General features: G+C 35.2%; 1 protein-coding gene across 1 annotated transcript; it reads right to left on the reverse strand.

Moving 5' to 3' along the window:
- Nucleotides 1-22,823: 22,823 nt before the first annotated feature.
- Nucleotides 22,824-23,868, reverse strand: LOC131059968 (calmodulin-like protein 3). The gene has a single exon (XM_057993033.2). The coding sequence runs from the start codon at nucleotides 23,767-23,769 to the stop codon at nucleotides 22,999-23,001; it is 771 nt and encodes a 256-aa protein (XP_057849016.1). The 5' UTR covers nucleotides 23,770-23,868; the 3' UTR covers nucleotides 22,824-22,998.
- Nucleotides 23,869-72,089: the final 48,221 nt, after the last annotated feature.

Below are 72,089 nucleotides of genomic sequence, written 5' to 3' on the forward strand. Positions count from 1 at the left end.
AACACCAAGATAAGTAAATGGAAATTCTCCCACTGCAAAGCCTAAGATTTCTGCAACCCTTGACATGCGCCTTCTATTTGTGTTTAGGAAAAAGAACAACGATTTGTTCTTGTTCATACTTTGGCTGGAGCAAAACTCGTATAAGGAGTCTAGCACACTTTTTATGGATTTTGCCTCCCTTTCCTAAGCCTCCCCAAACAGAATTGTGTCGTCTGCAAATTGGGAGTGAGAGATATGCTCCAGATCATCATGAATGGATATCGCTTGCCAGAGGCCCATCCTAACCTGCTTCTTAATGTTTCTACCCAATGCTTCTGCCATAAGAACAAATAAAAAGGGAGACATTGGATCACCTTGTCTCAAGCCGTTAGTAGCCTGAAAGAATCCGCTAACGGAACCATTCACGAGAATAGAGAAGTTGATTGAAGAAACGCTATGCTTTATGCAATGTACCCATTTTTTATCAAAGCCAAACCGATGGAGAACATCCAAAAGAAAGGGCCACCTGACTCTGTCATATGCCTTGCTAACATCTAATCTAATTACCATACCTAGGCTCTTGGCTGTTTGCATCGAGTGAATGGTTTCCCCCGCAGAAAGGATGTTCTCTATAATTTCCCTACCAGGAACGAACCCATGTTGTTCGGGAGAGATGATCTTATTGAGCAGAGGTTTCAATCTGTTCACCATTGCCTTCGACACTATCTTGTATAGAGAATTGCAGAGGGATATCAGGCGGATGTCCATCATAGTCGCGCACTCCTATTTTTTGGGAATCAGAACAATTATCGTATTATTAAGTTCTTTAACGAACTTGCCTTTTCTCCTAAAATCTTCCGCCACCTTTAAGATATCTTCTCCCATGAATCCCCAACATTTTTAGAAGAATTCCATCATCATACCATCAGGCCTAGGGGCTTTGAATGGGGGGTTGTCAAAAGTAGCCTTCCTGACTTCCTTAAGTGTGAATGGCTGCATTAATTGCAAATTGTCTTCCTTTGAAACTAATCTGGGAATGACATCTAGCAAAGAGGTGGGAGTCTGATCATCAATAATCTCTCCAAGGAGTGCTTTGAAGTGGTTAACTGCAATTCCTTCGATGACCACTGCCTCATCTTGTCGGATCCCGACCCCATCCTGAATGCGGGTAGTCCGATTATTAACTCTTTTTGCTTTGACAGAGGCATGGAAAAAATTTGTATTCAAATCCCCTTCCCTGATCCAACGCTCCCTAAATTTATCTCGCTAGTAAATTTCCTCTCTGAGTAGAAGTTCCGACAGTTCAGATTTGAGCTTATTTTCTCTGATGAACTCATCATTGGACATGCCTGTTGAGATAATGATGTTATTCAGGTTGTCTAACTCCGTTTCCACTCTAAGTTTCTCTGCAAAAATGTTCTTGAATGAAACCTCATTCCATTCTCTAATGCTTTGCTTTACCATCTTGATCCTTTTAACAAAGCGGAAGCTCGGGGTGCCTGAGACAATATCACTTTTAGCCCACCAGGATTCCAACTTTCGAAGAAAATCCTTATCTCGTCACCACATGCTTTGAAATTTAAAGCTCCCTCTGTAAAACTTCTTGGCTTCCTGAAAACTTAGCTGGACTGGGAAATGATCCGATAGGGATAAAGGGAGAATGCACGAGTCCAAGTTGAAGGTTGAGTCCATCCAATAGGGCCCTACCAGAAATCTGTCCAATCTCTAAGAGATTCTCGCAAAATTGGCTCTCCTATTGGTCCATGTGAACTTGCCGTTTTTTGGGATAACATCAAGGAGATTATTCGTGGACATGAATTCCCTGAAATATTCCATCACCTTGTTGTTCATTAGCAACCCCCCTTGCTTCTCTTCTAGAGCAAGCAATGCATTGAAATCTCCTGCAACAATGACTCTATCTTTGACAATGGAGGCAATCTTGTCTGAGATGTCCTTCCACAACTGCGCTTTTTCTTCGGTCTTTGTCAGACCATAAACATTGACAAGGGGAAAAATCTCATTTTTTGATAAACTATGGGCTACTCCAAACAACCAATGATCAAATTTCTCCAAATCCGTCACCTTCATCTTGTGGGGGTTCCAGAGAATTCCTAGACCCCCGGCAAAACCTCTGGCTTCTTGAAAGAAGCCTTCCCACTGATTGCACGAGTGGAGAAAACTAAGGGCTTTATCCAAACAAAGTTTAGTTTCCTAGAGAAGGATGATATCACTATTCGCTCTTAACAATGCTCATTTGACCAAGCATTTGTTGTCAGGGGTTGAAAGACCCCTGACATTCCAAGTGGTAATCTTCATTTCTCACCAAGGGAGGCGCCCTCTCCCTTGGCTTTTTTCATGTACTCGAAGACATTAATGATGCCTTTCTCCTTGGCTCTATCTTCTCTCTACTTCTTATTTGACCTTCTGCCTCGACTGCCCTTTGCCTTGCCTAATAGAATATTAGCAGATTGGCTGATACACCTCTGATCTATGTTGTCCAAAACATCCTCTTGGAAGGAGTAATCATCAGAACCCCTATCATACTCAATTTCTGTATCTGAGCATCCTTTTTGTTGTGCAAGATTGTCCAACAAAAGAGGATTGCACTCTCCCTCCTCCACCACCTTATTGTCTACACACGGAGTCTCCCCTAATTTGCGACTACTCGAAGGGGCCCTCGGCTTCTCTGAAATCTGGGAAGTCGCCTTCTCTTGTGGAACGGTTGTCGTAACTGCCTTTCGATCTCTCACAATTTCCACCCACTTTTTTGCCGTATTGCAACCACTGGGACGTATCCTTGCATCCTGATCCATGACCCCTCTTAGTTCCCTATATGGGACGGGAACTTCAACCTCGACCAGTTGCTGCCATTGCCTAGGACCAGAATTGAGAAGAATGATAGTTGGTATCTTTTTAAGCGCTACTATCTTGATTCTGGCATACAGATAGGAATCATTCTCGATGATATCCTTGCCCATTTCCAGCAATGTACCCAGAGATCTTCCTATGCATTCCAGACTGGCCTCCCCCCAATAATCCATCGAGAGATTATACAGTTGGATCCAAATGGGTTCCTTGTACACTGCTAGCAGAACTGGGTCAAAGTTTGGTTGCCATGGCTAAAGGTACAAGAATGCCGAACCAAAAGTCTAATTTTGTTGGTGCAAGACCCTTGTTCTATTCGACTCCTCTCTGAAAATCACTATAAAGAAACCTTTCGGAATGAACTTCAGAACAAGCTCTTGGCTCTAGTTGTCTTTAACCCAGGCTCTAGTCTGGATTCGAGAGATCCTTGCACCGATGAATCTTCCTATAACCGCCATCTCTCTCCATAAATTAATATCTTCTTCAATATCTTCCGACAGGGCTATATCTATCTCTGGTTCGATGCTAAGCGTCTGGGGTGCTTGTTTGAGATTTTCCCCATGGCTCACATTTCTACCCGCTCTGGCTCTGTTGATAATGGGATCTTTGCAATGGCCATTCCTTCTTAATCGTCCGCCATTACCATACTGTTGAAACCCTTGAAATATTTGATGCATCTCTCTACCCTTGATTCATACCTTCAAGAGTTAGTATAGAAGTTGTAGTCACATAAATTTGTCCATTTTAATTAAATGAATATTTCATATTTATTTGATTAAAAATTCACTAGCCATCAGTTAATTAAATTAATATTTAATTAATTCATCTTCAAACATTCTCCTATTAATTAAATAAATTATTCAATTTATTTTAATTAATTCATTAAACCAAATTCACAATCAATTAAATGAATAAATCATATTTATTTCATTTAATCCCCTTTTCCTCTTTTAAATAAATTAAATAAAACATTTATTTAAATTATTTATCCCCCCCACTGGCATTTTCCTAAAAATGCAACTTGTACATATTTATTGAAATGAATTAATTTTATTTTAATTAAAAATCCTATTTTCCCTCACCCACCAAATCCACTTGCATTCCTAAACCCCCTTCTAGATTCTTCTAACCCCTTCCTAATTAACCTAATCCATCCCCTAATTATTGTCACATTCCTAAGCAACTTGGAGTCACTTCACAAAGACTTCAAAGTCTTTGAAAAGCATTTAATGCTTTGTGTGTTCAACAATTTAACCTCTAAAGTCTTCTAAACCACTTATGGCTCTTACATGACCATTTATGGTTAACCCCTAACTCAACCCTCATGTAGCTCATGTGTCTCCTCAAGCATTTATTGCTTTGACCATGGTTATCCCTTTAACCCTTGCACAAGAGTTTATCCATTGGATAAAAGCTTTATTCTTTGAATAAAGAATTTATTCACTCAACCCAACCTTGACCTTAACTCCCAAGTTAACTCTTAGGTCATGTCAAGCATTTAATGCTTATTCCCTCTTCTCTCAACCTATCTCACCTTGACACTTGTCATCCTGGGATTGGGTTGAAAGTCCTCACATGGATTGAATATTATTCAATCCCAACCCTTGTTGAGATTACTCAATCTCAACCATCCATTGCTCCATTTTTCCTATAAATAGAGCCCACTTCTTCTTAATCTAGATCCTGAAAACTTGTATGCATCTAAGTTATAGAGAATTTTAGAGATCATTTAGCATAAATCACTAATATCTTGTTATTTTGGCCTAAAATAAATCATTTTAGCATCATAGAATCTAATATTAGCTTTTATTCACATTTGCATAGCATTTTAGAATAAACATTTCAATCTTGAACCTCCATAAGCATCCATAGTGCAAAAAGCTGCTGAGAGCTACACTAGTTTGACACTTGGAGAGGAGAGGAACAAAAGAGAAGGAGCTAGGAGCATGTTAGGAGGCATTTGGAGATGTCTCATTATATTTACTTTCTTAGTTAAATATTTCTTCATGTTTTTGGTGTCTCTTTTGATATTCCTGCTTAGATTAATTTTTGGTTGATTAACACTAACAGTTTTTTGGTTTTGTGTGTTATTCCACCATAGGTTCTAGTCTAACCTCCCCCCATTTCACAGAGAATCAGAAGTTATAATTCATTTCAATTACATATTTCTAACCTTGTGCCAGTAAGGGTATCAAGAAGTATTTTGAATTGTATGATTTTAATTTTGGTTTGTTAACACCTATTTAATATGTTTTTCAATACTCTGATTTCTAGAGTGGTAGGGTTTTTAGCTAAATAGTTGATTATTTTTATATTCCATTTATAGGAAGGTGTCAATTTGCATGAACTAATTATAATTAAAAAAGGGACACACATTATTATCAATAGATAAATATCCTTTTGAAGGTAATGGTTATGATTTACTTGGAGTTCAATTTTGTTATGATAACAAGTAATATTGAAAACTTAATTTCACTATTATATGTTGCAATAAATAATAATAAGAATAAATGTTTAATAAGGGTTTAAGGTTAAAGTTAACTTTACATATAGTTAGAGTTACAATTAAATTGTATACTTTAGGTTATGATCAAGGTTCTACCATAAATTTGGGTTAGAGTTATGATTAAAGTTCAAATATGGTTATGATCAAGGCTAGGGTTAGGGTTGAATTAAGGTTAGGAGGACTAATTAAGGTAAAAAATTAATTAAGATTCAATTATAATTATAGTTACAATTGAGGTTCAATTACTTTAAGGGTTAATATAAGGATTTGGGTCCAACTGGGGTTAGGATTTAATTAGGGTTCAAAGATATCTCTCAACGTAATTTACATATATTTCTCTAAAAATAGGTATGCTAGTTTTTGTTGGCAATATGCTAGATTTGGTTAAGAGTTGTCATTGATGTCAACATTCTATCTTGGTTGGAGACTATCCCGGTTAGTCTTGGTGATCATTTTGGTTTTGGCTGTGATTCCGATCTGGTATGATCAGATCTCTCGAATCGGTTTTGGATCCTTATTTTGATGGTTATATGCTTGCCATATTCTAGTGGTTTCATGGTTTGGTTATCGCTTTTGGTATTTCTAGTTACTGGCTTGTTCTTGGCTTTCCCAACTAGCTTTTGGCTTTATCGACTTCTGGCATTCCCGGTTAGCTTTACCGGTATGCTGGTTTGGTGACTTGGTCAGTGGATTTTGGGTCTGGCATATGGAATCAGTTTCTTTCATGTTGTTGGTGCTTCTTGATCATATCTCGAATGTTTGACAACTTTGCATTGGATGGTGTGCTATTATGGTGGTCCTATTTGGATCCAGTTAAACTTTCACTGAGGGTTTCTACCAGCAAGTGAAGCGTGCTGGATTTTGGTCTTAGCAGAATCCTCGATGGATATAATTGTTTGGTTACTTGATTTAGGTCCAAGCTATGTAATGTAAATTATAATATTGGTCTGGTGGTATCATGTGATGTAATTTTTGTAATTATGGATTTAGGGTTTAGCTGACCTTGTCAATAAAGTTGATGATATGTATTTATAGGTGACTTACTCATGTAATTTGATATCGATGGTTATGGTTGGTTAAGTCTGCATTATCAGAGAAATAATTAAGTGTGAATAAAGTCATATCATTCAGGTGAAGGTTGGAAAGGTTTTGTATTGCAGAGTAGACATCAATGCTTAACCAGAACTGTACCAGACATTAGTAGATGCTAGTTTTACAGTTCATTGTTTTTCGGATTGTAGTCCGATAATTTTGTAAGTCAACGAGACTTGCCTTTGTGATGAGAAGTGCGCTCTAGGCTATTGGCCTTTCTTCATATGCAGACCCCATTGTAATTATTCACAATACTACTGCAGAGTATTCATTTGATTGTGGGTAGGGTTCCCACGGTGGTTTTTCCCTTTCTAGGTTTTCCACGTCAAATATTGGTGTTATGTGTCTTGTGCTTTCATGTTATATTCTTCATTGAGTTGTGCTTTGGTATAAGGTTTATAATTAAATTAATTGTTGTTATCGTTAGTATACTGTTTCGCCCCCCTCTCAGTTTACTGCCGGTATAGGTGCATTCCAACAATTGGTATCAGAGAAAGGTCCTCTCTGCAGAAGCTTAACTTTTTGAGGAGATCTAATGGCAAGTGCATCTAGTTCCACATTCAATCCTTATCGGAAGAAGAGTCCTAGATTTGATGGTACAAATTACAAGATATGGAAGGAGCGAATGAAGATTCATCTCAGATGTCTTGGAACTAAAGTTTGGGAGATAGTGGAGAAAGGTTATATACCTCATGATTCTAATTCTAGAACACTTACACCTGTTGATGAATAGAAGAGAGCTGAAAATGATGTGAGAGCAAAAGAAGCATTGTTGAGCGCCCTATCTGATGAAAAGCTATTGAATGTCATAGAGTTGGAGAATGCTAATCTGATCTGGACAAAGCTTGAAACTCTTTATGAAGGTGACCGGGCCGTGAAGATTGCTAAACTTGAAGGTTTCCGGGTAAGATATGAAACTTTAAAGATGGAAGAAGATGAGAAGATAAGTTCTTTCATGAATAGAGTCAATGAGATTGTCATGGGTATCAAATATTGTGGCGGATTTGCCAGTGAAGATGAGATAGTGTCAAAAGTTCTAAGAGTTCTACCTCTGGCTTACAAGATGAAGGTTACTGCTATCAATGAACTTTAGACAATGTCAAGTACCCTTGTGACCAGAGATACTCTACTTGAGAAATTGACTGCTTTTGAACTTGAAGAACTTGGAGATCAAAGTGCTGCTAAAACTGAGACTGCATTTAGAGCATTTGCATCTGGTAAAGAGAAGATAGATTGGAAAGAGATGTATGCTAAGGATATGGAGGAAATTGAGAAAGAAGAAAGAGAGCTTGAAGACCTGGAAGCCCTGATTGCTAGAAGAATTCCTAAAGGACCAACTGGATGTAAGTATGAAGGAAAAGTCCCTTTTAAATATTTTCATGCAATAAGATTGGTTGTTTTGCATCTAGATGTCCTAAAAGAACTGCTAGGAATCATGAAAGATTTGAGAGGAATTATAAGCCTAATGCTGAATTTCAGAGCAGACTTAGATTCAGAAGGAATAAGGATAAATAATGTTATCATGTTGGTGATGATGATGGTATTTTTGAACATGATGATGATGAACTTGTGAGTGGATCTAGTAATGGTGCTTCATCTAGAAAATATTGGGTCTTTATTGCTATCAAGGATGACTCTTTGGAATCTATCATCGAACCAACACATACTAAGGTAAAGGCCTTGGCTACTAAAATTGTAGATAAGGATGAATGGGTTATAGACATTGGATGCTCACATCACATGACTGGTGACAAAACAAATTTCTTATCATTGCAAGAATTTCATGGTGGATTGGTCAGATTTGGAGACAACAAGGCATGTAGTATCAAAGGCAAAGCAATAATATCATTGGATGTTAAGACTAATACTGATAATGTTTATTATGTTGAAAGCTTAAAGCATAATCTTTTAAGTTTAGGTCAGATGGTGGATAGAGGATTTCATTTGCAATTGAATGATGGAAAATGCAAGATCATTAATAAATCTGCATTGGAGATTGCTTCCAGAACTCAAACTAATGGAAATATCTTTCATTTGAACTCCGGTGAGAAGGCTTGCTTGATTGCTCAGATTGATGAAAGTTGGTTATGACATAAGAGGATGTGTCATGTTAATTTTGATTGCATAGTAAAGATCAGTTCAATACCATTTGTCAGAGATTTGTCCAAGATTGTTAAACCTCATAATTCGGTATGTAGAGAATGTCAAATGGGTAAGCAAGTTAGAACTTCTTTTAGAAGTGTACATGATAAATCTAATGAGATTTTTGATCTTATTCATATTGATTTGTGTGGACCAGCAAGGACTAAAAGCTTTCAAGGTGATAGATATTTTATGTTACTTATTGATGACTATTCTAAAATGTTGTGGGTGGCATTTTTTAAAGAGAAATCTAAAGCTTTTGAAAAATTCAAAATCTTTAAGGCTATGGTTGAGACTGAGATAGGACTGAAGATAAAGTTCTCAAGATCAAATCATGGCGGTGAGTTTACATCTCGTGAGTTCAACAACTTTTGTGAAAGGAATGGTATTAGGAGATAACTTTTTGCACCTAGGACCCCACAACAGAATCGATTGGTGGAAATAAAGAACATAACAATTTTGGATGTTGCAAGAACTATGATGATTGAAGCTAAATTGCCCGATATCTATTGCAGAGAGGCTATCAATACCATTGTATACACTTTCAATAGAGTACACATAAAAGGTGATACTGGTAAGACTCTTTATGAATTATGGTTTGGTCATATTCCTACTATCAGATATTTCAGAATTTTTGGAAGCAAATGTTATATTAGAAGAGATGATGCATTAGGAAAGTTTGATCCTAGAAGTGATAAAGGAATATTTTTGGGTTATTCTACTAAGAGAAAAGCATATAGATGTTATAACAAAAGATTGAATAGGATATTGGAAAGAATAAATGTCAAGGTGGATGAGCATGGCAGTAATCAGATCAGAGCAAATCATTATGGACTGGAAGATGAATTTATCAAACCTGAACTGGTAATGCAAGAATCAGTTCAGAACAGTGAACCAGTGACACCGTTAGCATCAAAAAATTCAACAGGGACAATTATACAAATACTTAATCCCATTTCCCATAGCCACCAACCTATCCCCTACTCCATCAGGAAAGAGATCAACATTTTCCTGGAGGAAAGCTTCAAACCTTTCCATGTTGTTCTCCTTAACAATGCCTGCCTTGAAAATGGCCCAGGCCTTCTGCATCTTCTTCTTCTTCCCTTCTGCCTGCAAGCCAAAATACCCCAGCATACAACCTTTTGCCGGGCTAGAGACTATCCCGTCTAAGGCTCTCATAACTTCAAGATGTATGCCTTCCTCCACTATCCTGCGCAGGATACCATTGGCTGAGATGGGGTGGCCCAACACCTAAATTATCGGTTGAAACAAATCTTCCATTAGATGACCGTCATGAACATGACCCCCGACCCAATAGTCCGGGCCCAAAATGTCTACCACTGTGTCTTTCTCCTACTCGTTGGCCTTTTTAAACAAACGCTCCACCTGTTCCTCAGGCGTTTCCTCCAACCCGATGATCTTGCTGCATTTGCAGATAATTCCTTGATGATCCACCATTCTTCTGAGTGCTGAAAAATGAGTCCCAGATTGATTCAATAAATATTGTTCGCGGTGGACATTCGTCAACGCTCCCCTCTTAAGGAAGCTTGAGGCGATCAGGCTGACAGTAAGTCTTGCGTACTGGTTGTGAATGACTTACCACTACCTCTCCCGGATTTCCTTTCTATCCATTGGGTGTACTCTATCGAGCCCAACACCCTCTGTCGACACCATCAAAACCATCCTACCTATCCAACTCCGGTCCTCATGATAGATCCCCCGTCCCTTGCAATGATTTCTTGAAGTGCAAGCGGCATGGTTTCTTGGTGTACTATCGGGCCTATCTCTATCCTGCTAAATTCTCTCACCGTGCCTTCCTCAATCCTTATATTATCCAGTTGGTCGGCTGCTTTGTTCCCTTCTTGAAACGTGTGTTGGATCTGATATTCGCCCAGGAGATTCAAGAGGGATTTAATCTATGGTTTAATTTCAGTTTGGTGAGAGAAATTATTAGAATATTTCAACATATTTATGTATGAAGTTGTTGAAGATAGTGTAAACATAAAGTCTAAGCTTAACAACAAGAAGAATGAGGGAAATCAATTTCATATTTGAATAATCATAACAATGATTTAGAGATCAAGAGGCAAATACAAATGTTAGAAGACTATCATTCTCAGATTTAGCTTCTTAAAATCACCTATGATTGTTAAATTAGATATTTGGATCTCAAATTTTATAGCAAAACGATATGAGTTCCAATAGATAACATTTGATGTATTAGTTAAAAAATTTACAAAGGATAATATTTGATGTATTAATTGAAAACGTTACAACAAAAGTTATTAGTGTTAGTGAATGATTTTAGCATTTTAAAAATAAGAGATGTACTATGTTTAGTTTATGTTATTGGTTAGTTTGTGTTTTGAGTGGATATAAAGATTATGAAATTGAAATATTTTGTGTAGTAGCTAGTATAGTAATATCTTTTATCTTATTGGCTTAGCTTCAATCCAAAGCTCAAATTTATATTGCATAATATCTTTGATATAGCCTTTCAACCCTTCATAATCATAGACCATGATCTATTCATATGTGACAAAGAGTTTGACAAGGCATTATTCTCTATAGTAGTGTATGTCTTACCTAATTTTACTACTCTTCTTGGGTATAGTTTAATATATCTATAGTATTTGTTACTTGTTGTCATATCTCTTTTTATTGAATCTATAAGAATTATTAGGACTAATTCCATGTCTTAGAAGGTCTAGAATATTTATTTCTTTTCAATTAGAAAAATTAATTTCCACAATTCTCCTCAAGTTCTTGGGGATATTTCTATGAATTCATCAAATTGCTAGATAAATTGAAAAAAAAATCATTCTAAAATACCTTTTAATGACACATTATTTTTCATATTTGGTCTTATGATCAATTTGACATTATCTTCAATTGCCAACAATTCTTCAACTAGATAAAATTTAGAACCAATCATGGCCATCCTATTTACTTCTATATTTAATTTTTGAGATGTCAATTGAAGATTTAAACATAAATGGATTCCAAAATATCCAATATGTAGTTATGATATGTGTTCATCAAGGAGTATTTTGACACACGTTATGACCTTACTTATATTTATTCAATTTTGAATCATCATAGAGATTTAAGAACTATTAAATAATATCAAAATAGTATTTGTTAAAGAGGTCTCATCTTAAAGGGAATTCGATTTCAAGTTTTATGAAATGTATTGTAAAAATTAAAGACAACCTCTATTGATAATCTCTTTATAGTAGGCAATTGAGCATGGAGATATAATCTCCTTTTCCTCTAAATCTATTATTTATACAATTTTTCAGTAAACTCATCCCATAATCTTATGAAATGAGGAACATAATTGTTATGCCAATCTAAAGTTAAAAAAGAAGAAGCTACAAATAACTTTATGTTCATAAGGTATGTTGTTACTTCATGGTTTGTGCATATGTTTGACAATATCTTGCAAATATTTAACATGGGTGATAGTATTAGATCTCAAATGTAAGATGAAAGGATTTTTTGTGTAGGAGCACTGGTCTAGTTCTTACCGGTTGGGCAGTTTTCAATCGAATTGCTTGAGAGAATGGCATTTCTTCATATTTGAGTGTCTAGCATTATGGTTTTGGGTTTATTCCCTTGTTTTCATGGTCGTTGTTATGATTGAATTTCATAGCATTTTGCTTTGTTTCCGCTAAGATGTGGATTCTGGTATTGTCCCGGTTGGTGTGTTCTTACCAGTTAGTCTGGTAGTGTATTAAGTAAGATGATTTCGGGTTGCGGTTGCTCTCTGTGACTTGTAGATCGTTTGAGGTGTTGCTTTGGGCCTTGGCCAGTATTCTTAGAGGTATGTGCACCATCTGGAGATTGTTCTTAGTGATTTGAGCCGACATGTTACTCTTGCATGTTTCATGAACCAGTTGGTCTTTGGGCCAACTTAATTAAGTTGTAATTATTTGTTGATGGTATAAATGGAAGCTTTTGAATCATTTGAAGACAACAAAGAAGTTAGAAGATTGAAGACAAAGATTTGAGATTGAGCAAAGATGTAGAACCGACAAGATTTTGACCTGGTAGGACTAAGGTTGGAAGGTTGAGGTTCGGGTTGGGTAGAACCGATAGATTGTTCCTGGAAGATGATTTTATATGAGGACAATCTGCGAATCTTGTAATTGTGTTCTAAGCATTGTTTGTATCCTGGACTGCGATCTAGCATGTGGCATGTATAATTCTTTAGATTGTAATAAGATTCATTCACATTGTTTACCGGTTATGATTTTTGTGTTGTTACCGGTTGTTCTTTATGTTGTTTCTGGCACCTTGTTACCGGTTACCGGTATGCTTTTCATGGTTTATGTGTTTAGCTGCAAGGTTGGGTTGTTCTTCATTAGATCTCCCCGCCTTGACTGCGTCAAATGGTTTAGAGCTGGTTTGTGAACCTGTTGTTGGAGGAGGAACCGATTTTGCACTGGTTGATTGGAGAGAAGATTGAGGCAACTTGTGGACTTGTTCAGATCACCGAATGTGAGGTAGAGAAAGGTTTGCAGGTAGACCGCCGATCCTAGAGCTTGAGATTGAGGCAGTTAGTGGGTGGATACTTGAACAGATCGTCGTGGAGAGGCAACCGAAAGCTGTGGTTAGATTGTCGAATCCCTGAGGAAGTTGCAAGTACCTACTGATCGATCGTCGAACCAAATCAAGTGATGGGACTCACTTTTCAATTAACCTCGATAGTCTGATGCAGGAGCATCGGTCTAGTTCTTACTGGTTGGGCAGTTTTCAGTGGAATTGCTTGAGAGCATGGCATTTCTTCATGTTTGAGTGTTTAGCATTATGGTTTTGGGTTTATTCCCTTGTGTTCATGGTCATTGTTGTGTTTTAATTTCATAGCATTTGGCTTTGTTTCTGGTAAGATGTGGATTTCGGTATTGTCCCGGTTGGTGTGTTCTTATCGGTTAGTCTAGCAGTGTGTTGAGTAAGATGATTTTGGGTTGCGGTTGCTCTTCGTGACTTGCAGATCATTTGAGGTGTTGCTTTGGGCCTTGGCCGGTATTGCATCGTCTGGAGATTGTTCTTAGTGATTTGAGCCGACATGTTACCGTTGCACATTTCATGAACCAATTGGTCTTTGGGCCGACTTGATTGAGTTGTAATTATTTGTTGATGGTATAAATAGAAACTTGTGAATCATTCGAAGACAAAAAAGAAGTTAGAAGATTGAAGACGAAGCTTTGAGATTGAGCAAAGATGTAGAACCGACAAAATTCTGACCCGGTAGGATTGAAGCCGGAAGGTTGAGGTCCGAGTTGGGGTAGAACCGATAGATTGTTTACCGGTTATGAGTTTTGTGTTGTTACCGGTTGTTCTTTCTATTGTTTCTGGCACCTTGTTACCGGTTACCAGTATGCTTTGCATGGTTTATGTGTTTAGCTGCAAGGTTGGGTTGTCCTTCATTGGATCTCCCTGCCTTGACTATGTCAATTTTTTGGTGGAGGATTTTTCATCCACAAAGTCATTTTAGCTACTTCATACAGAAACATGAGCCTTAGACTGAAACCTCTTCAATTATATCTATTTTATCAAATTTTGAAAAAAAAAATAAGATAAATAAAAATGCTAAAAAAGTACATATGAGGTGGAGTTTTGAGAACAATTACCCTGCCCAAATCATACTGCTCTATAAAAAATGTGGCATCAAAACTTGTTTGTGGGGCTCAACTACTCTAAAGAGATAACAAGAGGCAACATTTTCTCTCAAACTCCTAGGAGATAACCATGCCAAAAAAAAAGGTCCACTAGGTGATATGGATTCATGATGAGGCTTGGCACTGAAAAGATAGACCACTGTATTTGGAAATGATGGGTAGAGCTCTAAACTTTGGAACATGTGAAACTGTCGGTGCACACTAGAAAACTACACAATTTAAAGGAGCAAAACAATCGGCCAAAGCTGCACACCATTTTAAATAAATAAGATTGTAATTACAAAGGAAAAGGAAAAATTGCTTCTTTTTTATTTATTGAATGAATGCAAAATACATAAAAAGAATGTAGTTAAAAACTTCAAAAATAGATCAGCAACAGTAGTTACAACAACATACCAGTATTATGTAGCAATTACAACATCATTGCAATATTTGTCCAAAGAGACCAGCATGACACACAGGCTGTCCAAATAGACCAACATGAAATACAATCCAAATAGACCAGCCATGTGACAAATAAAATACCACTGGTATACCCAGCCCAAGTACATGAGAAATGCCCAAAGATAGACATACAACATAGTCAGTCATGTAATACTGATCTTAGACTGTACTGTATGCCAACCTTCTTGTCATCAACCAGCTGAATAACTTGAGATTTAATGCCTTGAATTTGAAAGTCCAGCTTTAGGTTCTTTTTAGCCTCAACCAGCAAGACAGTAAAAAAATGTCAGAGTAAAGCCTTAGAAAAACAAATCCTTGATGATCATTGAGGCTACCAAAGATAACCTTACACCTGCTCTGCCAAATGTGTAACAAAATAACATGCCTGACACCATCCCCAATGGGATTCAAATGAAGGCGAACCCCAAGAAGAGCATCTTTCCATCTTAATTTATGATCAAAGATAGCAGGTAAATCATTAAATACAAAATTTCATTGTTCTTTGACAAATTGACAACTCCAAAAGATATTTTTTTATACTTTCTTGCTTATAGCAAAATGGACGGAATTAAAGAGTCATCCATAATAATGATTACATTTAATTTGAAGATTGAAACATTTAATCACAAACTTGTATACCTCATTTCTACTATTACAAACCTATTGAGTACCATCATTGATTATTCTCTCAATTCTTAATAAAAATTAATATAATAGAAAAAATTCAATAAAAATATAAAGAAAGGTCATGATTTTGTGAGGTTCAGATTTTTTTATGAAAGAGAGAAAGAACCTATTTGAATTTATTTAATTATAGCTTTCTATATCAGAAATAAGTCATATTTAAATGGACAATGATCAGAGCACTCTAGCAGGAAATGGAAGGTTCTAGGTTTGGGTCCTAATTGGTTCATATGAGTTGTAGCTCAACATATGGTCTTAGAGCTAAGCTAGGAGTGTAGTACCCCTACCCTAGTCAGCTTTGTAAAACCGGTTTGACCTTGGTTGACTTTTTATGTGGCAATCTTGAATGGTTGAATTACCATGAGGTAATGTTTAGTCAGATATTATGATTATTGTGCGTATCTGTTAATGTGCTTTCGCATTGATTCTTATGTAAGTTTAAACTATCCTCCTGATTCTTATTATTAATCTCGAGCTAACATCTTCATTAAATATATATATGTATGTTTGTCTGACTCTTGGTTGCAAGAGATTGCAGGTACAGTACTGCCTAGGTGTAAGGTTCGTCTTCACCTAGATTCGCAGGGTTGAGTATACCTCTTTCGTCCTTAGAATTTAGGTTAGGTGGTCGTAAAACCTTCAGTTTACCCTAGTCATGCTCAAATGAGCGTCGCTTGTGTTCCGTCAGTTTTCTTTTCATTTGGGTTTGCAGGTCGGGTAATTGGTTGGCTTACTTGGTTTGCGTGTGGTAAATAGAGTATTTAACCCTAAGTATTTATTTTGATTTAATGTGTTCATTTACGCATTAGTAATTGAGGAATTAAAATAAATAGGTTTCTTTTATGTGATTAATCATTAATTAAAAAGATCGCTCTATTTATGTTTGTAGCAGTTTAATTTAATGGTTAATTTTAAATAATGAATTTATTCAGTTTATGCATTTTAAAAAGGAAAGATTTAAATTTATTCGAAATAGAAATAATTTAATCTCTTTTGCTTTTTGGAATAGAAAGATTAATTTTAATTATTTAAGAAAATCAATTTTGATTAGAAAAGTGAGTTTTATTCATATTTATTTTATATAGTGTGTAAGATTGATTTTGAGAATTTAATTTAATTAAAAATATTTTACCCTCATTAATATTGTGAAATGTAACTATTAACTTTGTTAATTAAAAATTAAATGAGGGAGAAAAACATTTCTTTTAATTAACTAAAATTATAATCTCAATGCATAAACAATTCAATATGAGATAATTTCATAAACTTAATTAATTAATTAATTAAATTAAGGTGCAAGCTGCATGATATTAGAAATATATTTTTATTTAAATTTTAGTGGAAAAATAAATTAGATTAATTATATTTATTGTTCCTAGAATTTTAAATAAATAAATAAAAGAATAAATTAAAAAAAATAAATAAAAGAATTAATTGGAATTAAAGTATTGTTTTAATTTTTTATTTAGAAAATTAATTAATTTGCATGAGAAAAAAAAGAAAGAATAATGATTTTTAATTATTGCATGTTAGCTTATCTTTTGTTATAAAATTATAAAATAAAATAAAATTACTTTTATTCTAAATTTAGGTTTTTTGAGAAAAAGCTATTGAACCTAGAATTTTAGTTTAAATAGGGAATAGGTCTTTATTTTAGATACACAGGTCAGGAATTTAGGTGAAGAAATTTATTGGAAGCTTATTTGTTGGTTTGTAAGAAAATAATTCTATTTTTCTTTAAATGGTGTGTGTAAATTATTTGTCAGATCCAAAACCCTCTTCTGGTTAATTTAGGTTTTGATTTAAAATTCTTGCCTGATGTTAATTTTCTTTTTAATGGGAGTAATTTAATTTTGAGAAAATTAGAGAAATTATTATGAAAAAAATTATTCTCTCTTGTTGATTTGTTCTGATAGTCCTTTAAATAAATCTCTGTGAAATTAGTTGATTTCTTTAGAAATAAATTTAATTGTGATTTAAAGAAAAAGTAATTGGAATAAAATTCTATGAATGAATTTTATTGAGTTGGGAATTTTATTTCTATGTAAATTCTGTCAAAGGGGTTTTAATGAATTTGGAAATTATTTACATGTTTTTAAAAATTAATAATAATAATTAAAAAATAATAATTAAAAATAAATAAATAAATAATAATAATAATAAAAAATAATATTATAACATATTAAATTTAAAGTGGGTTTTAAAATGTTTAATTGTTTTATTAAATATTAATTAATATATTTATTTATTATATGTTAATTATTAATTATTAATTAATATATATTTTAAATATATGTTAATCATGATAATTTATATATTCATATATATATATATATTAATTAATACTTAATTCATTAATATTGTGTATTATTAAATTATTAATTGCTTATATTTTTGGGGATAAATAAATATATAATAATTAATATTTAATTTTGGTATCTGTTTTATTGAGGAAGTATCTTTTTGGGAAAAAGATAAAATATTATTTTATTTGAAAAATTGTTGAAATGAAATATATTTATAAATTGATAATTTTTAAATAATATTTTATTCAGGAATATATTATACGTTATGCTATTGGAATTATTGGAAATTTAATAATGTATCGTTTGGAAAATTGGTAAGTTAATGAGATTTTCATTTAGCAAAATAAATGGTTAGTTTATATTTTTCTTCTGTATTGAGACATAGACAAATGGACTATTGCAATTGTGGTATTGTATTCTCCTCATTATGGTGATTTTTCTGTTAATGTATTTTGAAAACTTAGATCATTTAGAAAACTTGATCGACTTTTATTGTTTAAACCAATAGGAAAGAAGATTGTCCTTTTTTGGTTATTGCCTATGCAAGTTTAATTTATGTATTCTCTTTTGTTTAAAGTAATGGCAAGGCCTTGATATGTTTGTTTGGATCCTGTCGTTTGGTTGATTTGGGGTACCTATTTATGTCTTCGGTTTCTAGTTTGGTTGTTGCCTTGTGATGGTGTTTTAACTGGTCTTGTCCTTTATGCGGGTGTCGAGTGTTGATTTGTGGTTGACCATAGCGGGTCAGGTCTCTAGTTAGAGTACTATCGAGCAGTGGACCTTGTATTAGCTTTTAATATGTTCAGTTGGATCCGTTTCTTTGTAGGGATCATTTATGTAATTATTGACCGATGTGGTCGGTTGTTTATTGGTATGATTCACTTCGATGGCAGGAATGTAAATGATGTGGAACTTATGTACCCTAAACTTATTTAATTATTAGAGGGGTCTTGCAGTTGAGCAGACCCGAAGATGTAGCCCTCCAGGTGTGAACTCCGAGATCATTTTGGTGTTATGTGTTGCTTTTGTTCTTATGTTTCATGTTTTAGTGTTAGCATGTATGGATGACACTTTGATAGAATGTGTAAGTAGATTAGATGAAATTAATTGTAAATGCATGTATGCAGTCATCTTTTAAATGCAGTAAATTGGATCATGAAAGAATGTAGATTAGAATAATGGAATGTATTTAGTTATTGTTAAGGAAATTAAGTATGCATGGAAAGATCTCGTTAGTTTATGATGAAATTCAAGTGTGTTATTAAATTGGATGCACGATTAAAATTTTAATGAAAAATATGGACGAAGGGTATGAATAAACCTTAATAGATGAACTTTATCTTGTGATCTATATTTTGTCTTACTGAAAGAAATTAACCTTGTTTAAGAATTATCTCGTTATTAAGACAGTCGGCTTATTGGATTAATTTGCGTGAGTTAAGTTAATTGTGTAATTAAATAATCACGTTGGGAAACTCTTTAGGTGTTAGTTGATGTCTTCCACTGTGTAATCTGTACTTTGATATCTTATTGTATCTTTATGTTGTGTCTTACTTTAAAAAAAATTTATTGCACTCCATTCGTGTGTTTTAGCTTTATCCCTTCGGGGTTTCCTGGCGGGGCATTACAAGGAGCCCCCAACACCTACAATGTGACTTATAGATGGTGTTGGAAATAAGACGCACTCTACTAATGATGGTTTGGCCAAACAAGGTCAATGGCTTAGTTGTTAGAGCATTCTAGAAGCAAATGGGAAGTCCTAGGTTTGTGTCCTAACTGATCCATATGAGTTATAGCTCAACATGTGGTATCAAAGCCAAGCTACGAATCCCAAGCATTTGTAGTGTGGCTTAAAGAGGAGTGTTGAAAATTTGCAACATCCAAACTGATGATGAGCTGATAAAAAAAGATCAATAATTCAATTAATCAAACACTCCAACAACAAATAAAAGATCTTAGATTGCATCCTAATAGACTATATAAACTATAAGAAAGTATAATATTTTTCATTTGTAAAAATGAATTCAAATATATATTTCAGTAATTCATTTCATTCCAGGCTTACTTACATTCCTTGTTACTTTCCATTAAAAGCTTGACGTATATAGCATATGGAGAGTAAAAAGACAAACACAGAAGTCCAAATATTCCTAATATTGTGGACCACATTTGTCGATGAAAAGAGTTTCACTTTTTCTCAATGATATTAATTAATAGACTATGAAAGCATCATGGAAAGAATGTACTCTAAATTGAGAGAAAACAAACACATCTTTGTCATTTAGTTCAACTGTGCAAAGGTAGAATATAGTAGCAAACAAAAGAGTCCGTTTATTCTTAAATTGCCATTTATAACCCCTCAAAGTCATTTATGCCTATGAAAAAGCATTAATGTTGGATTAAATTTTAGTGCAAATTTAGGCCATGATGATCATACTGATGTGTGTGAAAAAAAAAAAATGCTGAGAGAGGATAGTAATGGTAGCAGTCCATGTTAATAAAAAAAATTAATTTAAAATAATGGATTATTTATCACCTTTTATATATAAGAAATATGACTTAGTAAGTATTATTTTTCAATAGCTCTTGTAGATTCTAATGTCCTCTTATCAGTTCATGATAATAAATAACCTTAAAAGAACTGATAATAAATAACCTTAAAGATAATAAAAGGTAAGAAACAAAATACAAATTAAATGTTCATCAATGCCAAAATATTATTCCTTACAGTACAGTACAGTCAGTCTTTTTGGTGTTTTGTGCCTCCATTCATGTCATTTAGCAAGAGAATGTACCGTAAGGCAATCAGAGAACATTATGGATGAGTAGTAAGCTTCTCTCCTATCCTCATATTCCATGTGGAGTTCCTGAAATCTCAACTGCAATAACACTGACAAGTGTTAGAGGGATACTTCCCGGATATTTCCTTAGTCTATTACTTCAGAATAACTTCTTTTTGTTTTGTTTTAAGCAATGGATTTATATATATATAACTGCAAACTGCATGGACAAAAAGGAAACAAATAGAGGACCCCACGCTTGTGATCAACAATAATACAACAAATATAAATGAAATGTTTCACCTGCAAACAGCAGTATTCTGTTCTCTACAACCTGCAGGTTTGAATACTTCCATCTTCCTTATATTTCTTCGTTTGAATTTGTATATTTTTCAAAAGTGATTTTAAAATATAAATTATATTTTTTTCTATGAGCAACTCTATCTAAGAAAACTATTGTCAAAAATATTTTTCCTAACAGCGCATTAATGAATCTTAATTATTTTTTGGTTATATTATTCATTTATCTGAAACTTTGGTAATTTTTTTTTTCATGAATCTCTATAAAGTGATGATATCTTTGTTATTCTGTTTGACTTTATTTTTTCATCTTCTCAATATAAGTAAAAATAGTTTACATATTTGAATAATAGTCAAGTTGAATTTAAAAAAACAAGTTCTCCTGTGTCAGAGGTTCTATTAAAAATTGAGTCTTCAATCTTTGAGGTTGGTTTGTCGTTTTGCACTAGGATAGTAGAGTTACTAGAGTTTGGAAGATGCTGTAATATATGATCACAATGCAAATTTTATTCGAGCTAAGTGTCATGCTATTGGTTTTAAAACTAACAATTATGCGGAATATCATGCTTTGTCTTTTGGATTGGATATGGCAATATCTTTGGGAATTAAGGACTTGATAATTGAAGGTGATTCTATGGTGATTATTCAATGTGTTATGAAAAAGAAATTGAATTGTTCGAATTTGCAGTATATACTTGATTTCATTTTACAAAAATTAGAATTGTTTGAATCTTTTTTTGTTATCCCATTGTTACAGAGAAATTAATAAGATTTCGGATTATTTGGCAAATTTAGCCATTGATAGTATCAGAAATAGAACCTCCTTGATGAATGTTGCAGGATGACACATCTCCATTTTCCAAGAAAGAATAAAAGACATGTCAGAAATTTAAATCTCTTACACAATTATTTATTTGGGATCTTCTCAACTCCAATGAACTACTTCCAGGCTTCTCCTATTCCTTCCAAAAGATAATGCTTAGGAGGTTTTTAGCTTTATTCCTCTGAATGCACATGCTCAGAATCCTCCTTCCAAAAGAAACTTGTTTTGGCATATAAATATTTCCATATAGTTGCCAATGCATTGAGTATCTCTAGGTCTCAATATTCTTATGGAATTTCTCAATATGCTTATCCAAACAGATTTTTCTAGTATTTGGAAATTGAGTGATTCTCCTTCCTTGATGTTTTTGGAAGTTTTGAAGAGCTCTATATTGTTCACGCCCATCCTCTTGTCATTGCCTACTTCGAACTGCTTTTGGCCTTTCTGGGTCTCCTTAATAATCTATATAAATAAAACTATTTATCTATTTAGAATTTTTTTTTAATAAATTTGTGTCGGTTTTCATTAATTTAAAATTATATATATATATATATATATATATATATATATATATATATATATATATATATATATATATATATATATATATATATATATATATATATATATATATATAAAAATAAATAAAGGGGTATAAGATCATTTCTCAAGTCACGCGGACAGTATCTAAAAATCAGAAAATGGAAATAACAATCATAACTTTTATTAAATATATTTTTAATGAAATAAATACTGATATTAATATTTGTTTTTTAAATACACCATGTCACTTTAAAAGTCTTTCAGCTCTTTACTCGCCATACAGACATTTGAAATGCAAACACCCAATGAATAGTTTTGGATGCTTTATTTAAAAGAATGAAATAGTTAAATCTAGCATTAGGAAGAGAACGTTTCTTCGGCATTCTTATTCAAGATATTCCACTGGTTGTCATGCTAAGGTTTTATGTTTAAATATTTCCAGCCAGATCATGCAAAACTTGAATAATTGAAGACGATTCTCAATTTTATATTAGCTATATAAGAGATCATACAAATTTCAAGCAATGCCACTACTGGTGGGACAAACATAGAAAGCGATATATTCAAAACTGGAAAGACATAGACTTGCTCACTTTATTACTAAATTGCAGAATTCTAGCCATAAGATAATTGTTTACTCCTCACAACATTTATGCTAGCCATAAAATACAGATAACTGTTAACTATTCAAAATATTTATTCTAGTGAACAGAGGAAGTTCTAGTGATTAAATGCTTTGATTCATGAATATCCACAAACCCATTTCCATTATAATCAACACTCTCAATCAATCTCTAACAGCAGCTCACATCTAAGAATATTTATGCTAGCCATTAAATGTGTAGTGCCATTAGACTGCAGCAACAGATTGAAGACAAGGATAAGAACCAGAAGAAGTTTTGGTGATTAAATGCCTAAACTCATGAATATCAACAAAACCATCTCCATTATAATCTACACTCTCGATCATGCTCTGGCAGCAACTCAAATCTTTCCCCTCCACAAAACCCAATCTGGAGAGAACATCAGCCAACTCCATTGCACTGATAAACCCATCTCCATTTTGATCAAACACATTAAATGCCTCACAAATTACCTTCTCCTCAACCTTCACATTATCCATTTCCTCCTCCTTATCTGCAAATACAATTCTATAGAACTCACCAAACTCAATTAAAGTGAGAAAGTCATCACCACATGCAGACATTGATCTCACAGCTAATTCCACCTCCTCCTTTGGCATTTCCAAACTTAATCTCTCCAAAAACCTCACAATCTCATCTGAACTAACTCTTCCATCACCATCTTCATCCAAAGCTTTAAACATACTTGCGAGACACTCAGCCTCTTCGTCTGAGTCAGAATCTCTTGACCCAAAACATGGACTGTTACTATTACTACCTTCTTCTCTCATTATCTGTTTATTCCTTGCAATGGGATGCTGATGTTTTTTATCACCAGGAAAGCTTTGATACTCCCTATCTGCATCAGCATGCTCATTATCACATAGACTCTCACTAAAAATTGCTTCAGTGTTAATGCTTTTCTTTGGACTGAAGAGACAACCGTAATACCAATTATTCTCAATGATAGACTCATCAACATCCAAGATTGAAGACATCTTTGATAAGTTCCTAAATTGCTTCTATTCTGCAAACATAAGAACTATCCTTCTCCACTACTATCAACTACTCTAAGCCTTGGTATTCCTCGATCAGTCTCTCTACTATTAAATAACATTTCAAATGGAAAAAATCTACAGAGAAAAGAAGAGGAGCCAGGAGTTGTCAGTTGGTGAGGAAGGTGCGAGGAACCTGCTTGAGGTATATCAGTTTCAGTTTTATTCGTCATGATGTCAGCCATTTTGTACATTTGTACATATGAATTAAGAGTATAAGTTTTATTTGTTTAATCTATCAAAGTTCTATCTAATTAGGGGAGATGATTCACTAGTTGAGCATTTTAATTTTTTGCTCAATTTTTTTTACAGCAGCTTACTTGGCAAGTCCCCTGCTTATAACTAATGTTTCAGCACCACATCAGTATGTATTTTGTCAAGGTGTCCAAAACAACCCAAAAAAAGGTGAGACCAATAGTTTCATAAGGGGCTCCCATACTTATGCAGCTGATATGGCATCACATGATTGGTTGATTTTTATGACTAAGGGTACATTTCATTCAATTATGAGTATTAAAGTCACAATTATTGGTACAATGTTGTCAAAAATATTGAACATTAAATCAACAAAAATGAATATTAAATCAACAACTTTTAAAAGACTCTCAACTACTAAATCCTCCCCTGCAATTACAACAAAAACTTCGGACTCCTCCTACAAACCATACTTGAAGAAAGGATAAAATCTCATTTTTTATTATACTCAACTTTCTGATTAAGTGCCAGTGCAAATAGAGATTGCAGACGACCCACATCAGAAGGGCGTGCATTCAATGCCCCCAAACAGAAACAAACAACTTTGGCAGCTTTATAAGTAATTGACAGAGGAAGCTTCGTAGCATTGACGAAATTGTAACTCACATTGCAGGAAACTCCACATGGAAGATGTAGGTAGGAGAGTACATTACTAAAAACTCTGCACATCCGTAGTAAAACAGATATTGTTCATTGACAATGACTTAGCATTGATGATGAGTTTCATTAGATTTTTATTTGGTTTGACAGAATGGATATTCTTTTGATTTTTTTCCTTAGGCTAAGAAATATCAGTATAGATTCATGCTTGAAGTATCAACATAAATTTACATTCTTTTATCAAATAAACATTAATTCACAAATACTGTAAAATAGAACATATATGGTAATAAAAGGAACTCATACATGATACCCCTAGAACGTCTACAAACAAACTAGCCACTCTTACCTGCATACATTATACATGATACCCCTAGAACGTCTACAAACAAACTAGCCACTCTTACCTGCATACATTATTCTGTACTTTACTCAAAACATTTTAGTACATGCAAGTACAAACAAGAGCTTTCAAGTTTTATGGACAAGATTACAAAACCCACACCCGTGAATTTTGTAGTTTTCTAGTCGGTGTGGACAGTTTCACATGATCTAAACTGTAGAGCTGTCCACATCATTTGATTTCCAAGTCCAGTGATCTATCAGTGCGGAGCCTCACCATTAATCCACATCACCTAGTGGGCCGATTTTTTCACTGACTTTCTTCCTCTCGTCCTTGACTATCTTTTCATTTTGTCCACAAGGCTCCTTCACAGGTACCATGTGGTGCACTTTTAGGGTTTGACAAAAAACGTTGCCTCTTGTTATCTCAGTACCTAGCAGTTGAGCCCCACAAACGACTTTTGATGCCACATTTTTTTATATAGTATGTTTTGGGCAGGATCATTGTACACAAAATTCCACCTCCCATGTACTTTTCAACAATTAGTTTTCATTTACTTTAGAATTCCTCCTTTCTTACATTTGAAAGAATGCTATAACTCGTGTTAAATATTTACAAGATATTGTCAAACATAAATTTGCGCATCAGGAAGTAACACAACAGGGTATGGAGATGTTTGCAGTTCTTTTTGGGAAAAGCTTTTTTTTTTTTGTCTTTAATTTCATAAGATTATGGAATGAGTGTAGTGAAAAGTTGCATGATATATTTTGAGAAAAATGAGATCATATTTCCATGCTCTAATAATTGACTACTATCAAGCTATTATCAATAGAGGTTCTCTAGTTTTTAGAATTGATTGTATACAACTTGAATTGAATTCATTTTGAGATGAGGTCTATTTCATAAATAGTATTTTTATATCATTTAAATGTCTTTAGTTCAGAAAAATCTCAATGATAATTCAATCAATGGATAGTTATGACTTCCCGACTATCTATGATAAATTATTCTGAGTAAAATAAATAAATTTATTCAAATAAGAGAGATGATTCTTAGACCTACAACACGTCTTTATCAATAAATATTCCTCTCCAGATCAAACACCTCAAACCACTTTAACTCTTATTCCTGAATCCTCTCAATTTAGAGGAAATAAAGAGACCAATAGGTTACTCATGCACAAAAATTCGAGGAAATGTACACTTTAGTGTAGTTGACCAAGTGGAAAAGGTGATGACTAGCATGATCCTATGGGAGATCCTAGCAATGTTGGAAAACATGAATTTGCTAAAATAATCTCTCAAGAAACAAGAAAGTAATAAAGCAAAATAACTACTTGTTGGTCATTCCTCATAATAAAAATTGCAATAAAGGTAACCAACAATTTTGAAAGTAAATTATTAGGACCGAGGTACTTGCCTAAACCTTCCCTTTTTATGTTAATCTAACTGTTGGAAGGAATCTACTATATACCTGTCTAATTGATTAGGCATTAGAACTTCTAGTGTGCCCAAAAGAGTAGTTGATATTTTAGGTTTGTTATATGAACATGTTCAAAGCAAGGTCACTCAATAAGATGGTAACCTTGTGAAGAATATAGGAATCATTGAACTGCCTTGAGTAATGAATATCTCCCCCTATCACTGATCATACTCTGATACAACAACTTCTTCTCAATCACTACCTGCCAATGTTGAACTCTAATCATATCTCCCCCTTTGACAACAATGCCAAAGAGTCATGTCTGAACACTTACAAGACTGCTCCCCCTAACCGGAGTAGTCCATACTCTGATACAACAACTTCTTCTCAATCACTACCTATCAATGTTGCACTCTAATCATATCTCCCCCTTTGACAACAATGCCAAAGAGTCATGTCTAAACACTTACAAGACTGCTCCCCCTAACCGGAGTAGTCCACACTCATCAATATAGTTTCTTTGTAAACAAAACTTGAAAGCATACCAGATTGATGTAGAACCCTATTTTCTTACTTTACTGAATGGAGGGTCATAACCCCCAACTTACCTCTGAGATAGTCAAAGGTGTCCTTCTGTAGTGGCTTGGTGAATATATCAACCACCTGCTTTTTTGGTTGTATGTACTCCAACATCACTTCCTTTTCTTGAACTTGTTCCCTTATATAGTGATATTTGATGGCTATATGCTTCGTTTTTGAGTGCATCACCGGGTTCTTAGATATGTCAATGGCACTGGTGTTGTCACAATGAATCACTACCAGTCCAACCACTTTTTCTTGAATTCCTTTCAGCATTTGCTTGATCCAAACTATATGTGTGCAGTTAATTGCAGCAACTACATACTCAGCCTCAACTGTAGATTGAGATATGCAGTTTTGTTTCTTACTTGTCCAAGATACAATCCTTTCTCCGAGAAAGAATGCTCCTCCACTGGTGCTCTTCCTATCATCGATGTTTCCAGCCGAATCTGAATCAGTGAAGACACTTAAACTGAAGTCTCCTTTGTGTGGATACCAGAGACCATATTCATCAGTCCCCTTTAGGTATCTGAATATTCTTTTGACTGCCATCATGTGAGTTTCTTTTGGATTTGCAAAAAATTTGGCAACCAAGCCAACAACTTGTGCTATGTCCGGTCTGCTATATACTGCATACTATAATTTACTGATCATGGACCGGTAAAGTGTCTCATTCACTTCTTCAGCCTCATCATGTTTAGATAGCTTGCAACCTGTAACCATTGGAGTTCCAATAGGTTTGCAATCTTCCATTCCAAAAGTCTTAAGAATTTCTCTTATGTACTTAGTCTGACTAATGAAGATGCAATTCTTTAATTTTGAGACTTGTAGGCCAATAAAGAACTTAATCTCACCAATCAAGGACATCTCAAATTCTTGCTGCATTTGTGTTGCAAATTTTCTTCTTATCTCATCATCTCCCCCAAAAATGATGTCATCTACAAAGATCTCAATGATTAGGTGTTTTCCTTCAGCTCCACTCTTCAGATACAGATTACTGTTATCACTAGTTCTTTTGAACCCAATGCTTAGCAGATATGAGTGTAACCTCTCATACCAAGCTCTCAGTGCTTGTTTCAGCCCTTACAAAGCCTTTTGCAACCTGCATGACATATTCCTCCCATCTTTAGATGCAAACCCTTATGGTTGCTCTATGTATACTTCTTCCTCTAACACCCCATTTAAGAATGTCGATTTGACATCCATTTGGTATACTTTAAACCTTTTATAAGCAGCATAGGCCAGCAGAATTCTGACCCCTTCCAGTTTGGCTATCGGTGCGAAGGTTTCTCCATAGTCCAAACCTTCTTCTTGAGCATAGCCCTTATAGACCAATCTTGCCTTGTTTCTTATCACCTTACCAGTTTCATCCATCTTATTTCTGAACACCCACTTGGTGCCTATTACATTTTTATTTTCCGGTCTGGGTACTAGAGTCCATGTATCTTTTTTCTCTATTTGCTCCAGTTCTTCTTCCATGGCTTTGATCCAATCATCATCTTTCAGAGCCTCCTTTTCTGTTTTGGGCTCAAAACTGGAGAGCATACACTCATTCTCTCTTTCTCTTCTTCTAGTTAGAACTCATGCATCCTTGTCACCAATGCTATCTTCTGTAAAGTGATTATTTCTGACATATTTAGCCAATATCGGTTCACTCCTTGGAGCTTCTTCTACCACTTGTGCGGGTTCTATTTCACAAGCTTCTTCATTAGCCACTTCAACAGGATCTTCTTCAGTAGGTTCCATCGATACATTGTACTCAAACCCTTTATAATCCTTTGGTTCCCTCTTATTGTCCTGTTCATTTTTCTCAGAGTACTCATCTACTCTGACATTTGCACTTTCCACAATCTTACCGGTCCTTTTGTTTAGACACCGATATGCCTTTCTCTTTGTTGAGTAACCTAAGAAGGTTCCCTCATCACTCTTGGGATCAAATTTTCCAGTGTACTCGTCCCTTTTGATATAACACCTACTTCCAAATACTTTAACAAACATTAGGTGAGTAACCACTCCATAATTCATAGGGAGTCTTGTTTGTCCCCTTCTTTACATATATCCGGTTCAGAGTGTATACAACAGTGCTTATTGCTTCTCTACTGAATGTATGTGGGATTTCCTTCTGTATCATTAGAGTTCTTGCACAATCAATAAGAGTTATGTTTCTTCTTTCAGCAACTCCATTCTACTGAGGTGTTCTGGGTGCAGACATTGTCTCATGATTCCCTGTTCCTCGCAGTAGTTCATGAACTCTTGAGAGGTGAACTCTCCTCCTTTGTTTGATCTTAGGCACTTTAGATTCTTACCGACTTCTCTTTCTACTCAAGCCTTAAACACCTTAAACATGTGAAAAGCTTCTGATTTTTCCTTTAAGAATACAACCCACATCATTCTTGAGAAGTCATCCACAAATAACATAAAATACCGGTCTCCATAGAAACTCTTGGTTCTCATGGGACCACATAGGTCTGTGTGAACTAAGTCCAGCACACTTTCAGATGAGAAAGTTTTACTGCTGAAACTGGACCTGGTCAACTTTCCTAGTTGACACTCCTTGCACATAGCATTTTCAGGTTTTACTATGTTAGGCATACCTTTGACAGATTTTGCCTTACTGAATTTAGCTATGCTATCAAAATTAACATCACACAATCTTTTGTGCCACAACCAGTTGTTTTCTACTTTAGCCACTAAACAATTACCTATGGTGGTGTCTAGATGAAACAAATTGCCTCTTGACTGTTTATCGGTGGCAATTAGACTTCCAGATTTGTCATTTATTTTACATATCCCTTCATTAAACTCTAACCGGTATCCTTTATTGTTAAGTTGCGCAACACCTAACAAGCTATACTTTAATCCTTCTACCCAAAAAACATCATCACAATTTGTCTTATCATTCAAGGCTATAGACCCCTTACCTCTTACTGCACATAGGGCATTATTTCCGAACCTCACTGTTCCTCCATTACAATCCTCCATGCTGAGGAATTTGCTTCTATCAGCGGTCATGTGGTGAGTGCAGCCACTATTGATCACCCATTCTCTACACCGGTTTGTGCTATAAATCAATGCCATATCTCCTTCCTCTGTGTTGTCCTCTTTGACTACCACAAAAGCAATGCCATCTTCATCAGATCTCTCTGATTCTTTATCAGTGACTCCTTCTTCTGCAAGATAACATTCCTTCTTGCTCTTGTCCCTGTAACTTCTGAAATTATCCTTCCTGTCTCTATCATTGTCAGGGCATCTTGAAGCAATATGACCTATCTTATTACAGGAGAAGCACTTTAAGGGTAATTTACCTTTGTATTTACCTTTACCTCTTGGCAATCTTCTTGCTAGTAGAGCTTCAATTTCATCTTGCTCCTGTTCCTCAGAGAGAAGATTGTCACTCTCATGGGAATGACCGGTTCCGGTAGTAGAGATACTACCGATTTCTTTCCTTCTCCTTTTGGGTGCATGCATCATTGATGCTTTGAAAGCAGCATCAATGTTTGGTACGCTGTTGTCATCATTGCTCAATTCAAAAGAAGTCAACTTACCGATCGGTGAGTCAAGAGTTACACTAAATGTTCCCAAGGATCTAAGTTCCTGGATAGCAGAGACCCTTATGGCATATTGTGGTAGCAGAGTTCTTAGGATTTTTCTAACCACATCATCCTCCTCGAGTTTTCCTCCTGCACTTTTAATGGAGTTTACTAAATCTTTTATCCTCTTACTGTACTGCTCTATGTTTTCACTTTCCTACATTCTCATCTCATCATCTTTTCCTCTCAGGCTATCTACTTTGGCCTTTTGAACATGTGGATCTCCCCCATAGACTGTCTTCAGCTTATTCTATATTTGAAAAGCTGTTTTCAAATCTTGTACCTCAACAAATTCATTATCTGAAAGTGTGCTAACAATCAGATCTATAGCAGCAGTATTATCTTGCCTTTCCTTGATCTGTTCCGGAGTAAGAGTCCCTGTAGGTTCATTGTATTATGTGATTACATGATTCCAGTAGTGTTCACCTAGGGATTTTAAATAGAGTTTCATTCTCCCACACCATAAGATGTAGTTCTTCTTAGAGAACTTAGGACCCTCCTTACGTATCATCTTTGATCTTTCCCTAAGTTGGTTAAGCTTCTTATGATTCTAGGGACCTGATGCTTTGATACCAATTTTTAGTCCCAACCGGTGCTGAGAGGGGAGGGGTGAATCAACACTTAATCAAATTTTCACAATTTAACTTTTATCTTAAATCAACATTCATCTAAGATCCAACAATATACTTAATCATTGAAGTAAAATATGCAAGCATGAAAACTTAACAGTGACACCACGGAGCTATCTCGTGGAAACCCAATAGGGAGAAAACCACGGTGTGAGTAGGAACTCACAAAATTTGTACTCTCCTGGAGTACATCCGGTTAAGAGCCATCCCTGTTAGGAGATTACAAAAACACTATTAGGTGCCACCCGGTTAAGGGATTTTGATCAAGGCTGGTTAGTGCCTTTACCCTATTAAAGGTAGTCTGGTCAGAGGACTTAGAACATCAGTTAAGATGTTACCTGGTTAAGGGATTTTACAATAGGGACCTATTAAAGTCAACCCAGTTAAGGGATTTATGTTGCAGATGTTAGAAAGAAACATATGGATGATCTGTTGAATTAGCTACTGATAGCTTGATCAGCTCTCAATATGCATCCCACTCAATACACATCGATTGTGTCTTCTCTGCACAACACTGGTTTCCTTCTTACACCTTCGGCTCTTCACTCTGCCGGTCACCTATCCCTCGACACTGCACTCTGTCGGTCCTCTGACCTTCGGCTCTACACTATGTCGGTTCTCTATCCTTCGGCTCTACACTAAGTCGATTCTCTGTCCTTCGGCTCTACACTCAGTCGGTTCTCTGTTTTTCGACTCTGCACTTAGTCGATCTACCTCACACACACTCAACTGTGCTAACACCTCTTAGCACTTCCTCTCACTCTGTTCTTTACCTTAGATCGCTTTCAACAAGATTTCCTTGTTTCAAATTTCACGATCAAAACTTTCTGAAAGAGCTCAAGAACTCTTTATACATTTTCTCCTAGCACCTTCAGGCATATCCTCAATCAAATCAATCAAGGATTTTGGAAGATTTCAATTTCAAAATCTCCCACTCTTTCTCTGTGCACCTTACAACAATTCTGCCAACTGTTCAACCAATTCTATCACCGCATCTCCCAAAGATAGAAACTTCTGAGTCGTGTTCAGCCAAATAAATGCGAACTAGAAAATCCGCATGTAATCATGCTTGACTGCATGATAACTGAAAGTTGACCTTACCAACAAATGAATTGGCATAGACACAAGCTTACCAACTCATCCTTTGCCACCGCAACTGAATAATCGATCATTGCTCCAAGATTTATGGTGATCACCTGTCTTCCTTCTGTCATACCGGTATACCGGTATGCAACTGCACTTCTTATATTACTAGTTCATCCTTTGATTGCCGGTTTTCATACAACTTCAAGTCTTCTTATATGAGTCACCTTTTGTGACTTCACCATCATCAAAGTGACCGATCTTCCTAAATGATAGACCAGTTGGCTTAGTCTATTTTTCCTTGAGTTGATTGAACCTTTGATCATTCAATACCAATGTTGCTTCCATGTGTTGTAAGTCATCACCCTAGCTTATTGAAAAACAACACTACTCTACCTATACCACTTCATCAGTTAGTGTCTTCATTAGTAATTGTTGGACATCAATGACAAACCTTAGGACATATACCGGTTCTCTGGATTGACTGGTTTTGTCAATGCCAACAATCCAACAGATATCTAATCCCACTTATGAGGCTTTATTTTCTACTCATTCTAAAATACCTTCTTCTAGAAATAAGGCTCTGATAAGTTACACTTATCCCTTTCCCAAGATTTCTTGTGTGCAAGAAAAGTATGACTTAGTGGCCTATTCTTCTCCTATAAACTTCTCTCTTTCTAAAGACTTTTTAACCTTCATCATCTTATACATGTTTTTGATCTCACTTATAGTAGAGAATTTAACATGTCATATTCAAATACCACATTCAATCTATCATGTCTTTAAATAACATTAATGGCTATTATGTTGCTCATCATTATGTGGCATTAGTAGCTCACTTACTATGGGCTCATTGTCATTCATGATGGTACAATTTCACGTGCAATCATACTTTTGGAAGTAGCATAATAGCCTATTTCTATCTCATCTCTTCTCCCTATATATATGGGGGGCAAGAGTGATTTCAAACATCTCTCCTTAAGATTCAAATTTCCACTTTGTGAAGTAGTGTCTTCTATAAGGATTTCTTATTGATTGTAGAGGTGTATTCATACTTGAATTCCTTCTCTCATATTGGAACAAGTATCCCTAATGGGTATATTAAGTACATATCCTTAATTGGAACCTCCTCCTTGGTGTTGGAAGTCTTTGCTCATTCATCAATTTCTTTTCTTTATTGACTAGTATCTTTTATAATAAACCCTTCTATTTTATGCATGTGCATATCCCTGATGAGGATCTCTTGCCTTCTTTTAGAAGAGTATTGTTATAAATAATCTCTCTTTGATGTCATCTCAATTCTCTGCTCTTTTAAAAACTCTTTCATTCATTCATTATAGAAGATGTTATACTTGTCTACGACAACTCCTCTTGAAGGTAGATGTCTTTTGAACAAAGATCTCTTCTCCTCCAAGGCTCTCCTTTACACTTATATAGCAAGATATCTCTTTTCAACTATCTTATCCTTTCTTTCAAGAGTATTCCCTCTCTTGCTTGGATTTATGACATAGTTGCATGATGGATATCTTCTTGGTGTCGAAGGTAGGTATCCTTGTTCTACTTGCATACACATGCACGAGGTTGAGTGGAACTAACGGTGTTCTCACTCTCCTCCCTTACATGGATCACCCAGACAGACTCTGGGAGCTAGTTATCCATGTCCCTTTCTCCATGGATCACCTAGTTTTAGGGGCGAGATGTCCATGGTTCATTTTCTCTTCTCATGGATCACCAAAGTGTGTATTCATGTTTTATGTCTCTTCTTTCTTATCTTTGCATTTTGTTTCCATTTAAATCTTTCATCTTGTGTTAGAGAGCTCTCAAATGCTCACACTCTTTGTTGTGTTGGAATTGAGGCTTAGTTCTCTTTCTTACCAAATGATTCTCCATTAATTTTTATCTTGTATCACATCTTCTTGTGAGCATTTGTCATCAATCTTCTTTCACAATTCGATGTGGTAAACATGATACCCTGTTTCAACTCACTAAAATTAGCAAGCCAAAACAGGGGGTCCATATAGATACCCTTGAATTTTCATCACCTTTCTTAGTAAACATTTAGGTGATTTTGTGATTTTATCTAACATGTGTTTTTGTAGGGTGCGGATCCTAACCGTGTACTGTAGATACCGCTGGGGGCTTCATCCGACAACTTATGGATATATCCTTTTTCAAATGATGTTTACTTTTATGTACTTTAGCTTTCATATGCACGTAGTGTCATATGACCGCTAAAGTGGGGGCTAAATGTAGTTTTGTAAATTGTACACCCTTGCTAGGGTGGTACAATTTCACACTTAAGTTAGCACCCACCTTAGTGTGTCTTGCATCTTGCATTTCTAATTTCCGTTTAAGAATTTAATTAATTAATTTAATTAAATCTGAAGTCATATTTCATCACTTCATACATCATAAAAATGGGCCTTTTACTCTAAGTGTGCCCCTTTTTATTTTATTCCTCCAATAAATCATTTAATCAAAAATCCTAATTATGTCCTATTTAGACCTTTAAGGCCCGATTTCACATATCAAAACACCTCGAAATCAGTTGTAACTTTGAGATTTGCTCTAATATTATCATATCCAACGATCTTGAAAATTTGGTCGGACCATGGCGGTAATGCACATGGTCCTCGGTTTTTTTCCCGAAATTTCGGGAACACAATTCTATGATATTATAATGCTTAACTCCAAAAGATTGGCGATAAATTCAATTCCTAGGTCAGCCTAAAGGCGAAATTAAGATATAGGGTTTCATACATAAGAGCTCTCTTTCTTCATTTGAAAGGACTAAGAACTAAGATGGATCTAATCTAACGGGAGTTTTCAACAAAGCAAGCATAAGGAGCCTTTTATGTAGTGAAAGAGAAGCCTATGTGGAGTCTTCAACAACATTCAATAACATTCATCAAGCATTTTTCAAGAATTCATCATCAATTAAGAGCCTTGAAGACATTGAAGAATAATAGGAGATCTAGTGGCAATATCTCTCCCTTGGGGATTGGTATGATTTCATGTTATTTTCATATCTTTGTATGAGCTTCTTTACATCAATTTGTATATTTACATTCATGCTTAATATCATTTAGCATATTTGGTTTCAAACATTGTTATTTACATTTACATTTAGGGTTTACTCTCATGCATAGGGTAGCTCTAGTTTCTTTCATTTTAGGATCTTACATACACACAAGGTTCTAGCACACATATTTTCAGTACATTATCAACTATTTATGGAGGTGGAAATCACCAACACAGGGTTTTGACTAAGGCAAAACCCTATATAGCCACCCAAACCTTCCCTTTTCTGTTGCAGGTGCAGAAACAGGTATCTGGAGGCAGTTTCAGATCTGGAAAAGGCATCAACACCACCCAGAAGTCTCAAAAGTGCAAAACTTTGTCAAGGACAGGGGCGTGGTGCCCTGGTCCTTCCCAAGACAGGTGTGTGGTGCCCTGGTCCTTCCCAAGACAGGTGTGTGGTGCCCTGGTCCCTCCACTTTACAGTGATTTTTGGCAGGATACAACTTTAGGGTCTCTAGTTTGCATCCTTTCAGTTGCAGCTCTCTATCAATCCATCAGGGACAGTGGCTTGGAACCCTAGTCCTGGTTAGTTTTGTTCAATTTGCAGCATCAGGTACACATCCAAAATCCTCCCCCTTTCATGCTTTCAGTATCTCAGTTTCAGATCTACAAGTTTGTTCAATTTCAAGTTCATTTATGCTTCATTTGTTGTCTCCTAGTCTAGTTGATCATTCAACCCCTAGTTTTTCTCATCATTTGCAACAAGAGGAAGAAACTCTAAGAGGTAATCCTTGGCTCTCTCTTTCTCACAAGAAGTAGCCAAAGTGAGCTATCTCCCTAGGCTCTTTCGTATTCCCAAAGCCCGCCTACTTTACCTTGATCTTACTTACTGTCAAGTGGGGGTCAAAAAGAGTTGTGACGAAGAAAGGGGGATTATGTGTGAGGCAAAATTAGGGGGTTAAAAATTATTTTCAGAATTGTGATTTTTAAATTTAGTGTTAAGATCAAAATTAATAAATTCTTAAATAAAACGTAAACTAAAAAAAATGCAAAAAAAAATGAGAAAAACCTTAAACAATGGTTTTGGCCTATTAAGAAGGGGTGATTATGTTTTTTTAAAATTGGATGTATTCCCCACGACCTAGCCCAACGCTTATACATCTTACCTTGGTCTTACTTACTGTCAAGTTGGGGTCTGAAAAGAGTTGAGACGAAAGAAGGGGGCTTATGATGCAAAAGTTATTTATAATTATCGATTGTGCATTATTTTAGTGACATTCATATTTTCTTTTAAAATATATTCATAAAACATTTAGAAATGAGACTTATGTTTTTTTTTACATCTAAAATATCCTTGTGATTCAACCCAAGTCTCGTCTGCCTTACCTTGGTCTTACTTAGTGCCAAGTTGGGGTCAAGAAGAATTGAGGTAAAAGAAGGGGGCTAAAATTTATTTTCAGAATTGTGATTTTTAAATTTAATGTTGAGATCAAAATTAATAAATTTTTAAATAAAATATCAACTAAAAAAATGTAAAAAAACGAGACGCAAACCTTAAAAAATGAATTTGGCCTATTAAGAAGGGGGCATATCTTTTTATTTTAAATTAAAAACATTCCCCACGACCTAACCCAACGTTTGTTTGTCTTACTTATTGCCAAGTTGAAGTTATGAAAGAGTTGAGGCGAAAGAAGGGGGCTTATGATGCAAGGGTTATTTATAATTACCGATTGTGTATTATTTTAGTAAACTTCATTTTTTTAAAATATTCATAAAACATTTACGAAGAGGGCTTATATTTTTTTTTAATCTCTAGAGTATCCCCATGACTCAGCTCAAGGCTCATCTGTCTTACCTTGGTCTTACTTATTGCCAAGTTGGGGTCAAGAAGAAACTGAAGCGAACGAAGGGAGCTAAAAGTTATTTTCAGAATTGTGATTTTTGAATTAAGTGTTGAGATCAAAATTAATAAATTCTTAAATAAAATATAAATTAAAAAAATGCAAAAAAAATGAGACAAACCTTAAAAAATGATTGGTGTATTAAGAAGGGGGCTTATGTTTTTTTAAAAAATTAGAATCATTCCCCACGATCCAACCCAATGTTTGTCCGCCTTACCTTGGTCTTAGGTACTGTCAAATTGGGGTTAGGAAGGAGTTGAGACAAAATAAATGGGCTTATGTTGCGAGGGTTATTTATAATTATTGATTGTGCATTATTTTAGTAACAATTCATACTTTTTAAAAAAATATTCATAAAACATTTAAGAATGGGACTTGTGTTTTTTTTTTACCTTCAGAGTATCCCCTTGACTTAGCCCAAGGTTCGTCTGCCTTACCTTCATCTTACTTACTGCCAAGTTGGGGTCAAGAAGAAGCTGGAGCAAAGGAAAGGGGCTAAAATTTATTTTTCAAAATTGTGATTTTTAAATTTAGTGTTAAGATCAAAATTAATAAATTTTCTTAAATAGAACAAAAACTAAAAAAAATACAAAAAAATCGAGACACGAACCTTAAAAATAACTTTGGCTTTTTAAAAATGAAACTTATCTTTTTTTGAAAATTAGAAGCATTGCCCACAACACAGCCCAACTCCTGTCCATTTTACCTTAGTCTGACTTACTGCCAAGTTGGAGTTGGGAAAGAGTTGAGGCAAAGGAAATGGGCTTATATTGCGAGGGTTATTTATAATTATCGATTGTGCATTATTGTAGTAACAATAAATACTTTTTTTTTTAATATTCATAAAACATTTAAAAAATGGGCTTATAATTTTTTTTTACCTTTAGAGTATCCCTGTGACTCAGCACAAAGCTCGCCTACTTTACCTTGGTCTTACTTAATGCCAAGTTGGACTCAAAAATGAGTTGGGGCAAAGGAAAGGGGCTAAAATTTATTTTTAGAATTGTAATTTTTATAATTTAGTGTTGAAATCAAAATTAATAATTTCTTAAATAAGACGTAAACTAAAAAAAAATGCAAAAAAATGAGACAAACCTTAAATAATGGTCTTGACCTATTAAGAACGGGGATTATGTTTTTTTAAAATTGGATGCATTCCCCATGATTCAACCCAACACCTATTCGTCTTACCTTGGTCTTACTTACTGTCAAGTTGGAGTCTGGAAAGAGTTGAGGCGAAAGAAGGGGCCTTATGTTGCAATGATTATTTATAATTATCGATTGTGCATTATTTTTGTAACATTCACATTTTCTTTGAAAATATATTCATAAAATATTTAGAAATGGGGCCCTTGGTCTTACTTACTGCCAAGTTGGGGTCAAGAAAGAAGCTAAGGTGAAAGAATAGGGCTAAAATTTATTTTTAGAATTGTAATTTTTAAATTTAGTGTTGAGATCAAAATTAATAAATACTCAAATAAAACATAAACTAAAAAAACTGTAAAAAAATGAGACGCAAAATTTAAAAAATGACTTTGGCCTATTAAAAAGGTGGCATATTTTTTTTTTAAAACTAAAAAAATTCCCCATGACCCAACCTAACGTTAGTCTGTCTTACTTTGGTCTTACTTACTGCCAAGTTGAGGTTAGGAAAGAGTTGAGGCGAAAGAAGGGGTTTATGATACAAGGGTTATTTATAATTATAGATTATGCATTAGTTTAGTAAAATTCATGCTTTTTTAAAAAATATTCATAAAACATTTATGAAGGGGGCTTATATTTTTTTTTACCTCTAGAGTATCCCTGTGACTCAGCCCCAAACTCATTTGCCTTACCTTAGTCTTACTTACTGCCAAGTTGGGGTCAAGAAGAAACTAAAGCGAACGAAGGGAGCTAAAAATTATTTTTAGAATTGTGATTTTTGAATTAAGTGTTGAGATCAAAATTAATAAATTTTAAAATAAAATACAAATTAAAAAAATGCAAAAAAAATGAAACATAAACCTTAAAAAATGACTTTGTCGTATTAAGAAAGAGGACTTATGTTTTTTTAAAATTAATGTCTGTCTGCCTTACCTTGGTCTTGGGTACTGTCAAGTTGGAGTTCGAAAGGAGTTAAGGCGAAATAAAGGGGCTTATGTTGCGAAGGTTATTTATAATTATTGATTTGCATTATTTGAATAACAATTCATATTTTTTTAAAAAATATTCATAAAACATTTAAATTTAGGGGTTGTGTTTTTTTTTTACCTTCAGTGTATCCCCGTGATTTAGCCCAAAGTCTGTTTCTCTTACCTTAGTCTTACTTACTGCCAAGTTGGGGTCAAGAAGAAGCTGAAGCGAAAGAAGGGGGCTAAAATTTATTTTTCAGAATTGTGATTTTTAAACTTTGACTTATTAAGAAGTAAGCTTATCTTTTTTTGAAAATTAGAAGCATTGCCCACGACACAGCTCAACTCCTATCCGCCTTACTTTGGTTTGACTTACTGCCAAGTTGGGATCAAGAAAGAGTTGAGGTGAAAGAAAGGGGTTATGTTGCGAGGGTTACTGTCAAGTTGGGGTCAAAAAAGAGTTGGGGCAAAGAAGAGGACTTATATTTTGAGGCGAAGAAAGGGGGCAAAAATTTATTTTCAAAATTGTGATTTTTATAATTTAATGTTGAAATCAAAATTAATAATTTCTTAAATAAGACGTAAATAAAAAAAATGCAAAAAAAATGAGACAAACCTTAAATAATGGTTTTGGCCAATTAAGAAGGGGGAATTATGTTTTTTTAAAAATTGGATGCATTCCCCACGACCCAGCTGAACGTCTGTCCGTCTTACCTTGGTCTTACTTACTGCCAAGTTGGAGTCTGGAAAGAATTAAGGTGAAAGAAGGGGGCTTATGTTGCAATGCTTATTTATAATTATTGATTGTACATTATTTTAGTAACATTCATATTATCTTTTAAAATATTTTCATAAAACATTTAAAAATGGGGCTTATGTTTTTTTTACATCTAGAATATCCCTGTGACTCAACTTAAGGCTCATCTGCCTTATCTTGGTCTTACTTACTGCCAAGTTGGGGTAAAAAAAGCTGAGGTGAAGGAAGGGGGCTAAAATTTATTTTCAGAATTGTGATTTTTAAATATAGTGTTGAGATCAAAATTAATAAATTCTTAAATAAAACATAAACTAAAAAAAATGTAAAAAAATCGAGACGCAAACCTTAAAAAATGACTTTGGCCTAATAAGAAGGGGGCATATCTTTTTATTAAAATTAAAAACATTCCCCACGACCCAATCCAATGTTTGTCTGTCTTACTTTGGTCTTACTTACTACCAAGTTGAGGTTATGAAATAGCTGAGGCGAAAGAAGGGGGCTTATAATGCAAGGGTTATTTATAATTATCGATTGTGCATTATATTAATAAAATTCATAATTTTTTTAAAATATTGATAAAACATTTAGGAAGGGGGTTTATATTTTTTTACTTTTAGAGTATCCCCGTGACTCAGCCCAAGGCTCATCTGCCTTACTTTGGTCTTACTTACTGCCAAGTAGGGGTCAAGAAGAAACTAAGGCGAACGAAAAGAGCTAAAAGTTATTTTCAGAATTGTGATTTTTGAATTAAGTGTTGAGAGCAAAATTAATAAATTTTTAAATAAAATATAAATAAAAAAATTGCACAAAAAACGAGACGCAAACCTTAAAAAATGACTTTGACGTATTAAGAAGGGGGCTTATGTTTTTTTTAAAATTAGAATCATTCCCCACGACCCAGTCCAATGTCTGTCCGCCTTACCTTGGTCTTAGGTACTGTCAAATTGGAATTATGAAAGAGTTGAAGCGAAATAAAAGGGCCTATGTTGCGAGGGTTATTTATAATTATTGATTGTGCATTATTTTAGTAACAATTCATACTTTTCAAAAAAATATTCATAAAACATTTAAAAATGGAGCTTATGTTTTTTTTAACTTCCAGAGTATCCCCATGACTCAGTCCAAGGCCCGTCTGCCTTACTTTTGTCTTACTTACTGCCAAGTTGGGGTCAAGAAAAAGTTGGAGCGAAGGAAGGGGGCTAAAATTTATTTTTCAGAATTGCAATTTTTAAATATAGTGTTAAGATCAAAATTAATAAATTTCTTAAATAAAACAAAAACTAAAAAAAATGCAAAAAAATCGAGACACAAACTTTAAAAAATGACTTTGGCCTATTAAAAATGAAGCTTATTTTTTTTTTTGAAAATTAGAAGCATTGCCCACGACACAACCCAACACCTGTCCGCCTTACCTTGGTCTGACTTAGTGCCAAGTTAGGGTCAAGAAAGAGTTGAGACAAAAGATAGGGACTTATGTTGCGAGGGTTATTTATAATCATCGATTATGAATTATTTTAGTAACAATAAATATTCTTTTTTTTAATATTCATAAAACATTTAGGAAGGGGGCTTATATTTATTTTTTTACCTTTAGAGTATCCCTATTACTTAGCGCAAAGCTCGCCTACCTTACGTTAGTCTTACTTAGTGCCAAGTTGGGGTCAAAAAGGAGTTGACGCAAAAGAAAGGGGCTTATATTTTGAGGCGAAGGAAGGAGGCTATTTTCAAAATCGTGATTTTTATAATTTAGTGTTGAAATCAAAATTAATAATTTCTTAAATAAAACGTAAACTAAAAAAAATGCAAAAAAAATGAGACAAACCTTAAATAATGGTTTTGGCTTATCAAGGAGAGATTATGTTTTTTAAAAAAATTGGATGCATTCCCCATGACCCAGCCCAATGCCCGTTCATCTTACCTTGGTCTTAGTTACTGTCAAATTGGGGTCTGGAAAGAGTTGAGACGAAGGAAATGGGCTTATGTTGCAATGATTATTTATAATTATCGATTGTGCATTATTTTAGTAACATTCATATTTTCTTTTAAAATATAATCATAAAATATTTAAAAATGGAACTTATATTTTGTTTACGTCTAGAATATCCTTGTGACTCAACCCAAGACTCATCTGCCTTACCTTGATCTTACATACTGTCAAGTTACGGTCAAGAAGAAGCTAAGGTGAAGGAAGAGGGCTAAAATTTATTTTCAAAATTGTGATTTTTAAATTTAGTGTTGAGATCAAAATTAATAAATTTTTAAATAAAACATAAATTAAAAAAATGTAAAAAAAATGAGACACAAACCTTAAAAATGACTTTGGCCTATTAAGAAAGGGGCATATCTTTGTTTTTAAATTAAAAACATTCCCCAGGACCCAATCCAACGTTTGTTTGTCTTACCTTGGTCTTACTTACTGCCAAGTTGAAGTTATAAAAGAGTTGAGGCGAAAGAAGGGGGCTTATGATGCAAATGTTATTTATAATTATCGATTGTGCATTATTTTAATAAAATTCATACTTTTTTTAAAAAATATTCATAAAACATTTAAGAATGAGGATTATATTTTTTTTACCTCTAGAGTATCCCCGTGACTCAACCCCAAGCTCATTTGTCTTACCTTGGTTTTACTTACTACCAAGTTGGGGTCAAGAAGAAACTAAGGTGAACGAAGGGAGCTAAAAGTTATTTTAAGAATTGTGATTTTTGAATTAAGTGTTGAGATCAAAATTAATAAATTCTAAAATAAAATATAAATTAAAAAAATGCAAAAAAATGAAACACAATCCTTAAAAAATGATTTTGTCGTATTAAGAAAAAGGGCTTATGTTTTTTTAAAATTAATGTCTATTTGCCTTACCTTGGTTTTAGGTATTGTCAAGTTGGGGTTATGAATGAGTTGAGGCGAAATAAAGGAGCTTATGTTGCGAAGGTTATTTATAATTATTGATTGTGCATTATTTGAATAACAATTCATTCTTTTTAAAAAAATATTCATAAAACATTTAGTTTTGGGGTTTTTTTTAACCTTTAGTGTATCCTTGTAACTCAGCCCAAGGTCCATTTGCCTTACCTTAGTCTTACTTGCTGCCAAGTTGGGGTTGAAAAAAAACTGGAGCAAAAAAAAGGGGCTAAAATTTATTTTTCAGAATTGTGATTTTTAAACTTTGACTTATTAAGAAGTAAGCTTATCTTTTTTGAAAATTAGAAGCATTGCCCATGACACAACCCAACTCCTGTCCGCCTTACCTTTGTCTAACTTACTGCCAAGTTGGGGTTAGAAAGAAGTTGAGGCGAAAAAAAGGGGTTATGTTGCGAGGGTTATTTATAATTATCAATTGTGCATATTATTTTAGTAACAATAAATATTATTTTTTTAATATTCATAAAACATTTAGGAAGGGGGCCTATATTTTTTTTTACTTTTAAAGTATCTCCGTGACTCAGTGCAAAACCCACCTACCTTACCTTGGTTTTACTTACTGCCAAGTTGGGATAAAAAAAGAGTTGGGGCAAATGAAGGAACTTATATTTGGAGGCGAAGAAAGGGGGCAAAAACTTATTTTCAGAATTGTGATTTTTATAATTTAGTGTTGAAATCAAAATTAATAATTTCTTAATGCAAAAAAATTAAGACAAACCTTAAATAATGGTTTTGGCCTATTAAGAAGGGGAAATTATGTTTTTTTAAATTGGATGCATTCCTCATGACCTAGCCGAACGCCTGTCCATCTTAAGGCGAATGAAGGGGGCTTATGTTGCAATGGTTATATATAATTATCGATTGTACATTATTTTAGTACCATTCATATTTACTTTTAAAATATATTCATAAAACATTTAGAAATGAGACTTATGTATTTTTTTTACATCTACAATATCCCTGCGACTCAACCCAACGTTCGTCTGCCTTACCTTGGTCTTACTTACTGCCAAGTTGGGGTAAAAAAAACTGAGGTGAAGGAAGGGGGCTAAAATTTATTTTCAGAATTGTGATTTTTAAATTTAGTGTTGAGATCAAAGTTATTAAATTCTTAAATAAAACATAAACTAAAAAAAATGTTAAAAAAACGAGACGCAAACCTTAAAAAATGACTTTGGCCTAATAAGAAGGGGGCATATCTTTTTATTAAAATTAAAAACATTTCCCATGACCCAGTCCAACGTTTGTCTATCTTACTTTGGTCTTACTTACTGCCAAGTTGAAGTTATGAAAGAGTTGAGGCGAAAGAAGAGACTTTATAACGCATGGGTTATTTATAATTATTGATTGTGCATTATATTAATAAAATTTATACTTTTTTTAAAATATTGATAAAACATTTAGGAAGGGGGTTTATATTTTTTTTACCTCTAGAGTATCCCCGTGACTCAGCCCAAGGCTCATCTGCCTTACCTTGGTCTTATTTACTGCCAAGTTGGGGTCAAGAAGAAACTGAGGCGAACGAAGGGAGTTAAAAGTTATTTTCAAAATTGGTATTTTTGAATTAAGTGTTGAGATCAAAATTAATAAATTTTTAAATAAAATATAAATAAAAAAATTGCACAAAAAATGAGACGCAAACCTTAAAAAATGACTTTGGCGTATTAAGAAGGGGGCTTATATTTTTTTAAAAATTAGAATCATTCCCCACGACCCTGTCCAATGTCTGTCCGCCTTACCTTGGTCTTAGGTACTGTCAAATTGGAGTTATGAAGGAGTTGAAGCAAAATAAAAGGGCCTATGTTGCGAGGGTTATTTATAATTATTGATTGTACATTATTTTAATAGCAATTCATATTTTTTTTAAAAATATTTATAAAACATTTAAAAATGGAGCTTGTGTTTTTTTTTTACTTCCAGAGTATCCCCATGACTCAGCCCAAGGCCCGTCTGCCTTACTTTTGTCTTACTTATTGCCAAGTTGGGGTCAAGAAAAAGTTGGAGCGAAGGAAGGGGGCTAAAATTTATTTTTCAGAATTGCAATTTTTAAATATAGTGTTAAGATCAAAATTAATAAATTTCTTAAATAAAACAAAAACTAAAAAAAATGCAAAACAATCGAGACACAAACCTTAAAAAATGACTTTGGCCTATTAAAAATGAAGCTTATTTTTTTCATTGAAAATTAGAAGCATTGCCCATGACACAGCCCAACACCTGTCCGCCTTACCTTGGTCTGGCTTAGTGCCAAGTTGGGGTCAAGAAAGAGTTGAGGTGAAAGATAGGGACTTATGTTGCGAGGGTTATTTATAATCATCAATTGTGAATTATTTTAGTAACAATAAATATTCTTTTTTTTAATATTCATAAAACATTTAGGAAGGGGGCTTATATTTTTTTTTTTACCTTTAGAGTATCCCTATTACTTAGCGCAAAACTCACCTACCTTACGTTGGTCTTACTTAGTGTCAAGTTGGGGTCAAAAAGGAGTTGGCGCAAAAGAAAGGGGCTTATATTTTGAGGCGAAGGAAGGAGGCTATTTTCAAAATTGTGATTTTTATAATTTAGTGTTGAAATCAAAATTAATAATTTCATAAATAAAACGCAAACTAAAAAAATGCAAAAAAAATGAGACAAACCTTAAATAATGGTTTTGGCCTATCAAGAAGGAGGGATTATGTTTTTTTTAAAAATTAGATGCATTCCCCACGACCCAGGCCAACGCCCATTCGTCTTACCTTGGTCTTAGTTACTGTCAAATTGGGGTTTGGAAAGAGTTGAGACGAAGGAAATGGACTTATGTTGCAATGATTATTTATAATTATCGATTGTGCATTATTTTAGTAATATTCATATTTTCTTTTAAAATATAGTCATAAAAGATTTAAAAATGGAACTTATATTTTTTTAACATCTAGAATATCCTTGTGACTCAACCCAAGACTCGTCTGCTTTACCTTGATCTTACATACTGTCAAGTTAGGGTCAAGAAGAAGCTGAGGTGAAGGAAGAGGGCTAAAATTTATTTTCAAAATTGTGATTTTTAAATTTAGTGTTGAGATCAAAATTAATAAATTTTTAAATAAAACATAAACTAAAAAAATGTAAAAAAAATGAGACACAAACCTTAAAAACTACTTTGACCTATTAAGAAAGGGGCATATCTTTTTTTTAAAATTAAAAACATTCCCCAGGACCTAGTCCAACGTTTGTCTGTCTTACCTTGGTCTTACTTACTACCAAGTTGAAGTTAAGAAAGAGTTGAGGTGAAAGAAAGGGGCTTATGATGCAAATGTTATTTATAATTATCGATTTTGCATTATTTTAATAAAATTCATACTTTTTAAAAAAAATATTCATAAAACATTTAAGAATGAGGATTATATTTTTTTTTACCTCTAGAGTATCCCCGTGACTCAGCCCCAAGCTCATTTGTCTTACCTTGGTTTTACTTACTACCAAGTTGGGATCAAGAAGAAACTAAGGCGAATGAAGGGAGCTAAAAATTATTTTAAGAATTGTGATTTTTGAATAAATGTTGAGATCAAAATTAATAAAATATAAAATAAAATATAAATTAAAAAAATGCAAAAAAAACGAAACACAATCCTTAAAAAATGATTTTGTCATATTAAGAAAAGGGGCTTATGTTTTTTTAAAATTAATGTCTGTCTGCCTTACCTTAGTTTTAGGTATTGTCAAGTTGGGGTTATGAATGAGTTGAGGCGAAATAAAGGGGCTTATGTTGCGAAGGTTATTTATAATTATTGATTGTGCATTATTTGAATAACAATTCATTCTTTTAAAAAAAATATTCTTAAAACATTTAGTTTTGGGGGTTGTGTTTTTTTTTTTACCTTTAATGTATCCTTGTGACTCAGCCCAAGGTCCGTTTGCCTTACCTTAGTTTTACTTGCTGCCAAGTTGGGGTCGAAAAAAAGCTGAAGCAAAAAAAGGGGGCTAAAATTTATTTTTCAGAATTGTGATTTTTAAACTTTGACTTATTAAGAAGTAAGCTTATCTTTTTTGAAAATTAGAAGCATTGCCCATGACACAACCCAACTCCTGTCCGCCTTACCTTTGTCTAACTTACTGCCAAGTTGGGGTTAGAAAGAAGTTGAGGCGAAAAAAAGGGGTTATGTTGCGAGGGTTATTTATAATTATCAATTGTGCGTATTATTTTAGTAACAATAAATACTATTTTTGTAATATTCATAAAACATTTAAGAAGGGGGCCTATATTTTTTTTTACCTTTAAAGTAGCTCCGTGACTCAGTGCAAAACCCACCTACCTTACCTTGGTCTTACTTATTGCCAAGTTGGGATAAAAAAAGAATTGGGGCAAATGAGGGAACTTATATTTTGAGGCAAAGGAAGGGGGCAAAAATTTATTTTCAGAATTGTGATTTTTATAATTTAGTGTTGAAATCAAAATTAATAATTTCTTAATACAAAAAAATTGAGACAAACCTTAAATAATGGTTTTGGCCTATTAAGAAGGGGGAATTATGTTTTTTTTAAATTGGATGCATTCCTCACGACCCAGCCGAACGCCTATCCGTCTTAAGGCGAAGGAAGGGGGCTTATGTTGCAATGGTTATATATAATTGTCGATTGTACATTATTTTAGTACCATTCATATTTACTTTTAAAATATATTTATAAAACATTTAGAAATGAGACTTATGTATTTTTTTTACAACTACAATATCCCTATGACTCAACCCAACGTTCGTCTGCCTTACCTTGGTCTTACTTACTGCCAAGTTGGGGTAAAAAAAACTAAGGTGAAGGAAGGGGGCTAAAATTTATTTTCAGAATTGTGATTTTTAAATTTAGTGTTGAGATCAAAGTTATTAAATTCTTAAATAAAACTAAAAAAAATGTTAAAAAAACGAGACGCAAACCTTAAAAAATGACTTTGGCCTAATAAGAAGGGGGCATATCTTTTTATTAAAACTAAAAACATTCCCCATGACCTAGTCCAACGTTTTTCTGTCTTACTTTGGTCTTACTTACTGCCAAGTTGAGGTTATGAAAGAGTTGAGGGGAAAGAAGGGACTTTATAATGCATGGGTTATTTATAATTATCGATTGTGCATTATATTAATAAAATTCATACTTTTTTTAAAATATTGATAAAACATTTAGGAAGGGGGTTTATATTTTTTTTACCTCTAGAGTATCCCCGTGACTCAGCCCAAGGCTCATCTCCCTTACCTTGGTCTTATATACTGCCAAGTTGGGGTCAAGAAGAAACTGAGGTGAATGAAGGGAGCTAAAAGTTATTTTCAGAATTGTGGTTTTTGAATTAAGTGTTGAGATCAAAATTAATAAATTTTTAAATAAAATATAAATAAAAAAATTGCACAAAAAACGAGACGCAAATCTTAAAAATTGACTTTGACGTATTAAGAAGGGGGCTTATGTTTTAAAAAAAATTAGAATCATTCCCCATGATCCAGCCCAATGTTTGTCCGCCTTATCTTGGTCTTAGGTACTATCAAGTTGCAGTTATGAAGGAGTTGAGGCAAAATAAAGCGGCTTATGTTGCGAGGGTTATTTATAATTATTGATTGTGCCTTATTTTAGTAACAATTCATACTTTTAAAAAAAATATTCATAAAACATTTAAAAATGGAGCTTGTGTTTTTTTTTACCTCCAAAGTATCCTCGTGACTCAGCACAAGGCCTGTCTGCCTTACCTTGGTCTTACTGCCAAGTTGGGGTCAAGAAGAAGTTGAAGCGAAGGAAGGGGGCTAAAATTTGTTTTTCAGAATTGTGATTTTTAAATTTAGTGTTTAGATCAAAATTACTAATTTTTTAAAATAAAACAAAAACTAAAAAAAAAGAAAAAAAGCCGAGACACAAACTTAAAAAAATGACCTTGGCCTATTAAAAATGAAGCTTATTTTTTTTTGAAAATTAGAAACATTGCCTACAACACAGCGCAACACCTGTCTGCCTTACCTTGATCTGACTTACTGCCAAGTTGGGGTCAGTAAGGAGTTGAGGCGAATGATAGGGGCTTATGTTGCGAGAGTTATTTATAATTATCAATTGTGCATTATTTTAGTAACAATAAATACTTTTTTTTAATATTCATAAAACATTTAAGAAGGGGGTTTTTTTTTTTTTTTTTTACATTTAGAGTATCCCTGTTACTCAGCGCAAAACTCACCTACCTTACGTTGGTCTGTCTTACTGCCAAGTTGGGATCAAAAAGAAGTTGGGGCAAAAGAATGAGACTTATGTTATGAGGCGAAGGAAGGAGGCTATTTTCATAATTGTGATTTTTATAATTTAGTGTTAAAATAAAAATTAACAATTTCTTAAATAAAACGTAAACTAAAAAAAATGCAAAAAAAAATGAGACAAACCTTAAATAATGGTTTTGGCCTATTAAGAAGGGGGGATTATGTTTCTTTTTAAATTGGATGCATTCCCCACAACCTAGCCCAACACATGTTCGTTTTACCTTGGTCTTAGTTACTGCCAAATTGGAGTTTGGAAAGAGCTGAGAGGAAGGAAATGGGCTTATGTTGCAATGATTACTTATAATTATCAATTGTGCATTATTTTAGTAACATTCATATTTTATTTTAATATATACTCATAAAACATTTAGAAATGAAGCTTAATTATGTTTTTTATTAACATCTAGAATATCCTTGTGACTCAACGCAAGGCTTGTCTGCCTTACCTTGGTCTTACTTCCTGTCAAGTTGGGGTCAAGAAGAAGCTGAGGTGAAGGAAGAAGGCTAAAATTTATTTTTAAAATTGTGATTTTTAAATTTAGTGTTGAGATCAAAATTAATAAATTCTTAAATAAAACATAAACTAAAAAAAATGTAAAAAAAATGAGACGCAAAACCTTAAAAAATGACTTTGGCTTATTAAAAAGAGGGCATATCTTTTTTTTTTAACTTAAAAACATTCCCCACGACCTAGTCCAATGTTTGTCTGGCTTACCTTGGTCTTACTTACTGCCAAGTTGAAGTTAGGAAAGATTTGAGGCGAAAGAAAGGGGCTTATGATGCAAAGTTTATTTATAATTATCGATTGTGCATTATTTTAGTAAAATTCATACTTTTTTTTTTAAATATTAATAAAAAATTTAGGAAGGGGGCTTATATTTTTTTCACCTCTAGTGTATCCCCGTGACTTAGCCCCAAGCTCATTTGCCTTACCTTGGTCTTACTTACTGCCAAGTTGGGGTCAAGAAGAAACTAAGGCGAACGAAGGGAGCTAAAAGTTATTTTCAGAATTGTGATTTTTGAATTAAGTGTTGAGATCAAAATTAATAAATTATAAAATAAAATATAAATTAAAAAAATACAAAAGAAACGAGACACAAACCTTAAAAAATGACTTTGTCATATTAAAAAAGGGGGCTTATGTTGTTTTAAAATTAATGTTTGTTTGCCTTACCTTGGTCTTAGGTACTCTCAAGTTGGAGTTAGGAAGGAGTTGAGGCGAAATAAAGGGGCTTATGTTGCGAGGGTTATTTATAATTATTGATTGTGCATTATTTGAATAACAATTCATAATTTTTAAAAAAATATTCATAAAACATTTAGATTTGGGAGTTGTGTTTTTTTTCTTTTACATTTAGTGTATCCCTGTGACTCAGCTCTGTTGGCATTATGTGAACCGGTATGAGGTCATGATGATTGTTGGCATTATGTGAACCGGTATGAGGACATAATGACATTGTATGTTGTCACTGATGTCAATATGCTGAAGAGAGAACCAGTATGTTACCTTGAACCGATATATGTAAGAACTAGTATAACATTATGAATTGGTATATGTGCCAAAGTGAAGCGGTATGTTTGTTCAAGATGAACCGACATGTTGGTATGGGAACCAACACATGGAAGCTTTGTATGACTATCGGTTGGTAGTCTCAACTTCAGGGTTTCCGATTGAAGTGCTTCAAGCCTGTGTGACTCAACTGATGACTTTGTGTGATGAGTTAGCATTGTAATGAAGAACAGATCGTGTTGCCACGTCAGCCTTGTGCGCGTGAAGGATCTTGCATGAAGGAGATTGTTCCTATCTACCTCAGGAATGTGCGAAGTCTGTAAACGGTGAAAACACGTGATGAGTTATCAGCCGCCATGAAAGTGGTGGAAAATGAATGATGGAGAAATTCTTGAGATCGGTTCAAGACTGTTGCATTTAATGCAATGTGCTCAATGGTCAGGATTAAACCGTTTGAATTGCTTAACCTAACAGGTTTAGGGTTTATGCTACTGACCTATCTGTTTCCTATAAGGTCGATGTTGTGTTTCTTTCTGACGCTGTTGGCAAAAGTTGTGTGTGTGTATCCAAGTGAAGAGATACGTGATTCTTGCCAGACGAGAGAAGAGAAGTGATACCTATAGAGTGAAAGTGCAGAAGGTGAAGAGGAGCTAAAGCGGATCTGCATTGACATTGAGTGCTGTTACTAGATCATTGAAATACCTGTTGATCTCTAACCACTTCAACAGTTGGGAAATCCCTTAACGAGGTAGCTTTAACCGGTTTGCTGTAAATCCTTTAACAGGGTGACTCAAAACTATTGAGTTTTTGAAATCCTCTAACAAGGTAACCTTTAATAGGGTTTAACCCTTAACTGGGTATTCTAGCCATCCCTTAACCGGGTGATCCCTAACAAGACTGGTTCCTAACAAAACCTATTGTATCAGTCTTTAATTGGACAAAGCTCCTCACAGAGCGAACTTCTAAAGAGTTCAAAAACAACTTGTGGGTATTCATCCCCACCGTGGTTTTTTCCAGGTGGGTTTCCACGTGAAAAATATGTGTCATGTGTGGTGTTATTCATGTGATGGTTTAAGTGATTTGTGTCTGAAGGTAAAATCATGTTGATCTAGTTGTTCATATGTTTTTGATGATAGATTACTTGTTCATGCACTAGGGTGAAATGGAAATGAAGTATTAGATTGTATGAAAAGATAAGTGTTAACTGATTTATGCTTGTCTCAATTATTTTGGGTTTTGCTGGTTGTACTCTGTTTAAGACCGGTGTTACTGTTTGTTTGCCAAAGTGCAGTGTCTGCTGACAAACCGGTTTTAGGAATGTGTTTTTGTCTGTATTGATTCACCCCCCCTCTCAGTACCGGTTTGGTACTATCTGCTCATCATTGAGTTATCAATTGGTATGAGAGCTTCCTCCAGGTCCTCTATGTTATAAGCTTAACCGCTTGAGAAAAAAATCCCAGTCCAATGATGAAGAGGGAAGGTCCAAAGTTTAATAGAGATAGTTTTAGTATATGGAAAGACAGAATGAAGATATACATCAGAAGCATGGGTGCTCAACACTGGAGCTATGTTGAGAATGCTTATGTTTCCCTTATCGGTACTCTCACTGATGACCAAAAAAGAGAGATGCAGGAGAATGGGCAAGTCATGGAAGCCCTAATTAGTAGTTTATCTAACATTGAGTTTATTGATGTCCAAGATAAAGTAAATCCCAAAGAAGTATGGGATACTCTTGAGAATATCTATGGCGGTGATGAGCATGTAAAACAAGCTAAGGAAGAAAGCCTTAAAGGGAAGTTTGAAGACATGCGGATGGTTGAAGGTGAGACCATTCAACAGTATGGGATAAGAATCAAAACTATTATCGAAGATATCAAGAGTGCAGGGGGTAAAATGGAAGATTCCACTGTGGTGAGCAAAGTTATGAGATCCTTATTACCGGTCTATGCAATAAGAGTTGCTGCTATTCAGGAGTTGAGATCAATAGACAAGACTAAAGTATCCCTAGACTCCATCATTGCAAAGTTGACAACCTATGAGCTAAATAGTTTTGAAGACAGTGTTCAAAAGATTGAATCAGCTTTTAAAGCTTCTACTGTACCATCCAGTAAAGGAAAAGAAGCAAGCACCAGTGCTGAACCAAGACAGAGCAGAGAAATGGATGATGAGGAGTTTCTGATAGAATTTGAAGCTCTTCTTTCCAGGAAACTTCCTAAAGGAACTGGTAAATACAGAGGTAAGCTCCCTTTGAAATGTTTTTCTTGTAACCGGATAGGACATATTGCTGTAAACTATCCTAATGGTGACAACAAGGACAAACTGGAAAGGTTCACGAAATTCAAAGGAGAAAACTAGAGAAACTATTTTGTGGCAGTTGATGAAGGTGTCACAGATGAGGAATCAAAAGATGAAGAAAATGAAGATATTGTGTTTGTTGCTATCAAGGAAGATGTGTCAGACAAGAAGGCTCTTGTCTCCCACTTTGATAATTCCAATGAGTGGATTATTGACAGTGTTTGTTCTCACCATATGACTGGTGACCGGAGCAAGTTTCTATCCTTGGAAAAGTATGATGGTGGTGTGGTTCGCTTTGGTAATGATGCACCATGTATGGTCAAAGGCAAAGGGTCCATCTCTCTGAATGGAAAGAGCAGTGCTGACAATGTGTATTGGGTTGATGGTCTCAAACACAACCTTCTGAGTGTTGTCCAACTGAATGATAATGGTCTCACTTTGGAATTTAAGAATGGAGTGTGTAGAATCAAATGAAAGAATGATGAATTGGTGGGCACCGACATGCAGACCAAAGGTAACCTATTTCAGCTAAATGCAAATATCAGTACATGTTTTATGGTCAAGTTTGATGACAGCTGGATATGGCATAGGACTCTGCCATGTAAACTTTGATAACATTGTGAAGGCCAGTAAGATCAAGGCAGTTAGAGGGTTACCGGTACTAAGTAAACTGGAAAATACCTTGTGCAAAAAGTGTCAACTGGGGAAAATGTCTTCCTCAACCTTTAAAGGTAAACCTTTCACTGCTGACAATTTATTTGATCTTGTGCATACTGATTTATGTGGTCCTATGAAAACTAGGAGTGTGCAGGGTGATAGGTACTTCATGATTCTCACTGATGACTATTCAAGAATGATGTGGGTCACATTCTTGAAAGATAAGTCTAGAGTTTTTGGAAAGTTCAAAGCTTTCAGAGCATTAGTGGAGAAGGAAAGTGGTAAAAGAATCAAGTGCTTTAGAATTGATCAAGGAGGGGAATTCACTTCCGATGAATTCAACAAATACTGCGAAGAACATGGCATCAAGAGGCAACTATCTGCCCCCCGGACTCCACAACAGAATGGCCTAGCAGAGAGGAATAACTAGACTGTGGTTGAAGCAACAAGAACAATGCTGATCCAAGGAAAGGTTGCTCACACCTTTTGGAGAGAAGCGGTGAGCACTGCAGTCTACACAATGAACCGGGTACTCATCAAGAAAGGTAAGGATAAAACTCCTTATGAGTATTGGACCTGTAAGACACCCGTGGTTAGCTACTTTAGAGTGTTTGATAGCAAATGTTACATCAAGAGGAGCGAACACCAGAACAAATTTGATGCAAAATGTGATGAGGGAATATTCTTAGGGTATTCCACCAAGAGAAAAGCTCTTAAGTGTTTTAATAATAGGACTCAGAGAATTATGGAAAGCATCAATGCAAGAGTTGATGAAACCTCTGAGAAAACTGAGGAAACTGACAGTAAGCAAGTGGTAAATGAACTGGTTGTAACCTTCTGGGAACTGGTTGCTAGTCAACCAAGTACCAGTAACAGTGTTCCTACACTGGTAGATGTAGATGTTGATACTGATGGAGAAGAGGATGAAGAAGAAAAGCAAGAGGAATTTGTTAAGACCATTCCTCGATATGTCAAGCTGAATCATGATCCTAAGCAGATCATAGAAGATAAGGATGTAGGAATACTTACAAGAAGAAAGGTCAGAGAAAACTCATGTATGATCTCTGAATTTGAGCCTAAATCATTCAAAGAGACACATAAAGATGAAGACTGGATCAAGGCAATGGAAGAGGAACTTGACCAGATAGAGAAAAATGGTACATGGTCTTTGGTACCCAAATCGGAGCATAAAAATGTCATTGGTACAAAATGGGTTTTCAGAAATAAGCTGAATGAGGATGGCACAGTGATTAGAAACAAAGTCAGACTGGTGTGTAAAAGATATGCCCAAGAAGAAAGAGAAGACTATGGAGAAACCTTTGCTCTTGTATCTAGATTGGAAGGAGTTCGTATGCTTCTTGCATATGCAGCTTTTAAAGGATTCAAAGTATATCAAATGGATATTAAATCTGCATTCCTAAATGGTGTACTTGAAGAGGAGGTGTATATAGAGCAACCAGATGGGTTTGCCCTATTTGAAGACAGTGACATGGTGTGTAGGCTACATAAAGCCTTATATGGTCTAAAGTAGGCACCTAGAGCATGGTATGAACGTCTACACTCCCATCTTGTGAAAATTGGATTTGAGAGAACAAGCAAAGATAACAACATCTACTTGAAAACTGAAGGAGATCAGATCTTGATCTTTGAGGCATTTGTTGATGACATTATCTTTGGTGGAGATGATAAGATGAGTCATGAGTTTGCAGATGAGATGAAGAAAAAGTTTGAGATGTCACTCATAGGGGAGATTAAGTTCTTCATTGGACTATATATTCAGTAGATGAAAGATGAAATCTTTATCACTCAGTCCAAGTATGTCAAAGAGGTGTTGAAGACCTTTGGCATGGAAGATAGCAAACTGGTTGGTACATCGATGGTGACCGGTTGTAAACTATCCAAAGAGGATGACTCAACATTGGTTAATGAGAAGGAATACCGATCAATGATTGGTAAGTTGCATTATGTAGTGCATAGCAGACCAGATATTGCACATGCAGTTGGCATTACTGCAAGGTTCCAGAAAAGTCCAAGAGAATCCCACTTGGTTGCAGTGAAGCGGATTCTTAGGTATCTGAAGGGAACTATTGATTATGGATTGTGATATCCATATAGCAAGGATTTCAACTTGAAAGTATTCATAGATGCTGATTGGGCAGGTAATGTGGACGACCAAAAGAGCATAATCGGTGGTGCATTCTTTCTCGGTGGTAGACTAGTCTCATGGATGAGTAAGAAGCAGAGTTGTATCTCTTAGTCTACAGTGGAAGCAAAACATGTTGCAGCTTTCATGAACTACACTCAGACAATTTGGATGAAGCATGTATTAAATGGCTTCAAAGTTCCTATATCTGAACCGGTAAGTATATTTTGTGACAATACTAGTGCAATTAACATCTCCAAGAATCCGGTTTTGCATTCTAGAACGAAGCACTTTGAGCTTAAGTATCATTTCTTGAGGGAAAAGGTTCAAAACAAAGAGATTGCACTGGAACATGTTTCCTGTAAGGAGCAGTTAGCAGACATATTCACCAAGCCTTTCTCAAAGGTTACATTTATGTACTTAAGAGGTGAATTAGGGGTGCTGCCCCTTCAGGAGGTGAACTAAAGGTATATGCTCCACATCAGTTAGGTATTGCATAGTCAAATTTTTTTTTCAAGATTGATGTGTTGAAGGATGCTACTCCTCAAGGGGAGCAACATAATGGAACAGGGAAGCTTGTGCCTCCACTTTGGCATTGTTGTCAAAAGGGGAGAAGAAGTGAAGCAGAGAAGATATCTGCAGAAATTGGGGGAGAAGGTGTGAAGCAGAGAGATATCTTTGTATATTGCCATCAATGCCAAAGGGAGAGATTGTTGACATTATGTGAATCGGTATGAGGTCATGATGATTGTTGGCATTATGTGAACCGGTATGAGGACATAATGACATTGTATGTTGTGAATGATGTCAATATGCTGAAGAGAGAACCGGTATGTTACCTTGAACCGGTATATGTAAGAACCAGTATAACATTGTGAATCGGTATATGTGCCAAAGTGAAGCGGTATGTTTGTTCAAGATGAACCAGCATGTTGGTATGGGAACCAAAACATGGAAGCTTTGTATGACTACCGGTTGGTAGTCTCAACTTCAAGGTTTCCGGTTGAAGTGCTTCAAGTCTGAGTGACTCAACCAATGACTTTGTGTGATGAGTTAGCATTGTAACAAAAAACAGATCGTGTTGCCACGTTAGCTTTGTGCGCGTGAAGGATCTTGCATGAAGGAGATTGTTGCTATCTACCTCGGGAATGTGCAAAGTCTGTAAACGGTGAAAATGTGTGATGGGTTATCAGCCGCCATGAAAGCGGTGGAAAATGAACGATGGAGAAAGTCTTGAGATCGATTCAAGACTGTTGCATTTAATGCAATGTGCTCAACGGTCAAGATTGAATCGTTTGAATTGCTTAACCTAACAGGTTTAGGGTTTAGGGTTTATGCTACTGACCTATCTTTTTCCTATAAGGTCGATGTTGTGTTTCTTTTTGAGGCTGTTGGCAAAAGTTGTGTGTGTATCCAAGTGAAGAGATACATGATTCTTGCCAGACTAGAGGAGAGAAGTGATACCTGTAGAGTGAAAGTGCAGAAGGTGAAGAGGAGCTAAAGCGTATCTGCATTGGCATTGAGGCTTGTTACCAGATCATTGAAATACCTATTGATCTCTAACCACTTCAACAGTTGGGAAATCCCTTAACAGGGTAGCTTTAACTGGCTTGCTGTAAATCCTTTAACAGGGTGACTCAAAACTATTAAGTTCTTGAAATCCTCTAACAAGGTAACCTTTAACAGGTTTTAACCCTTAACCGGGTATTCTAGCCATCCCTTAACCAGGTGATCCCTAACAGGATCGGTTCCTAACAGAACCTTTTGTATCAGTCTTTAACCGGACAAGGCTCCTAACAGAGCAGACTTCTAAAGAGTTCAAAAACAGCTTGTGGGTATTCATCTCCACTGTGGTTTTTCCAGTTGGGTTTCCACATGAAAAATCTATGTGTCATGTGTGGTTTTATTCATGTGATGGTTTAAGTGATTTGTGTCTGAAGGTAAAATCATGTTGATCCAACTGTTCATATGTTTTTGATGATAGATTACCTATTCATGCACTAGGGTGAAATGGAAATGAAGTATTAGATTGTATGAAAAGATAAGTTTCAACTGGTTTATGCTTGTCTCAGTTATTCTGAGTTTTGCCGGTTGTACTCTGTTTAAGATCGGTGTTACTGTTCGTTTGCCAAAGCGCAGTGTCTGCCGGCAAACCGGTTTTAGGAATGTGTTTTTGTCTGTATTGATTCACCCCCCCTCTCAGTACCAGTTTGGTACTATCTGTTCATCATTGAGTTATCAAGCCCAAGGTCTGTCTGCCTTACCTTAGTCTTACTTACTGCCAAGTTGGGGTCAAGAAGAAGTTGGAGCGAAAGAAGGGGTCTAAAATTTATTTTTTAGAATTGTGATTTTTAAACTTTGATTTATTAAGAAGTAAGCTTATCCTTTTTTGAAAATTAAAAGCATTGCCCACGACACAGTCCAACTCCTGTCCACCTTACCTTGGTTTGACTTACTGCCAAGTTGGGGTTAGGAAGGAGTTGAGGCAAAAGAAAAAGGGTTATTTATAATTATCGATTGTGCATTATTTTAGTAACAATAAATACTCTTTTTTTAATATTCATAAAACATTTAGGAAGGGGGCCTATTATTTTTTAACCTTTAAAGTATCACCGTGACTCAGTGCAAAACCCACCTACCTTACCTTGGTCGGTCTTACTGTCAAGTTGGGGTCAAAAAGGAGTTGGGGCAAAGGAGGGGACTTATATTTTGAGGCGAAGGAAGGGTGCAAAAATTTATTTTCAAAATTGTGATTTTTATAATTTAGTGTTGAAATCAAAATTAATAATTTCTTAAATAAGACGTAAACTAAAAAAATGCAAAAAAAATGAAACAAACCTTAAATAATGGTTTTGGCCTATTAAGAAGGAGGAATTATGTTTTTTTAAAAAATTGGATGCATTTCCCACGACCCAGCCGAACGCTTGTTCGTCTTCCTTTGGTTTTACTTACTGCCAAGTTGGGGTTTGGAAAGATTTTTGAGGCGAAGGAGGGGGGCTTATGTTGCAATGGTTATTTATAATTATCGATTGTGCATTATTTTAGTAACATTCATATTTTTCTTTTAAAATATATTCATAAAACATTTAGAAATGAGGCTTATGTTTTTTTTTTACATCTACAATATCCCTGTGACTCAATTCAAGACTCGTCTAATTTACCTTAGTTTTACTTACTGCCAAATTGGGGTCAAGAAGAAGCTGAGGTGAATGAAGGGGGTAAAATTTATTTTTAGAATTGTGATTTTTAAATTTAGTGTTGAGATCAAAATTAATAAATTGTTAAATAAAACATAAAGTAAAAAAAATGTAAAAAAATGAGACGCAAACCTTAAAAAATGACTTTGGCCTAATAAGAAGGGGGCATATCTTTTTTTTAAAATTAAAAACATTCTCCACGACCCAGTCCAATGTTCGTCTGTCTTACCTTGGTCTTACTTACTGCCAAGTTGAGGTTACGAAAGAGTTGAGGCGAAAGAAGGGGGCTTATGATGCAAGGGTTATTTATAATTATCGATTGTGCATTATTTTAATAAAATTCATACTTTTTTAAAAAATATTGATAAAACATTTAGGAAGGGGGCTTATATTTTTTTTACCTCTAGAGTATCCCCGTGACTCAACCTGAGGCTCATCTGCCTTACCTTGGTCTTACTTACTGCCAAGTTGGGGTCAAGAAGAAATTGAGGTGAACGAAGGGAGCTAAAAGTTATTTTTCAGAATTGTGTGTTTTTTTTTTTGATCGATAAAAGGCCGAAGCCAGAGAATTTTATTAATTAAAAAATAGTTACAATTACACCTCCATTTAGTGTGGGCACCGATAGGAAAGAATAGAAGAAAGAAAACCTTTGGTCTAGCCCAGATCCCTTAAGGATCAGAAAAAATATAAGATTTAAGTTACAATAATGGAGATGATTTAGGTCTCAATGGTTCCCTGTCCAGGATAGTCTTGAAGAGGGCATGTGAAAATCCATCATGTAAAATTGAGCAGCAAATTGCCCATCTCTTTGGGTGACCCTTCTTGTAAGCGACATCCCTATCTTTACCTAGAATAACTGGGTGGAGTAAGCCCTACCCCCTAAGCTGCACAAATACTCGTGACATTTCTTACCAAAATGTTAGAAAGAAAAAATGAACAGAGATCAACTTCTTATTTAAATTTAACAATTGATCATACCTGCCAGGATGGTCACCTCGTTAACACAAAAACTCAAGATATTAGCTCCAAAAAATTTCTAGAAATATAATGTGTGGTCAATGCTCAGGAACCATCGAAGAGATTAATCGATAAGCTCAATATACAGTCCAGAAGCAATCTCCCATAAATAATTCTGCATAGAAAGCGCAGTGAGCTACCATCCATCATAGATTTTAGTTCAAACATAGAGCCTTTCGTGCCATAATTGTATGTCATGGGAAAGCTTAAGTGAAATGAAAAACTACCAGAATGACTCCAATCCCAACAAGCATTAAAGATAACAGATGAGCTAATTCTGTAGATAACTAAGAAGAAGCTGAATTTGGATGAGAAATGTATATTAATATATATATCTGAGTCTATATATCTTTAAAAACTTGAGTAAAAAAGTAGACATTTATGTATATATATGAACATATATACATATATCTATATATAAATATGGGTATATAGATGTATGTCTATATATATTATATATAAATCTATATTACGGCCATAAAAGGCCTATAAAGCCTGAAGCTAACTAAGTCCAATCATTCACAGAGAAATAGATGTAGCAAAACATAAACAGATTTACGAAACATTTGAACAAAGATCTTGTAGTTAAGTTAAAACATCCAAATGTCATTTTAGCCTATAACTTTAGAAAGGAGGCCGAGATAAAAAGGAGTTCATCGAAGACAAACAAACATACCACCAAAAAATATCAAACTACACATAAAGAACCTGGTATGCAAAAACCTGGATGCTTGCCTTCCAGAAGGAGCTTCAGCCTTTTTTGCCTAGCTTGTGAGGAAGCCTGGAGCCAAAGCTCTCTGGTTTTGTTGCTAAAGGGCCAACAGGGGAGCGAGGGATTGGCACATTATCTAGGATAACCATGATGTTCTCCGCCTTAAGATAGTTAATTAGTCATTTCTTTCGAGGAGGTTTTTTGACTTGTAGAATCCATGAGAGGAAGAGGAAGTTTCTGCTTCTGACAGGGCGGTAGGCTTCAAAGGCCATGGGGTCCTCGATCGACATGATGGGGTAATGGGGAACTGAGTTGTTCATTCTGATAAGAATATCATAATCCTGAGGTTTAGGAACTGTAAGTTCGTCATCTATGTTGATCACCACCCTTTCTAATTCGCCCAGGATGTCTTTTATGAAGACCTTCTTGCATAGCTTCACCACAATATCCCTGTCTTTCTCAAAATGCATAGCAATGGCTAGAAATATTGTTGCGATGTCAGGGTTCGCTCTAGTCCGGTCCTCATTCATGATGAAGTCTTTCCCTAGAAATTTCATTACAGCTCCTGAAATCAGAGGGTTCTGTTGGGAAAGAATTCCTTTCATTCTTTCTTCCTTGATCTCACCCACAAAGGCCATCTGACGTTTCAACCCTAGAAGCCTGAGAGGGGTATCCATCACAACTCAACTGAAAAATGACAAGGAAGACCAGCTTGGCATTCTAAATAGAGCTTGCACTTTTAATGCTTCATAATGAGTAGCTAAGCTAATCGAAGATCGAAGGGTCACGATGCAAGGAATGCGATCTCCGAGGATCATGACCATAATTACCACCACCTTTGGCCATCAAGCTGAGGGTACTTCACCTTTCAAATCACTGAGGGAGCGTCACCTCAGCTTTACTAAGGAGCCGTCATTGAAGATTTGATCAAGGAGGAGAGCTGACGTATGATGTTCGACCCAGTACATTTCATACGTCTGCTGCAGCTAGCTAAATATAGATGATCTCTAGGAAAATGGTGGAGAGGATAGCTAGGTAAGTTTTAATCCTAGTAGAAAGTAGTATATACATGAATAGTAATACCTATATATCCATGACTACATATGTCTGAGTTGCAAGATATGTAGGCACATTTATATACATATGTCTATTCTTATATGGTATTGCCTCCTACTAGTCTTAAAAGTTATCCTTTCAATGCCACAAAACTTATATAAGGCTTGGTCAGAGAATGGCTAAATTCAAGAATTCTCAAGTAAATAAGAATAAATGAGACCTACGAGTGTATATATATATATATATATATATATATATATATATATATATATATATATATATATATATATATATATATATATATATATACACACACTTATAAATATATATAAGTGGATATGCATACATATATATATAAATATACCTCCGAGTATATTTATATATATGAATACATGAATATATACATACGAAAATTTCATAATTAAGCCACTCAATAAACCTATATATATATAAATATATATATACCTATATATATATATATATACATACCAAGAGAATATTAATACATGCGAAGATATTCAAAGTTAATCCTGTAGTTATACCTGAGTATATAAATGCCTATATATTTAGAGTTAATTCTATAAAAACCCAGAACTGAAAGAGTATGAGTATATATTTACATATATATATATAAGGATATATATATGTGTGTGTGTGTGTAAATACATATATAAATATGTATATGTTTGTATATATATATATATATTTTTCAGGTGAATAAATATATATATATATATATATATATATATATGCGATTATATTTCGAGATGAACCTCTAACTAGGCTTAATGGATGGAATGTCTATATGAGTGAGAATGAGAGTGTGGGGGAATATACTATGTATAAATATATAAATATATTTGTATATGTATATATATCTCAAAAGAATTTACATATATATATGAGCATATGTCTGTAAATGTATATATGTCTATATATATATACACTTATATATGTATACAAAAGACCATGAAAGGGTCTATTGAGGGGAAGAATAAGGCAGGACTAGTATTTAAAGTTGATCATATTAAAGGGATGGAAGGGAGAGACATGCTAGCAAACTCTGAGCGAGAATAATCAGGGTATCATAATAGGAGTAGTGGCCTTAGATGGGTTCTGAGAAGAGTTTGATGCCATTCTCTCCCATGTTGGCCAACTCATCCCCTCTTTTGTTACCTTCCCTATATATATGATTGACTGTGAGCCTATCAAATCCTTTGCATAAGTCAATAGCCTTCGACAACAAAGTGTTTAGTCTCCAGTTGGGCATGTTGCCTTTTCTGAGAGCGTTGACAATTATGACCGAATCCCCTTCAAAATCCAAATTTTTAACTCCTAATTTCCTACACAGGTGCAACCCCTCCACCAAGGCCATCAATTCCACCCAATTGTTGGTTTTGATGCCTACAGGGGAAGCTAGGATAGCGATTTCTTTGCTTTCCCAATTATGAACAGAGCATCTTATACCTGCTTTTCCCGGATTGCCATGGGATGCCCCATCAAAGTTTAACTTTACCCATCCTTCACCTGGGGGCAGCCATCTACATTCAGCTCTTGTTCGGAGACTTTCAACAGGTCCATCCCCCACAAAGGGAGGAAAAGATAAGCCCTCCCAACGTTTTTTATCCCAGTAGGTTACTAAGGCATTCTTTTTTATGTCAGCTGAAATCCGGTTGTTCATGAGATCGATGGTAGCAGACTCGATTCTATTGATGATCCTGTGAACCTCAAGTTTTTCATTTTTAAAGAGACATCTATTTCTTTCCTTCCACAGCTCCCACATTATGGAAGATGGGAGAGATATCCATAATCCTTCAAAGAGACAACCTCGCCTAAGGAGAGGCCAGGCTTTGAGCATCCCATAGATGGTATGGGGGAAGGCAACAAACCACTCTAGTTTCTTGGTGAACCAAACCCAACATTGGTAAGCAAAGGGACAATTGAGGAGGATATGGTTGGTGTCTTCTTCATCCATCTCACATAGAGGACATCTGCTGGGATCCTCATACCCCATTCTCCTAAATTTGTCTACAGTTAAGAGCTTGTTCTAAATCGCAAGCCAGGAGAAGATACCGACCTTAGGCAGACAATGTCTATCCCATCAGAGTTTCAAGGGAAGCTCAAACTTTGGTCTTGCATAAGCTTTGGATATATGAGAGTACCCATCCTTGGAGTTATAGTCCCCACTTAAGGAGCCATCCCATACAAGCTTATCCTTATGATGGCCAAAGGCTATGTTCCTTGACCTAAGAATTGCCATGAGTTTACTTTTATCCCCTGATAGAATATCCTCATTATCCCTCTCGATCCACTGCCATCCAGCCCTTTCCATTGAGGGGGAGATATAGTTTTTTAACAGGGATCCTCTATGTGATTCAAGGAGGATACGGGTGGCACCAAAGTCATAAATGTTCTTGATTTCCTTATACCCACTCCATGAATCAGACCAAAAAAGGCTTTATCCCCAGACCCTAGGTTTCAAATAAGTTTGTCTGAAATAATACTCCTGCAATCCAACAAGAAATTCCATTAGCAGGAACCTCTGGGAGGGTTGAATTCTCTAAAGATTTGGATGGGGTTGCCTCCATTAAGGTATTTATGGTGCAACAACCTTCCTCATTTGAGGTGGGGGTTTCTGAACATTCTCCAGACCAGCTTGGCACCCAGGACTCTTCCCTGATCATGGAGGTTTTTAATGCCAGCCCCTCCTTTAGGTATGCATATCTTGTCCCAAGACATGAGTGATATATTACGGTCTTCATTGGCACCTTGCCAAAAGAATGTTCTGAGATGCTTGTTGAGTTCAGCCTGTTTGTTAGAAGATAGATGTTGACAAGAGAGTTGGAAAATGGGCATAGCTGACAAAACCGATCTGACCAAGGTTGCCCTACCTGCAGATGACAACCATCTTCCTTTCCATGTATTAATTGTAGACTTTATTTTATCCACCAAGTTGTCCCATAATTTAGAAGATCTCCTTCCCTTATCAAGGGGGATGCCTAGATATTTACAAGGGAGGGTCCCCTGACTGATCTCTAGGACTTTGCAGATCTCCACCCCTAATGTAGGGTCTATGTTGAACATAAAAATTGATAACTTTTTTAGATTGACCTCTTGACCTGAAGTTAACATATAGGAATTGAGGATGCCTTTGAAGGCGTTCGCCTCCCTGGTGCTTCCTTGACCAAAAAGCATCGTATCATCAACAAATTGCTGGTGGGTAAAGAAGGGGAGGCCACTGGTGATAGGGATTCCTTGGATCCCTCCCTCCTCTTTAGCCTTAGAGATGGACCTTCCCAGGGCTTCTGCCATGATGATGAAGAGGAAAGGGGATATAGGATCGCCTTGTCTAAGCCCTCTCGAGCTGCTGAAGAAACCTTATGGAGTACCATTAACCATAACAGAGAATTTAGGGGTGGAGATACATTCAAAAATTAGGTTGATCCAAGATTTGGAAAACCCAAATGCCTCCAAGCACTTACATAAGAAGCGCCAATCAACTTTGTCATAAGCTTTACTTATATCCAATTTGACTAGCATGCTTGGGGCATTATTGAGCTGCACCAAATGAATAGCTTATTGGGCTATTATTACCCCATCATAGATTGATCTATCCGCTACAAAACCAGTTTGTTCTTCGCTAATGATGATGGGGAGAAGATTATGAAGTCTAGCTGCTAAAGTTTTAGTTAAGAGTTTATAAAGGGTGTTGCATAGGGCTATAGGTTTGAAGTCATTGAAGCTATCTGGTTTCTCTTTTTTGGGGATTAGAGCTAGGAAGGTATTGTTGATCTCCTTAAGAATCTTTCCTGAGTTCCTAACACCCTCTAAGGCTTTTGTGATCTCTGTCCCCATAAAACCTCAACATTTTTGAAAAAAGCTAATGGGGAAGCCATCTAGGCTCGGAGCCTTATTCAAATTCATCTTCATAAGGACGGATTTAACCTCCTCCTCAGAGAATTTCTTTAACAAGCACTTATTGTGGTCATCATTAATGAGTTTTGGAAGATTCTTGATAATATTGAGTTGGCCTCTTAGGTTGGAGCCCTTAGTATTGTTTAGGATATTATCAAAGAACCTTACTGCCTTAGAGACAACATCATCCGATTCAGACAGGATGGAGCCTTGGAAATTCTTTATACTAGAAATTCGATTAACCCATCTCCTCTGCTTGGTACTATTGTGGAAGAACTTGGTATTACGGTCCCCATCATTCAACCAAGTCTCCCTAGATTTTTGTCTCCAAAAGATCTCTTCATTTGACAAAATCTTTTTATACTCAGAGAGTAGTGATTTTTCCTTAAGGAAGAGATGTTCATCCATCCCCCTATCGAAAACTTCAGTGTTAACATCCTTAAGATCATTTTCTATTAAGAGTTTTTTTGGCTAATCAAATGGGTATTTTTATCAAGCATGACCTTATCCCATATGAACTTGCCCATTTAAACGTCAGGGTATGCCTATTGCTAAACCTCACAAAGCTACTTCCCAAGTCTATTTTAATGACTTCCTCCATAGGGAAATGGAATCAAGTCATTTGCATATAGGGTACCAGAGATGTTGATGATTGTATAGATAAATTGGACCATTTTAATTCGCAGTGCCAATGATCGGGTATTGATGCAGTCATGGTTTGCAAGGATTTTGTGACTGATTTTCATAAATGCTCCTTTTATCAGTCTGTTGCATCTCCTTCTTCTACACCAAGTGGGACAACAAGTGTAGCTGACTTATCAGAGAGTCCCATACCTCTGAATAATGTTGATAATATTGCAAGATCTTTCAAGGGTGTTCAATTATAGGCAAGTCCTCTTTCTATGATTCCTTCTCAATTCTTTTCAGGTTGTATGACAAATGTTTTACTTCCAAAAGAAAAAATAACAAGGCCCTCCAATTTGAAGAATTCTCCTCAATACCAGACTGTTATCTCTAGTTCATGTTCTCTGCAGAAACTTGTGGGTAGATACAAGAAAAAATCTTTTAAGATCCACTACTCTCCAATCCTGATTGATTGGTTGTACAAGAACATATTTGCTTCCTCTCTCTTTAGGTAGGTCACTTCTTCTTTTCTGAATTTAACTTTCATGGGACCCACAGACTCTCAAGACTAGGATATTTATATTTCATAGAAAGCAAAGGATAATTTGATTCATATCTTGATGTTTAATTGACAACCTTTCCATGTGGTTGATCGCAATCTTCTCACTGTTGGACCCTTATCGAATGCTCCAAATATCGAATTAATGGAACATGATATCCTTATCTTTGTTGCATCGAACTTGATTGATGAAATTTCTCTTGAGGAATTCTCGAAAATTCAAGATGTCCCTTCTATTGATGCTATGCCTCTCGCTCTTAATACTTCACCACCCATTTTGGAGTTTAGTCATGTTCATCACCTTGTGGATGAACATAATTCATATCAGCCTATTCAACCTCCCACATAGATTGAATTCGATTTTTCTCAACATCTTTCTCTTGCTCAACCAGTCTCTTCATCTCCTTTGTTAGCTAAAACACCCAAAAAAAGAGGTCGAAAGCCCAAGATTCTTAAAATCCAAGAAAAGATTGCAGCTGGTATCCAGTCTACAATTGTAGACAAGTTTTCACCCCAACCAAGACCGAGAAGAACATGTTGTTCTTCTTGGGTGAAATGAGGATCATATCTTGGAATGCCAGAGGTTTGATTGCCTTTGACAAGAGGGGATGGATCAAGCATCAACTGGGTTCCTCCCAAGAAGACATCATTTTATTGCAAGAAACAAAGCTTTTTGATGAAGCCTCTCAAAAGATTTTTAAAAAATGGACTCTATGGGATTTCATACATGTTCCTGCAATAGGGGCTTTCAGTGGTATTTTGACATTGTGGAATCCCAGGACAATCAAAGCAAAAACCTTAAACCAAGAGACAAATTGGCATCTTATTCTTATTGAAAATTTTGATCTATCCTTTCTTCTCTTTAATATGCATGGTCCAACAACTCCCCATGAGAAACATGCTCTTTGGAATACCTTATCTTACCAAATCCATCAGCAGGGAGCTTAGAAAATCATCTTAGGAGGTGATTTTCATGTCATTTTGTCTCAGGATGAGAAACAGGGAGGCAACCCTACTGCTTCTAAGGTGATTGATGACTTTAGATTTTTTGTGTCTGATAACACCCTTTCTGACATTTCACCTTCTAATGGTCAATTTACATGGACAAACAGGAGAACTTCCCTTCAAATAGCAAGCAGATTGGACAGATTTCTCACTTCATATGAATGGATCCTTCAGAAATATACTTTCAGCTCTAATATTCTATCATTCTCTGGATCTAACTATTTTCCTATTTCATTATGCTTGGATAAACATGAAGCTTCTCATCATAGACCTTTTAAATTTGAAAGAATGTGGTTTCGACACCCACACTTTCATGCTTTGCTTTGTCAATGGTGGGTAAGTGCCCCCTTCTGTAGGGGGAACAAAATGTTTCAACTTTACATGAAAATGCAGTTTGTAAAAGCAAATATCAAAATCTGGAATAGTATTCAAAAACATCTTTGTAGAGAATTCAAATGTAGAGAAGGAATTAAAGGACATCAACGAACTTCTTTTCTAATGAGATTAACCCTGAAACCTTCTCAAGGCAAAAGCATTTACAAAGATACTGGGAAGAATTGTGCTCTAGAAAGGAGTATTGGAGACAAAAATCAAGGGAGTTATGGCTAAAAGATGGGGATAAAAATACTAAGTTCTTTCAAGCATCTGCAAAGATTAAGCAAGTTGCATCTACTATCTTTTCTATACATGCCTCTTCTTCAAGGATAAAACTAACTAATGAACAAGAAATTAGGGAAGAGGGTGAACTCTTCTTTAAAAATCTTCTTGCTCCTTATCCTCTTTTTGTTCCTGAGGAGTCCAGTGTCGAGGTATTGCTAGATTCCATCCCTTGTCTGATTTCACAACGTGATAATGATTATCCGATGCAACCTTTCTCTCTTGCTGAACTTCAAGAGGTGGTAGTTTCGATGGCTCCTAACAAGTCTCCAGGTCCTGATGGTTTCACCATGCTATTCTTTCAAAATTGTTGGGACATTTTAATTTTTGATCTTTTAATGGCTTTGGAGGAGTCAAGACAAAAAGCTTTTATACTAAAGAACTTCAGTTTAACCCATATTTCTCTTATCCCCAAATCCAACAACCCTTAATCTTTTGCAGACCTTAAACCTATCTCCTTGTGTAATACAGTTTACAAGATCTTCACAAAAGCTATTTATCTTCGGTTAAAATCCTTGATACCTAAATTAATATCTCCTCAACAAGGAGGTTTTGTTCCTTGTAGGGAAACATCGGAAGGTGTGCTTGTGGTCCATGAAGCTTTGCACTCAATTAACTCTTCATAATCCGCTGCTTTCATAGCTAAATTAGACATGTTGAAAGCATATGATAAAGTATGTTGGTCTTTTCTTTTGAGAGTGCTTAAAAAATTTGGCTTTTCGGATAAGTGGTGTAAATGGATCAAAAATTGTCTCTCTGGTGCACATTTCTCAGTTATTATTAATGGTAACCCTTATGGTTTTTTTCGAGCCACTCAAGAGTTAGACAAGGTGACCCACTACCACCTTTTCTCTTCATTATCATGGCTGAAGCTTTTAGCAGAATGGTCAATAAACAACCGACTCTGGGTCTTTGGAAAGGGATATGCATCCTGAATACTTCAATTTCCATCACCCACACTTTATTTGAAGATGATACACTTCTATTTGTTTGTTCCAACATTCAAGAAACAAGACATATTAAGAAAATATTGGACATATATACTTCCGGATCTGGGCAGAAAATCAGTGCTCAGAAATCTAAACTATTCATATTTAATACTTCTCAAAAGGTGTCTAATGACATTATCCAGACATTGGGATTTCCAGTGGATTCCCTTCCATCTTCTTACTTGGGCATCCCTTTCTTTATGGGAGCAGGGAAACCCTCTTTTTTGAATTCTGTGATTGACAAATCAAAAAGAAGAATTTTTGTGTGGAAAGCTAGATGGTTATCTCTGTCAGGCAGAATCCTTCTTGTCAAAACTATTTTGGCTACAATCCCAAACTACTACATTTCAGTCCTTCAAACCCCGAAATCTATTGTTTCCCATATAGAGAAAATTATTCAAAATTTTATTTGGAAAGGTAATCTTTCAGAAGATAAAAAGATCCCACTTGTATCTCTCAACAAAATGACTACAAGTAAATCTATGGGCAGGGTTGCTCTACACGATATTTCAAAAAGGAACAAGGCCTTTGGGGGAAAGATGGTTTGGAATATTTATGCAAAACCACATGCTTTGTGGTGTCAAATTATGCAAGCAAAGTATTTAGATACTCCTACCCCATCATGTATTTTTACTATCCTTGATCCTCCATCAGGCTCTGCAGTTTGGAACTTCATGATGGCTTCTAGGAATGTGATTACTAGATATTTATCTTGGCAAGTACATAATGACAAAGAAGTCAACTTCTGGCATGATTCATGGAGTGGTCTCCCCCCCCTTAATCTTGAGGAATCTCTAGTAAATGCAATCCCCAGATTTATTACTCAATGGGGATCTTACCTTTGTGATTACATAGATGATCTTGAGAAGCCTTCAAATTGTGTCATTTTGAAGAATCCAGCTTCACTCCCAATCTCCTCGGCTCAAAAGGTAAAATTTTCTTTGATTCTCAAGAACCACATCATTTTTATCTCTAATGGTTTGGACAAATTGATATGGTGCCCTACAAAGAATGGAAAGTACTCTTATCAAGGAAGGGTATAAGGCAATTCATCAGACGTCGGTTCAATCCTATTCACAAAGAGCTTATAACTTCTGTTGGAACGACAATATTCTTCCCAAGGCAGGGATGTTTGCCTGGCATGCTCTACACAAGAGAATACTTACCAGTGAGAGACTTGATAAATTGAACATTGCACCTCCATTTGCCTGTGTACTTTATGGTGAGCATAATGAAATGTTAGATCATCTCCTCCTCCAATGTGATTTTGCTCATAATTGTTGGATGTTTGTGCTTGCTAAACTTTCCTTTAGCATCCCTCTTCCAAATAATGTATGGGATTTGTTCCAGTCTTGGCCAGTCTTATACTCATCCTCTCTTTTTGAAAGCATTTGGAAGGTGATCCCATCCACAGTAGTATGATCAATTTGGAGGGAAGGAAATAAGCGTATTTTTAGAAAACATACATCTCTTCTTTCTGATGTTTTCAATTACATTGAAAAATCAGTATCAGAATTGGTTAATGCTCATGTTTCAAATCAGTTCAATCCAAGTAGGGAATTTACTTCCTGGGATGGTCAAGTTATTAATTATTGGAAGGGCATTTCTATTCCTATATCACCTTGCTTTCTGAGAGTGAGAATTACTAAAATTGACAGAAATAAAGTGAAATGGCATCCTTCGAATTCAACACATTTTAAATTGAATTTTGATGGCTCCTCCAAAGGGAACCTGGATGATGCAGGAGTAGGAGTATGCATTAAGGACCATACAGGGTGTGTTTTTGCTTTGAAATTTACTTTCATTCCACTAGATACTAACAATTACACAGAGGCATATGCTTTGCTTGAAGGCACTCTACTAGTTAAAAAATTGAACATCTCTTATATTCACATCGAAGGCGACTTAGCTATTATTATCAACGCTTGCATAAAGAGAAATATTGACAATTGACAAATAAGATATTTGCTTGAACAAGCATGGGCACTCATTGATATATTTATAAATTTTACTATTTCTCATGTATAGAGAAGGAAACCGGGTGGCAGATCATTTGGCAAATATGAGAAGTTCCAAGGTAGAACTAAATATGATGGGGCTGAATTGTGATCTCGATTCTTTTCCAATCTTTAGAAAAATAATTTTGGAAGACATGGGCACAAGATAATATTGTACATGGTTATGCAGATGTTTTCATAATGATAAAAAGTTGGTATGTGAGGTATTATAATTGCAGGGTTCCGTGGTTGTGCAGTATCTGAATGATGTGAATGGATGATGATTTGGGCATTTATGAAGAAAGGCAGACTGTGGACTGCTATGTAAATGTGTACAACTTTCATGATGTTTTGGTTCAGACTTCATCTTGGTCAACATACTTTAGGAAGCATTCGACACTTCGAGATGATTTACAACATTTGGTATTCTGAACAGTGCGAGATATATTGTACTTTTG

Source organism: Cryptomeria japonica, chromosome 7, assembly GCF_030272615.1.
Source record: "Cryptomeria japonica chromosome 7, Sugi_1.0, whole genome shotgun sequence".
In the NCBI taxonomy this organism is placed as follows: Eukaryota; Viridiplantae; Streptophyta; class Pinopsida; order Cupressales; family Cupressaceae; genus Cryptomeria; species Cryptomeria japonica.

What these genes read in the sequence shown, in the direction of transcription:
- LOC131059968 (XM_057993033.2), bottom strand. Translation starts at nt 23,769, where the DNA reads ATGTCTTCAATCTTGGATGTTGATGAGTCTATCATTGAGAATAATTGG.